We start from the raw sequence: 72089 nt of genomic DNA on the forward strand, positions 1-72089 counted from the left end.
ACATTTACTTTTAAACATGTTATTGGTGACTGTGCCCTTTCCCTGTTTCCCTGAAAGATTGTGGGATTCTTTCCAGGTTTTTCTCAGCTTCAAATGTAAATAGGAATTAATTATTGACATTTCTGTTTTGTCTCTCTATAGGTCTGTTATGCCATTCTACTGTGTAAACCCCAACGTAAACTGTAAAAAACCAAATTCTTGAATTATCCACTAGGTGGGGGCCTCGTTCTTCCATTAAATATAGATTTTTCTTTTTTTCTTTCTTTTTTTCTAAGTGAAATTTCTATTTTTCCCCTTGTGAAAAGTTGAATGCATCAGTCCTGGTATTACGAACTCTGCTTAAGAAGTCATGGTTATATCTCAGCTCCTTTGAGGGTGACAATGGAGAATTCACTTAAGGAGGGGAGGTGTGTTGGTCTGTGAACAGTGTTTAGTTTCCTTTTTTCCCTTTATCCTTCATGGGCTACTTAAATAACAACCTCGCACGAAACATTGTTTTCCACAGAAATGTCACACTCCTCTAAAGACTCAATCTGAGGACTCCCTTTTGTCTCTTGACATAGGTGATTTACCGAAGGATCTCCCCAATGCCCATTCTCCTCATTAGTCTTCATTGCGTTACCATTTTGATGTAACTCACAGCAAACCTAATAGTGATATGAATGTTTCTGACATTTTTCAAGCAGATTTATGAAAAAAGGATGGTAGCTTTTAATGGTCCATTTGTATTTGAATTTTCTAGTGGCTCCGAGGAACCAGAATTTAATTTTATCAAATCCTCATTGTGGCAATACATAGGGTCATTGAAAATTATGGAATGATGGAGGTGCGGTAATTAGTAAGCACTGGCAGAAGTTTAGAGTCCACTCGGGTTGGGAACTCTGGACTTGTTCAAAGCACAGTGGCATTTATCTGGTACTCAGGAAACTTCAAGTTAGGTGGCATGATGGTGCAGCCACTTTGTAAGAACAGTTTGACACTTTCTTGAAATAAGAAACATAAATATACCATCCGACCCAGCAATATCACTCCTACTTACCTAGCCAAAGAAATGACGTTATATATCTACCCAAAGACTTGTACGTAAATGTTCATTAGCGGCATTATTTATATTAGCCAGAGAAAGGAAAACAGTGCAAAAGTCCATCAACTAGTGAATAGACAAAAAATGGTGCATCCCTGTAATGCTGTGGTACAGAACAATCAAAGGGCGTGAAGCAGTGATGTGAACTATAGCATGGATGAACTTCAAATACACGTTAAGTGGAAGAAGCCAGACACAGAAGATTACCCGTTGTATAACTTCATTTCAAAGAAAAGGTAAATTTATGGTGACAGAAAGTAAATTACTGGTTGCCTGGGAGTTGCAGTGGGAATAAGAAATACCCGCACACAGGCACGAAGTTCCTTTCTGTGGTGATGGAAGTGTTTTATAATTGGATTGTGGTGATGGTTGCAGTACTCTGTACATTGACTAGAAATTATTGAATCTGTACGCTTAAATCTTATCATATGTGGAAATCTTGTAAAAATTAGTAGAATAAATCTGAAGGTGAAAGGTTCTTATAAAATCCAGAGAGAGAAACTCAAACTCATTAGATATTCCAGCCTCTAGGTCATGCCAGCCTCTTGTCTCAAAGTTTCAGAAAAGATTAAGAATGTGTGACTTTGATTTCTAGTACCCTGAAAAAAAAAAAAAACAAAAAACAGTCAAATGCTCCTGAATCAAAGCATCAGAATTCAAGTTATGGGGCTTGTGTTTGCCAGTGGCCTATGATACTTTCCTCTCTAGCACACACAATCTATCACACACCGAATGCAACCAGACTCCATCAGGTCTGGTCCTTTTCTCTCGAGGACACTATGTTCTTTGCATATCTTGTACAATTTAATGTTATTATTTGGAAGTGACGTGGATACTAAGAAAAAAAATTTTTCCTGGCTTTTTAAAAAGATTATTGAAATTTTAGTTAGTTAATATACGGTGCCATATTAATTTCACAAGTAGAATTCAGTGATTCACCACTTTTGTACAATACCCAGTGCTCATCACAAGTGCCCTCCTTAGTACCCATCACCCATCCAGTCCGTATCCCACCGATGTCCCTCCATCAATCCTCAGTTTGTGTCTATGGTTTGTTTCCCTTTCTTCTTTTCTCCCCTCCTCCTATATGTTCATCTGTTTTGTTTCTTAAATTCCACCTTTGAGTGAAATCATATGTTTTTCCTTCACTGATTGACTTATTTTGCTTAGCATAGTACATTCTAGCTCTATCCATGTTGTCGCAAATGGCAAGATTTCATTCTTTTTTTATGGCTAAGTAATATTCCACCATAGTTAGATGATATAGATAGATATAGATATAGATTAGATATAGATATAGATATAGATATAGATATAGATATAGATATAGATATATCACATCTTCTTTATCCTGGCTAATTTTGGGCAGACTATAAACCTTGTTTATCTTTCTCAGTATGCCTTTGAGACCTTCCTTTCCCATTGTCTGACCTGAACAAAGGTGTTTTTTTTTTTCTGACATCAGTGATGATGAATTAATGGCATGAAATGCCTTCAAAAACTCACTCACTTAAGACATAAATCTTAAGGAAAATATATAAAATGGAAGATTATTCACAAATATATTGGTTAATCTCACTTATAGAAATGAATTTCTTCTTACTGTCCCTCCCAATAGCATTAATAATTGTGACTATTTGGGAATTAGATATCATCCTATAGTAAACTCAATTTCCTGGTCCAAACTTTCTTTCTTTCACTCAATAACTGAGGACTTATAATGTGCCAGGCTCTGTACTAGGCCTGGCTCTGGTGTTACAGCAACTAACTCATTACAGTTTGTCTTCAAAAGCCATCCTTGAAAGTGATCTTTGGGGCGCCTGGGTGGCTCAGTCAGCTGAGCGTCTGACTTCGGCTCAGGTCATGATCTCATGGTCTGTGAGTTCGAGCCCCGCATGGGGCTCTGTGCTGATAGCTCGGAGCCTGGACCTGATTCAGAATCTGTGTCTCCCTCTCTCTCTGCCCCTCCCCCACTCATGCTCTGTCTCTCTCTGTCTCAGAAAAAAATATTAAAAAAATAAAACAAAAAAGAAAATATTCTTCAAAACAGAATAAACAGATAATGATCAACTGAGGTACAGAAAAGCTTAGAACCTCTATTTACCTTTTCAGAAAAAAATTCTTTATTTCTGTTTCTTAGAACATACATCATACGTTAGCACAATAGAACATATGTATAGTTTATAAATCATAAAATCCACCAATATGAAAAGTGCATGAGGTTTCAATCAAAAATATTTTCAGACCTCTGGTTTAGCACAATAGTGGTACTAACCTCTGGCTTATGAGAAATCTTAGACCCTCTGTCTCCTTGTAGTATTTATTAATCCCCCCACATGCAGTAAACAGTAAATGGTAAATGTAAGTGAAAATGGTACCCTTATTATTTAAATTCAGCTTCAAGAGAAGTCGCCCTCCCTCTACCCCCTCAATTACTTTTTTTTGCTCGTAAGTGCCTTATAGATAGGAAACTTATGGCACTAACATGGTCTCGTGGTCAATAAAACAAGAAACTAAGCAATTACAGCACCACGTGGGTAGGGATAAGAATTAGGTGTGTTGGCAGCCCCCTGGGGGCATGTGAGCCAGTTCTCAGGGTTAGGAGACATGTACATAGAAACATGGTAGCAGAGAGTAGGCAAAGCTTCTGGGAAGACTCATGAGCACCCAAGCATCCCAGGACCAAGAGAGAGTAGGTGAATTGGGGGGAATTAAACCTGTGGTAGAAGTGTGGTGCATACAGGTAATAAGGGTAAGATACAAAGCATGAGAGGCAAGCAGGACTAGACCATGAAGAGCCTTGTTAAGAAGTTTGGCTTCCTTCCTGACGGCCCTGGGGAGCCAATCGCACCTTGTAGGCAGAGACATGACATGGTGAAGGATGTGTTTTACAAAGACATCTCTCTAACTGCAGTCTGATAGTATGACCACATGTGCTAGCTTTCCAGGATGGATCTAATTTCTGTTTATTGTTCTGTAAATATCCTTAGTGCCTGTTTTCAAGCATAAAATTTTGTTTTGATGATGTATGGTTTTCCCATACATTTAATAATTTAATTCCCATACAATTAATAACTGAATTTTGGGAACTGTGGAATAAAATGTCCGATGAATATCTAAGAGATCTGGTAGACATTTTGCTGTATGGATCTGAACTTCTGAATAGAATTCTGAGCTTAAGATAGAGATTTCAGGGTTGTCTGCATAAATATGGAAGCCAAAACAACAGGAATGGATGAGATGGCCCAGACTGGGTCCACAGAGAAGACAAGAGGCCTGAGGAAATCCAACATTTGGTGGATGAGCCAAAGAGCAGTAGCCCCCGGGAGAAATGGTGTGAACGAGGCAGAGAAATAGGAAACAAGGAGCTGTGATGTCCTGGTACCAAAGAAAGGGGCTATTCCAAATGGAGGAAGATGTCGACAGTGTTGAAGGCTGTAGAGAGTGAGGACTGAAAATACCCAGTGGATCTGACAATAGGGTGACCTTGCAAGAGAGTCTCAGTAAAAATATGGGACACATATAGGACTTGAAAAAGTCGAGTGGGAAAACACCTCTTTCTAGAAATCTTAATACTTAAGATTAAATTGTAAGTATCTCTGTTAATCAAAAAGAGAGAGTAGTGGATGAATTAATTCCTTCATTCTATTAGCTAACGCGTTCCATTTCCTACAAAACAGAACAATCGACCCAGTTAAGATAAGTGTGTCCTTATAAAAAAGCCCACAAGGATGTTTAGAATGTTTGGCTCTAAAGAAAACTAGCAAGAAAGATCTTTACTATCTGTGTGAAAGAAGTTTTAAGGTCTCTGTAAATGTCATTACATAGTCTTTTACAAGGCCTGCTTTTCCTATAGACAAGGCTGGAACTTGCTGTAATTTTCCTTTTTCTTAGAGCCTAAATGCAATCAATTACCTGCTGGCATTTGCCCTGCACTATTTTTAGAACTGCTTTTTAGAATTATCAGTAATTGTCAAATGCCTGGACAGTTAAATGCTGACGGAAGAAACGCATACTATGGGGGTGCAAACTCAGACAGGCATGGGAGTTCAGGCCCCGGTAGCAGATAGACCTGATTCTGCACCAAACCTCAGTTTCCCCATCTGTATGTGGAAGTTAATAGTTGTTCTCATCATAGTGTTCTAAGGATTAAGCACTTATTTGCCTGGTCCACAGTGGCCACCCGAATAGAAGTTCATCACTGGATCAATTATTGTTTCTTTTTCTCTTTTTTCTTTTTCCGTAAAATGCCATTTCCAAAAGGCTTTGTGTGCATAGGAGAAGCCATTTCAAGGTCAGGATTAAAGTCACTGTCAGAGCTGTAAGAAGAAGGTTGATAGTGCATTTATCAGCAATATTCATTTGCCTGCTGTATTGAAACTCAGGGATAATCTTCTTAGTGTCAGTCAACCCTCTTCTGCTTCTACTGTGCATGAGCAAAAGCTCGACTGTCCTTTCCTGCCATATGTTGCTAATTGATGATTGTTGGCATCCCCATTTCCTGTAGAGGAATTTTGGCTTTTTGGGGTATCATTGAAATGCTATAAAGTTTACCTGAATCTGCCAAAAAAAAAAAAAATCCCAAGTCACTGGGCACAGGATTTCTTTCTTTCTTTCTTTTAAGTTTATTTTATTTATTTTGAGAGAGAGAGGGAGCGAGCATGGGTGGGGCAGAGAGAGAGGGGGAGAGAATCCCAAGCAGGCTCTGCACTGCCCGCATTGAGCCCGACGTGGGGCTCAAACCCACAAACCATGAGGTCATGACCTGAGCTGAAATCAAGAGTCAGATGCTTAACTAATGGAGCCACCCAGGCGCCCCAAGGGCACAGGATTTCTTAATTGTGTGATGATGTTTGCAGCATCTTCAGCCAGAGCTGTCGGAGGCTGGGCATATATCCCCTATATTGAACCATGTTGGAAGGTCAGCTCGTGGCGTCTTAAGGATTCTTAGATGTATTTGTTTTAAGATTATTAGCATTATGAATTCATTAGCCACCAATATCAAATGAACAAGGTCATCAGGGCTCAGGAAGTGAAGAAAATATCCTTTTCTCAGCAGCCAACCAGAGATAACAGTGATAAAAGGTAAAAATGCATGTAGTATAGCCTCACTGTGCAGAAAAATTGCACATTCTGGGATTGGCTAAAATGTACTCTACACAGGGACTATGGAAGGATTTGATACAAATGGAACTTTCACGTGTTAAGCAGCTACTAGCCTGATTTGAGCATCTCTCATTAATTTATAATGACTACAACTTGGGTAAGGAAGAACAATGACACAAGGGATTTGGGACTTTTGACAACGTGCGAAAAATGTGACAGATGGCAGGATATATACAATTAGTATAGAAGGTGAAGACAGGGTGGGTTTGAAAAGATTCCAAGAAAGGGGAAGGGGCACTGGATCTCGGAAGTAGAAGATGCGGTGGGTGGGAATTCAATGCATCTAAGTCAGACCAGTTCTAGATATCACCTGACAAGTTACGAGCCCCTGGTCTTGTCCAACTGTTCCGTTCTGCTCATCCGCAGCAGCTACCATGACTGCAGCTTTTGGAGACACTGGGGACTGGAAGTAAGTTAACTTTATAGCATTTGAAAAATGTAGCAGGATGCTAGCTTACCCTGGGGGGAAATGAGTCACTTTCCCTTTTATAGTGAGGAGATACCAATCTGTCTTCCTACATAAATTTCCACACTCATTTAACTGTTTTATGATGTGCTTTGGGATCATTTGAATTCAGAGAATACTGTACGTGAGTCAGTATTTTGTGATCACATTTCCTAATTTAGATTTTTTTTTTTACCTTTTTTAAGTGTGGTTTCCAGAATTACCTTAAGAAGAGTGGCTCAGGACCATGCTCTAAAAAACCATGTATTAAAAAAGTTCATTGCACAGTCAGCTGCATAGTAATTCTTAGAATTTTTCATGACAGGAGTTTGTGAGCTACAGCCCAAAAAATCATCAAAGAACTATTAGAGCTAACGTCACCTATATTAATAGTGATCATAATGGCCCCCAGCCCCAGTGGTTCCTCTTGTTCAACTTCAGTCATCCTGAACCCATCACCGAGCTTTCAACGGATGGGCTTAGTCTCTTACTTAAAGTTTCACTGATGAATGTTTTTCCCTATTTGGTACCTGCCTTTGGAAAGATAGCTGCAAGCAAAGAACACTCATTAACTCAGTTATCTGTGGGGGAAGCGTTGAAGAAAGGCAAACTTTTCTTACTGCTGTAAAGCCATTTTTGGAACTATTAAACCTCTAGAGGAGAAAATGATTTTTCAGTGCATAGTCCATGCCTTGGAGAGTCTGCCCCAAACAGAGCCACTGATTTGTAACGATACGGTTAAAAAAAAAAAAAAAAAAAAAACAACAACAAACCCCACAGCTGTAGGCATAATATTTAAATATCGCCCCAACATGATGCCCAGCAGCTGTTGCTGAATAGCATGTGAGCACATAGTGGAGTGAACACAGTCTTGGGGGGAAGAGGGGCTGTTCGGAGAGCATGAACTGAGACTTGTTCACTGGTCTTTTTCTCCCTGATGGGAGGCAATGGCGGCAGGAAGGAGAGGGCAGGACAGAAGAGACGAGAGAAAAGGTAGGTGCTTCTGTGTAGGTGAGTGGATGAGATAATGAAGTAAGTTAATTGGGGCTCCACTGACTAATCTATCTGTTCCTGGCACTTTTGTCTGTACAAACACAGGAAGCCGCCTTCTTTGTGAGGTTCCTAATGAAACAATTTACTTGAAATGATAAAAAAAAGAAAAGAAAAGAAAAGAAAAGAAAAAGAGCTTCACATGCTGTTTGCATTTAAATGAGAGTCCCTTGGGTCTCTGTTATTGATTGGTAACAGTGGGATGAGAATATCCTGACTGTCTCTGGGAAAACTGGATTAATTCACTTGTGGTCCGCCAAATGATGTGGATTGTTTTACTCCTTCACTTAAAATGTGACCATGACAGTCCTTCAGAAGGTTAATATACGTATTGTACTTACAAAAGAGAAAAGCAATTAAAAAAAAAAAAAAGACCAAACAGAAAAATGCTTTTAGTCTTATAAAGCTGTGATCAGTGTTCCTTTCAAAAGTTTTATAATTCTAATTTTAAAAGTGATTTATAGGGGCACTGGGATGGCTCAGTCAGTTGAGCATCTGACTCTTGGTTTTGGCTAAGGTCATGATCTCACGGTTCGTGAGTGTGAGTCCAGTGTTGGGCTCTGGGATGACAGTGTGGAGCCTGCTTGGGATTCTCTCTCTCTCCCTCTCTCTCTGGTCCTCCTCTGCTCTCTCACTCTCTCTCTCTTTCTCTCAAAATAAATAGGTAAACTTTAAAAAATAAAAGTGATTTATAACTCAAACTTTAAAACGAATATAGATCGACCTTGTGAAATATTTGGATTGTGCCGTTCTGTACAGAATGTGGACCCAGAAAGGGCAAGCGCTTCATTTTGGCAACGTTTGCTTAGTGTCAGGTATTTTGTGAGTACAGAGTGTTGATTGTTGACTCCAGAGGGACTCGGGCCGGGTTGTATTTTGGAAAACTGAGTGTGTTTTAAAACCATTTTGGATTGAAGCATACATCTATTTTTGTGTTTAAACCTCCAGGAGGATATTCTTCATTTGTCCCATGACTGGTGCCACAGCCTAAAAATCTCGTGTTAGGAAACTAGTATATTTAAGTATGATTAGAGAATTCCAGAACTCCTCTTTAGGAGGTTCTTTGTGTCTGGGTAGCCCCTAGAGAGCCCACTTCAACATTTAAAAACCTAAAATCCTATGGATTCAACATTGCCCTTTTCCTTTAGCTTATAATCCAATCAAGTGATGTCTACAGTTGAGAACTTTTTCACACCCAAACTAAATTCCTCCCTTTCACTTTTAAGTCTGTATATCAGCACCCAGAACTAGGCACTGTCTACCCACTTTGTACAAAGCTATCATTCTCCTTTTCTCCCAGAATGCTGGGATTGAAGAAAAAGCTGTTTGGGTTTGTGTCAGGAGCCAATCTTTCCCTTGACCAACTCATGAGTTTACTGTATTTACTGCATTAATTCCACGACCGATCTTTGAGTCTTCTGTTTGGAGATTTTACCACTTTTGACTGTAAGGGGAAGAGAAAGTTATGTGGATCTACTGCTCCAAGAGCATTGAGTACTTGCAGAATAAAAACTGTGGGATAATAATTTCACCCAGCAGGCTCTAGGATACTAGCAGCAGCTTTGTAGGTGATTAAAATTTCAAAGAACCCAGATAGCCATTTAAATGTAATGGGATTGATGATGAAAGTGCTCAGGGTGTTTGGTTATTTCCTTAAGATCGAGCCTAGACTTGTTACAACTAATGTCCAATAATGGGACAATGTCCACTATTAGTCTAAGGCTTTTTCTCAATTTCCATTTTCAATGCAAATCTAATTATCACATTATCACAAGCATATTAAACTATTGGGGATGACTAGAACAAACAGGAAGACATAATTGAAGTATATTAACCCATGCTTTCATTTATATAGTCCGTGCCCTGTTGGAGATGAAAAGCTATGTAATAGAGTGTTCTTGCTTTTAAAGAACTAAGGCTCTAGAGGGGACAAGAGGTAAGTACAAAACATGTTTTTCACAATATGAGAAGAGAAGAAACACACAGATGGAAGAAAAGTCATAATTATTGGGGGTGAGACCAGTAAATCCCATCATGAGTATTGACCACAGTGCTGACTGGGATGGGGAAAAATGTGTAGAATTGAAGAAGGAAAGATATTACCTCTACTAGAGATCCAGCCATTTCAAAAAGCAGCAGGAGTTATTCACAAATAACTCTTTAAGTGACATGAATGAGAAGACATAGCCAGATTTTTATAAAAAATATTCCAAGTCTTTACTTAAATTTATAATGACTATTTTTATTGCTTCGAGATTTAAGACTACTGCCATATTGAAAAAAAAATGAGAACAAAAACGTTTCAGTATTTCCAGAAAATCGCCTGGAAGGAGAAAAGGAAGCAATAAATGAAGATGACAAAAGAGTCAAGGTGATGATAGGATTTTCCCATTATTTTAAAGCTTTACATCTTTTGTATTGCCTGGTTGTCTTAAGAACAAATCATGTAATTTACTTCTCGACTAAAGAAGAAATGATCGTAAGAAATGTATATTTTCAGGGCACCTTGGTGGCTTAGTCAGTTAAACATCTGACTCTTGGTTTCGGCTCAGGTCATGATATCACAATTTGGGGGTTTGAGCCCCACGTTGGGCTCTGTGCTGGAAGTGCAGAACTTACTTGGATTCTCTCTCTTCCTCTCTCTCTCTCTCTCTCTGCCCCTCGCCTGCTTGCTCTCTCTCTCTCTCTCTCAAAATAAATAAACTAAAAATAAAAAAAAATAAAAAAGTGTATATTTTCATAGTAAGCTTCCTTAAAACTTTTCTTTTATTTTTTATATTCTCGATGAGACAAGTGATTAAAGCATGGCATAGGAGGGAAGACAATGCCTTCTAGTTGGGAGACCTGTTCGACGTTCGGTCTCATTACCACTCTGAGCCTCAGGATCTCATCTATAGCATTTCAAGCTATTAGAGAAGAGCTAGCTTGAGCCATCCAAATCATGGTTCTTTTTCTTGGATTCTACCATAATCTTGCTAGGTTTTCTGAGGGCTTCTCAACTCCTCATGAAGGACATAGTTCAAATTACAGTGGAAGAAAGAGAAGGAAAGCAAAGCAGCACACATAGAACACATACAAACTAAAACAGACAAAACAGTTGCCCTACCCAAGTAATGCAGAGAGAGAGAGAGCAATTGAAAAAAGAGTAATCTAGTCAGTCATTTCAGGTAGATGATTGACTGGTTGATTCATTTGTTCATCCAACTCTTATAGAGTACCTACTATGGGCCAGACACTTCTTGAGGGACTAAGGCAGACAAGCAGCCTTCGTTCATGGAATTTACATTTTAGAGGGATGAGAGAAACAATAAACAAGTAAATGCATAGCTGAGTGATTTAATTATTATACAAAGAAGTATGAAGAAAGCAAAATCGGACACTCTGATAGTAAATGGAAGGGGGCTAAGTTAAGTCAGCCTGTGTCTTTACGGAGAGCTTCACCATTCAGTCAACATTGATTTGGTATCTGTGAAGCACTGGTATTGACACCCATTGATGACTGTGTCTTTTACCAAAAGTTCTTCCCCTGGTTTCCCGGTGGAGTTCCATTTCTATGATAACACCTGAGGGGCTGTCCTTCATTAGTCTCCATCTACAGGCTAAGGCATGTGACTGGTATCTACTCCTCAAGACTGCTGGGTCAGGTGAGATCACATGAGATCATATACAGGAAATTGTTTTATAAACTGTATTGGGCAAATATTTATTATACACCTTCTATATGTCAGCCATGTATCAGTGAATCACACACACACATGCAAACACACACACACACACACACACACACACACACACACAGCCCTTATAGGGTTTACATTCTGTTCAAAGATATATTATGATTCTTCAGTTTCTTTTTTTAACAAGAGGCAAATTTAACGCCAGATTTTCTATAATGAAACCTTTTTTGGGGGCTCTATTAATTTGAGATTTCAAAAATTTCCAAAGAAAATACTCATTGTATTTATTCAGAGGTATTTCTACTCAACATTCTGGCACCTTTCATGTTTGCTTTATTCTTAATCAGGTTCGGTCACCAAGGGAAGCAAGGTATCTCTATTTCAACTTGATCAGTTAGCTTTTCATATTCCTTGCCTTCTGGCTTATTTCAAGATTTTATTTACCCAGAATCTGTCTATTTCTGAAGTTATTTATTAGACTATAAGCGGGCATGAAGCTATCTCTTCCACATGCCTTATAGTTCAATCCACTACCTCAAACAGCTAGGTGGGTCTATTTATCTTTCCTATCTTTAATGCATTTCAGCAGACTAAGGCATATTGGTTGAAGATGTAGAAACATACATCTTATGAGAAAATGGGTCGGCTTAACATCTTCCACTTTGAGATGGGCATTCTGCCCAAAACATTCACAGCAATAAAATTATTCCTTAGCTTACAATGATTAATGAGAAAAAAGTGCCTCTTTACCTCAGCTAAATCCCACAGATGACAGAGCAAATAGAAGAGAAGAAATAAAAGTTGTTCATGGATTTTTCATGACTCAGTAGAGGTTAGAAAAACCAGAAACCAATGGGACGTAGAATTTCCTCTTTCTAGTAGGTGAAAGAACTTCATGCCACTACTGACATGGAAACTTCCCGTAAGTAAATGAACAACACTCACGTTTTCCTAGGTACATGATATTCAGGGAGGAAATGGAATCCAGTTTTTAAACACTTACTCCGCGATCTGTGCTCATGATTTTCTGCAGTGGAAATGACTTAAGGGAAATAAAATTAACACTATATTGTAGGATTCCCTTGAAAAGTGTTTTTGCTCACTTAATCATAAGAGGACACATAGTTTCAAATTAGAAAAGGGAAACAGATAAGAGCTAAAAAAATATCAGATGCAATAGTTAAAAAAATTTTTTTTAAATGACAAGACAATTAGTTTATCTTCCATTGGTTCAAATCCCCTATATTTTTTTCTCCAATTGTAATGAAGGAAGCTATGAAAAATGGTGAAATTCTCCCTAATTTATATATTTTTAATGGGTGATACATTCATAGTAATTTGTTACTGGTAAGCGATCCCTTTTGGAGATTACAGTGTGATCAGTCACTTTCAGATTCTGGCTGGGAGGTTGTATAGCCTCTAGGAAAGGCCAAACAGGTGCCTGACAAGAAGAAACAGTGGATAAGGACTGGGGTGGTAGGCACATAGGAAAAGGGTGAAGTGAAAAAAATAATTCAGACAAGGATCTTTTATTTCAGACAATGGTACGTTTATGTAGTGTATTTTTTTTTTTGAAATGTCACTTTCTAATTTTATGTGTCAAGCTAGGCTGCTCTGAGCTTATCTAGAGCTTATCTAGGTGCACACAAGAAGGTTTTCCCTTTATTTATTTATTTATTTAGCCATCTCATCTATTTTCTATCCAAAGATTGTTTGACTAGACAATGAACCCATGAACGGCAGATACACGATTACAAAACATTACCTTTTAGCTATCATAGGGCTGGTTTTGCTGTTATTTTTACTTCTGTGATAACCACTGTATTGAAAGGCTACAGATTATGCCCAAGGACAGAGTTGTTGCTGAACGAGTTAGAGATTAATCCATCTGAGGCTCTGTAAAATTCAGTTCAGAAACTTCTGGCTTTAAGTTAGAATATTTTTTCTCTTTCAGAGGGCTTTGAGCAAATTTTTCATACTCAAGTACAAGAATTAGACCTTGCCTGTCAAAGACAGAAAATTCTGCTTCATTTAGTAGGCTCAAGAGAGGAGGCTCTCTGAACTTGCTTTAGCATCGAGCTGGAGAGAGTCAGGATTCAGTAGAGCAGCATCTGGACTACTAAGGGGGTTGGGGAGCATTTTGGGGCGGTTCCTCCTAAGGACTAAAATACTGCTTGCTCAAAGAGTTCTATGATAGCAGGATCAGGGGGAAAGCAAACTGAGAGTAAGGAATCAATTCTCTGCAGCCAGAAACTTCTTTCTCCTGCTGACAAATGCCAGGCTTGGGAATTACTGTTAAGCATGGCTCAATCAATGTTTTCTCCATTTCCTCCCATTATAATTAAATATGAAAGGAGTTGTAATACCTGCTTAAGGATATTGGGTTCCAGATTAAGATGCTTATGACATCTGACTATTCAAAAGATGCTTCTGGGCCAAAATGATTTCTGTGAGAATGTAGTAAGAGGTTAAAGCAAAGGGCGATTTCCAATTTTTTCTCTTTGCTTCATTTTCTGGTGTGCTGGTGTAATGAGGCCAGAATATCTTCGTCACGTCAATGCCATTAAATGGAACTTTCTGTGGTAATGGCAGTGTTCTATATCTGCACCGTACGATATGGTAGCCAGTAACCATATGCGTCTATTAAGCCCTTCAAGGTGGATAATGTGATTGGGAAATCAATTTTATATATATTTTTTAATTTTAGCTAATTTAAATTTAAATAGCTACATGTTGCTAGTGGCTACCCCCTTGACAGGGAGATCTGAGAGACGGAACAAAGCCACGGGTGCCGCATTTATCTTCATTGACTAGAATTCTTAGATGCCACAATTAGAATTAAAATGTCACATGGTGTTGCCACTGCCCAAAAATGACTCTACTCTGCCTTTTACTTTTAAACCAAGGGAGGAGTGTACATTTTCAGATAGGGTAGGCAATTTAGGGACTATGCTTTCACGGATGATTTTCCTTCTCCTATTCTCTGTAGGCAGTGGATCTCTGAATCGTGTGAAGGGAAGCCCTTGCCCTGCAGAAGGCATATCGTGACACTCAGTAGTGATTGAACGCAAATTGTCAGAAAATTGCAATGTCTCAGCCTTGTTCTGGATTCAAGTTGCTTTCTCCAACAGGCCAGGAGGACTGTCTAGGTGTTAGATGAGAAGAATTCAGGGAAGGCCTCAGGTGTGCCGGGTTCCTTGCGTTGCAGTTGTATTTGTAATTGAATGCCAAATAGCAGATCTTTTCATGTCTTTTCCCCCCGATCATTTTATTATTCCAGTGGGTTCTGTTACATGACTTTTTGTGTTCATGTTTTAACTATATTATGGCAAACCAAAGTGTCACTTCAGATCAAGAGCCGACAATGTCACTCTTTCAGGATGAAAGGGAGAACACAGCTTCTCTTACTCTCATGAAGATACCAACGCTTTTTCATAGCACATCATTTATACCACGGCAAGAAAAAAGTGCAAAAACGTGCAAATATAAATAGGAGCTATTGAAATGAGTTTCTATTTCTATGAACATTTTTAGTTATGTACTTTCATAGCTATTCACAGCATTCTGGCATTATCCAGTGATTGAGGCATGCGTTCCATAAGAGATAAAGGTGGCTTTTACAGAAGAATTATGGCGATTTAGAATGGCAAGCACCAGGGTAGCTGACAATTTGGCTCTTTCACCCTTGTCCTTGCTGCCATCCTCATTGTCCCTGTTGCCATGCAGAGACGATCCTGTTATGTTGTATCGAAGCGCTCGCGGTAGTTCCCCAGGGCAGACTGTGCATCATTTCCCGACTCCGTGTTCAATGTCATCACGTTGGGAGGTTGAAATTGGCCACATGGCAGGTATTTGTACCAAACAATTGTAAAGCTCTACAAATCAAGGTTGTTTTATTTTGAGAGAGCGGATTGTTAGACACTGACGAGCATACCCCTAGACATGGAGGTGACCGGCTTGATTTTTCCACCATTAATTATAATGGGGGAAAGAGAAGTCATGGAAGAAGAGATAACAGAACTGTGTCCCCTTTCCAATCCTGTCTCCTCATTTCCACTGACAATTTTCTATATGGCAATGAGGGGGAAATAATGTGCCGGTCAAAATGTGCCACATTCTGTACAGCCTTTATGGTAAGCGTTGGATAATTATTTCAGAGGCTCTTACGTAAGTAGAGCCCCCCCAGTGTGAGGTGTTGAAAGAAATTCATAGCTGAAATGAAAGCATCACAAAGCTGCAGATAAGCCTTGTCACTGACCCATCTCATTTAGGATCCTCCAATCATTACTGAAGTGGCAAATCCTACCACATTCCTGAAGAACATTGAGATGACTAACACAAATGGCTTTGTACCAGAGCCATACAAATTAAACCCTGCGGGACTTTATGGTGGAGTTCAACAACACCGAGAAGCAAATATACCCCCTTCCCAGTAATAAAGTTAGGGTGAAGTTCATTGTATTGTACGCAAGGCTAAACGTTCCTTCCTGACTGTTACGTACGGCTCACGACTGCCTATGATTTTTGTCTCAAATCTAGTTGAATTTTTTTCTGCCGTTGGATTTTTCTGTGTTGACACAAACTACAATCTCCTCTGGACTCAGGAAATAAAGCAAAGAGGAAAGTGGGAAAATAAGAGACTTTAGCAAAATTAATAGAATCACAGACCTGTGAAATGTTCACCCCTTCTGTTCCGTGTCCTTCTTGTTGCCTTCCTTCTACAAATGTTTTCCTAAGTAGAAAGGCCGGTCAGTTTAGGTATACAACATATGTAAAATATTGTCAGCCTAAAAAATTGCCCTCTGATACCCTTCCTTTTTAGACAGATGATAGCTACCTGTGAGCTACCACATGTAGTATAGTGCATAGAGCTGTTGAATTACTATGTCGTACACCGGAAACTAATGTAACCTTGGGTGTCGACTATACTTTGAGAAAAACAACAGCATTACTCTGGAGATGTTTTTTTTACAAGAAGGAGGTGAAATTACACTCAAGATGTCTGAGTGAGTTATTGCCACACTTCTTACTAAGGAGGACTTGATCATTTCCCCCTCTCCTGTCTTCATTTTGAGCTTTACGTAATTCAGCACACGCTCCCATCTTGTGTACCCTAGTTCTCCTTCCAATTAACCAGATCCTAAAACTCATGTTTTCCAGAAAATTTAGAGAGAAAGCATCAGGCCAAGTTACCTACCTTTCCTAAATATATTTCAGAAAAACACCTTTCTCCCGCTACTGACCACAGAGAATCTTTCTAATGTTCCTCAGTACTTCCCAGTATGAACTTCTACAACAGAGGACAATCATATTGGTCAAAAGATTTTTGGGATGAGAGTGTGTTCAGGAAGATGCAGTGCCAAATTGTGAAAGCTGTCTGGGTGGATAGATTAGGAATGCAGGCAGCCCTGAAAGAAATTCTCTTCGGAAGATTTTTTTTCTCTGCAACAAGAATTCTGCTGCAGGTGAACATCAGCATACGGCAAAATGATAATCCTGTAATGCTGGTTCTCCCATGTGGGTAAGCAGGGTTAGAGATAAATACGATTCCAAGTTCCCCTTCTCACGCAGACGTTCACACGTTTCAGAAAGCAATCTACTTTCTGGAGAGCCTGGCAATGAAAACAGTCTCACTTCAAGTCAAATCCAAATGGTAATGAGTTATCCTTCAGTGCTTTGTTTCAGAGCACATCTTAAGAGACTAAAGGAAAGGCAGAAGGAAAGAAAAGAACACACAACCTCCCTCCAACTCTGACAACTTACAGAACTTAAAACAAAACTGGAGTTCTCCATCTAGCAAACACACAGCAGATGCATCCTTACCAAATATTGTCAAGTGTTCAGTTGGATTCTGAACAGGCTGGCTTAGGAAGTGTTAAAGTGAATGCTATTTTTTTTCCCCGCAAACGACACATCTTCATCTAACATCTAAACTGGCAGAGTCAGAAATTCCTGTGCTTGAACCCCAGCCTCTCTTTGGCTATGTTTTAAATTCTACACGCCTTAGTTTCTTTATCTACCAAATTAGGATAACTGTCAGACCCATTCCACAGGTTTATTATTGCTATTTATTTTTCTTTTTACCCCCAGTCATCTTGTGATTGGACATGTCTGCACATCTGTCGTCACTGTCCTGACCTAATTGCCTGGCATCTCTCTCTTGGACACTGCTTTGAGTCCCTCTTGGTGCTTCTTATTCCTGTCTTGATTTTCTCTGTTTCCCATCCTATCACACAGCAGCCAAAGTGATTGAGAAAACTAAAACAACCGGATCAGATTGTGTTACCCTCTCACCTAAAAATCATTCTACGTTTTTCTTGTGCTCGTAGAATAAAACCTAAACGCCTTTCCATGACCAGCAGGGACTTCAGAGATTTGTTTCCTCATCTACTTCATCTGCTTTGGGCTGTTGCACTCATTGCCTCTTCTGCCTGGAAGGTTTTTTTCACCCCCCCCCCCCCCCCACCGGTTCCGGGTACAGGAGGCTCAGTGTCATTTCTCAGGTCCACCTTAAATGATCCCTCTACCTACAGCCCTCCCGTACTCCTTTATCTCAGTTGATCTCCCCTAGCTCTTGCCAATTCAATCACCACGTTCACTTTCTTTATCACAATACAAAGTTATCTTTTGCAAAATTACTCTTTTCTAGTTTGTGTGTTTTCTCCCCCATCGGAATGTAAGTTTCTTGAGGTAAAAAACCTTGGGTATCTTGTTCATCATGCTATCTCCAGGGCCAGTAATCATGTGGAGTAGAGTTGTCATGCACAGTAACAGCTACATTTATTGCGAGCTGGGGTAGGCAGGCCCCCTGCAAGTCCTTTACATGCACATGTTCTTTGTGTGTGTATGCATTCTAAAACGATGTTTATTTATTTTTTGAGAGAGAGCCTGAGCGGGTGAAAAGCAGAGAGAGAGAGGCACAGAGGATCTGAAGTGGGCTCTGAGCTGACAGCGGAAAGCTTGATGTGGGGCTGGAACTCACGAACCGTGAGATCATGACCCAAGCTGAAGTCCGACCCTCAACCGACTGAGCCACCCGGGCACCCTCATTTTTTAAAACTGAAATATAATTGATGCCCGATATCTTATTTCAGGTGTACGTAATAGTGACTTGATATTTCTATACATTATGAAATGATCTCCACAGTAACTCTAAGTTACCATCTGTCAACATACAGTTACAATATTATTGACTGTTACTCCTATGCTGTATATTACATCCCCATGACGTATTTATTTTATAGCTGCAAGTTTGTACCTCTTAATCCCACTTCATCTATTTTGCCCTTTCTCCTCATCTTGTCCCCCTCTGGTAGCCTACAGTGTTTTTGTATCTAGGAGTGGGTTTCTTTTTTGTTTTGTTGGTTCATTTGTTTTATTTTTCAGATTCCACATGTAAGTGAAACCACACAGTATTTGTCTTTCTTTGTCTGACTTATTTCACTTAGTGCAATACCCTCTATCCATGTCGTCACAATTGGCAAGATTTCATTTTTTAATGACTGGATAATATTCTATTATTATTGCTGATAATATTCTATTATATGTTATATACATTCTATTATACATTACATATAATTCTATATAATATATATTATATCCTATGATATTCTATTATACTATATATATATATATAGTATGTATACTATATATATATATATATATATATATATATATATATAGTATACATAAAGAAGATGTGGGATATATACCTATGTGTGCATATACACATTTTTATGTGTATCATTCATCTATCACTTGATATGGAGGTTGCTTCCATACCTTAGCTAATATAAATAATGCTGCAATGAGTAGAGGGTGCATATATTTCTTCGAATTGGTGTTTCCATTTTCTTCAGATAAATATTCACTAGTAAACTTGCTGAATCATATGTTCATATGTAGTTCTATTTTTAATTTTTTTGAGGAACCTCTATATAGTTTTCCATAGTGGCTGCACCAATTTGCATTCCCATCAACAGTGTATGAAGGTTTTCTTTTCTCCAATCCTTGCCAGGATGTTATTTTTGTCTTTTTGGTAATAGCCATATATACACTGTGGTGGTGTGAGGTGATACTCCATTGCAGTTTTGATAATCATTTCCCTGATTAGTGATGTTTAACACACTTTCATGTACCTTTTGGCCATCTGTATGTCTTCTTTGGAAAAACGTTTGTAAGTTTTCAGCCCATTTTTAAAATCAGGTCGGTTTTTTGAAATTAAATTATGTAAGTTCTTTATATATTTTGGGTGTTAACCAAAATTGAATGTTTGATTTGCAGTGAACTTTTCCCATTCAGTGGGTTGCATTTTCATTTTGGTTATGGCTTACTTCACTTTACAAAAGCTTTTTAGTTTCATGTAATCTCATTTGTTTATTTTAATTTTTTGGTGTCTTTGCCTGAAAATAGTTGGTCCAAAAAATATTTTACAAACAGATCGATGTCAAAAAGATTACTGCTTATATTTTCTTCCATGATTTTTATGGTTTTAGGTCTTACGTAAAGTCAAGTCTTTAATACATTTTGAATTTGCTTTTTGTATGTGGTGTAAGTAAATGGCCCAGTTTGATGTTTTGCATGTAGCTGTCCAGTTTCCTCAACATCATTCATTGAAGAGGCTGTTTTTCCCCATTTTATATTCTTGCCTTGTTTGTCATAGACTAGTTGACCATGCATGTGTTGGTTAATTTCTGAGCTCTCTCTTGTGTTCCATTGATCAATATGTTTGTTTTTATGCCAGTACTATAGTTTTGATTACTATAGCTTTGTAATATGGTTTGATATCATGGAGTGTGATACTTCTAGCTTTGTTCTTTCTCAAGATTTCTTTGGCTGTTTGGGGTCTTTTGTGGTCTGTACGAATTTTAGAAATATTTACTCTAGTTTTGTGAAAAATGCCATGGATATTTTGATGGGTATTGAATTGAATCCATAGATTGTTTTGGGGAGTATGAACATTTTAACAATATTAAGTCTTAATAGGGTACCTGGGTGGCTCAGTCAGTTGAGCGTCCACCTTTGGCTCAGGTCATGATCTTACAGTTCATGAGTTTGGGCCCCACATCTGGCTTGCTGTTGTCAGTGCCAAAGCTGTCCTCGCAGAGAGCCTGCTTTGGATCTTCTGTCCCCTTCCGTCTTTGTCCCTCCCTTGCTTGTGCTCACACTTGCTCTCTCTCTCAAAAATAAATAAACATAAAAAAACCCCAATATTAACTCTTCCAACCTATGAACATACTATGTTTGTTCATTTATTTGTGTCGTCTTTAATTTCTTTCATAATATATTATAATTTTCAGAGTACTTATATCTCCTTTCCTTGGTAAAATTTATTCCTAGATACTCCATTTTTTTGATGCAATTATAAGTAGGATTATTTTTTAAATTTCTATTTCTGATAGTTCTTTATTAGTATATGGAAATGTCACAAATGTTAATTCTGTATCCTGCAACTTTACTAAATTCCCCTATTAGTTCTAATAGTTTTTGGTGGTGTTTTTAGGGTTTTCTATATGTAGCATCATGTTGTCTGCAAATGGCAATAGTTTTACTTCTTTCTTTCCAATCTGGATGCTTTCATTTCTTTTTCTTGCCCAAATACCAAATACCATTTTGAAAGAAGTGATGAGAGTGGGCTTCCTTGTCTTGTTCCTGATCTCAGAGGAAAAGCTTTCTCAAAAGTTTTTCACCATTGAGTTTGATGTTAGCTGTGGGCCTGTCCTATATGGCCTTTATTATTTTGCAGTATATTCTCTCTGAACCCATTGTGTTGACTTTTTATCACAAACGGTTGTTAAATTTTGTCAATGCTTTTTCTGCATCTATTGAAATATGATTTTTATTCTTCATTTTGTTAATGTAATGTATCATATTGATTGATTTATGAATATTGAACCAGCCTTGCATCCCTGGAATAAATCCCACTTGATCATTGGTGTATATCCTTCCATCACATTACTGGATTTGGTTTGGTAATGTTTTGTTGAGGGTTTTACATTTATGTTATGTTTAGGGATACTGGCCTGTAATTTTGTTTTTCTCTGGTATCTTTGTGGTTTTGATATCAGGGTAATGCTGGCTTTGTAAAATGAACTTGGAAGCATTTCTTCCTCTTTAATTTCTTGAAATAATTTGTGAAAGATAATTACTATCTTCTTTAAGTTCAGTAGAATTCACCTGTGAAGCCATCTGGTCCTACACTCTGGTTTTTGAAAGTTTTAAAATTACGAATTCAATTTCATCACTTGTAATCAGCTTATTCAGATTTTCTATTTCTTTATGATTCAGCCCTGGGAGGTTATGCTTCACTTTTGGAAGGTTGTGTCTTTCCAGGGATTTATTCGTTATGATCCTTTGTATTTCTGTGGTGTCAGTTGTAACTTCTACTCTTTCATTTCTGATTTTACTTATTTGAGTCCTCTCTCACTTTTTCCTGTTAAGTCAGGCTAGAGGTTTAGCCATTTTGTTTAGCTATTCAGAGAACCAATTTTTAGTTTCATTGATCTTTTCTGTTGTTAAGTCTCTGTTTCATTTATTTCCACACTGATATTTATTATTTCCGTCCTTCTGCTAACTTTGGGTTTTGTTTGATCTTCTTTTTCTAGTTCCTTTAGGTGTAAATTCAGATTGTTTATTTGTGATTTTTCTTGTTTCTTGAGGTAGGCCTGTATGGCTATGAGCTTCCCTCTTAGAACTGGTTTGACATTCTGTGTTTGTTCCTGTGAATTAGGTGGAAAAACTACTTCTGTTCTGGAAAGACTGGCCTTGTGTAGGAGCATCCCCTGTGTAGACTGCATGTACCTGGCAGTTTGGGCGGTTGAGGCAGGGGTTCCAGGGTGTGCCCAGTCAGGGCACTTTGGTTGGATAGCTAGTGCTGGAGCAAGTGTGTGTGGGGGGCATGTTCGTGTGGGATCATGGTCTGCCTTGGTGGGATGGCTAAGACTGGGGCAAAAGTGGTCTGGGACTGTCCTGGGGTGTGCTGTACCAGGGCTTCCCTGGTGGGACAGCCAGAGATGGAGTGGGCATGGGTGGCGGGTCTGTCCCAGGATGTGCTGCACCAAGGCTGCCTTGGGGGTACAGCTGCATCGGGTACAGGCAAGTTGGTCTCAGAGTGTGCCATGCTGGGGCTACCTTGGCAGGATGGCTGGAGCTGGGGTGGGCACAGGTGGGGAGGCCTGGGGCTCATGGAGCTGGAGCCACCCTGTGGAGATGGCTGGAGCTGGTGTAGGCTAGGCCTGGCGTGCACTGAGGCAGCCCTAGCGGGCTGGAAAAGGCATTTGGGCCCTGCTCCCACTTGCACCCAAGATAGAGGGGAATGTAAAAAAATGGCACTCACCAGTGTCTTGGACTCTAGAAAGAATTCCAACAGTTTCCTCCCAGTTTGGTAGATGCCCTAGGGTTAGGAAATGGTTCTCCTTACTTAGAAGTCTAGTTTCCCTTTAAACAGGTGTCTTTTTTTCCCACTGTGCCCCAGTGTGGGTGAGTCGGCCCATTGATATCACTGCTCAGTGATATTCCTCTCTACTGCATTCCCCGCTGTGGGGGTAGGGGAATTCCCATCATTACTTGTCCCCAACTCTTCTACCCTGTCTGTGTGGTCCCTCTACCATTTGCTCTGCAAATGCTGCTCATTCAGCCCTCAGTTCCTCTTCAGAACGACTTGGTCTACATAGGTATAGATTCAGTGTGTCAGTGGGAGGAGGTAAGTTCATTGTCTTTCTACATTGCCGTCTGGGGCCTCCCTCTTGCACACACTCTTGTATTTCTCACAATCTGTGAGGTAGACACTATCTTTTTTAGCCTGTTTTACACACGAGAATTTAAATGTTGTGGCCAAGATTATTTAGTTAAAAGTGGTAGACCTGAGACCATAGCGAGGGAGATTAGTTGAAGACTCTAACTCTATAATCATTTTTCAATTTCCTGATTAATATTTGTTGAATGTTTAGTGCATAGTAAATACCTAGTGTCTAATAAGTGTTAAAAATAAAAGCTGTTATTAATATTGTTATTATTCAAAGTGAAACAGTTTTATTCTCCAATTGGCTTGGTTCCTTGGAGTATAGTGGCCAGGGTCTGAGGGAAAGCTGTTAGAAAGTTGAAGGGACAAGTCTGTGAAACTTCTCCGAAAAAGTCTGTCTACAGTAATTCTGGGGCAGATATGCCTTGAGTCAAATCAGCTGATTTGGCCTAAAGGCTATCTCAAACAGCCTTGTAGAATACGAATCCTCATTTTAAATTTGAGGATCTAATGCTGCCGGATGTTTCACAAATCTTACTTACAATCAATGTTACACTTCCATGGAAGCTATAAAATATATTTCAGTGACTGGAAGCCATTCAAAAGATTATCTAGAGATTTACTACTTTTAAATTGGAAGCAGAATAAATGCAGTGGCTGAGCAACAGAGGAGAAACGTCAGGGCTGAATCTTCCCCTAATCCTTACCACCATTTTCTGTTGGTCTTTCCTCATTTCCATCAAATTTGACCTTTAATAAAAGATTTATGGTAATAAAAGGGGAATACTCATTTAAATTTAAAATGGTTGTACTGATTTAGAGTAACAGCGTGTCCAAAAAGATTAGGTAATATGCCAGGATATATAGAGCATGTTGGACAGAATTCTGTTCACAGAGGAGTGGGTTCCCCATGTTAACTCTAATGGTTAGATAGGGGGTTCTCATGATCTTATCTCACAGGTTAGGCAGATTTGAAAATAATTATACACGTAAAACACTTGTGCAGTGCTGAACACATAGTAGATTGTATTATTTTTCCTACCCCAATTATTAATATAAAAATACCTCGAGGGATTTTTTTTCTTATTGGAGACTTCTAGATACCTAAAGGAGGTGTTGGGGATGACTGAATGAACCCCCTTTTAAAAATGAAAATACTGCATAAATTACTGAATTTGTATGTGTTTATAGCACTATATGAAGTTAGGGGGAAAGGGAAGGCATTATTTTCTTGTTAAAAATCTCTGAGGAACTGGGAACGTCCATTAACCTCTCTGGCTAAGGTAAGAGCCTAAGAAAAACAAAACAGAGTGGTTTGGACTGTCTTTTGTTACCATGTAGTCTGGCCTTGACCAAAGAACTGCTTATTACATTAGGTCCTTTATTATTGAAGACACTTGTTCTAATTCTTAGTTTTCAACCTGTCAGTGATATCTGGCTAACTTGATTCCTGCAAATGTGCTCGTTTGTTTTGTTTTTCATTTTATGGACATTGCAAGATGGAAGCGGGTCTTTTCTTGAGACAAAGCTTTTCTCTCTCTTCTTGGAGTTTTTACCCTGCTCTTCTCAGTGCTCTGACACTTCCTTCTTAAGAATATTAGATGCAGTATTGGGACTAGCAATAAATAGAGAGAAGTTTCTGGGGGAAATATTTAAAAAATTTCTTTTCCTTCAGTGTCTTTCCACCCCCGTTGAAGTAGTCTACTTGTTATTCATTGACTCACGGTAGAGATGCAGTAGGGAGGGAAACCAGGTAAATAGTCTTTCTGGAATTGGTTTCTGAAGACTGAATTTATTAAGGAGTTTAGACTTGGGTCCATCTGCGGGGAACATCAAAAGCAAGGGTAAGTAAATTCTGAAGACCTAATGTGCAACATGCTGAGTATAGTTAATAATAATATATTGTAGACTTGTAATTTGGTTCCAGGCATCGTTCTCAGCTCTTAAAGGTCACCTACTTTCCTTGGCTAATGGGTCCCTGTGTCTTCAAAGCCAGCAACTATGGCTTGGGTTCTTTTCATGCCTCATTACTCTGCCTTCTCTTTTGTATTCTCTCTCTCTCTCTTTCTCTGCAGACAGATAAGGTCCTCATCTTTTAAGACTATGTGATTAGCTTGAGTTCACCAGCATAATCTAGGATAATCTCCCTATTTCACTTTAATCACACCTGTCAAGTCCTTTTTGGCCTGTAATGTCATATGCATGTTCTGATGATTAGGATATAATCACTACTCATGGTGGTTTGGGGAAATCATTCTTCTGCCCACAGAGCTTCTTTTTTTTTTTTTTTTTAATTTTTTTTTTCAACGTTTTATTATTTATTTTTGGGACAGAGAGACAGAGCATGAACGGGGGAGGGACAGAGAGAGAGGGAGACACAGAATCGGAAACAGGCTCCAGGCTCTGAGCCATCAGCCCAGAGCCTGACGCGGGGCTCGAACTCACGGACCGTGAGATCGTGACCTGGCTGAAGTCGGACGCTTAACCGACTGCGCCACCCAGGCGCCCCGCCCACAGAGCTTCTTTATTTTCACACTTGGTTAGTCATTTGGGAATAAGAGATTACAGGGCTCACTTCCATTCTATACTCAACTGCAATGGACAAATTCTTAAATTCCATCTTTATTTACAGTAATCTATCTAGACCAGGGTTTCTTAACTTCCGCATTATTGACATTTTGGACTGGATAGTCTTTGTTGTGTAGATCTGACCTGTGCATGGGAGGATGTTGAACAGCATTCCTGGATTTTACCACTAGATGTCAGTAGTTCCTCTTCCAGTGTGACAACCAAGAAAACCCAGCTCCAGACACTGCTAAATGTCCTTTTGAGGGGACAGTATCACTCCTCCTTGGGAACTACTCATCTAGACTGACCAGGTATATTTGACTAAAAAACTGCTTTTGTTTTTTGTTTTAATAAGGGCTCCCCACTTTTCTTCATGTCTGTAAAATTCCACTGGCACATTTACAACAAGATCTGATCAAAATCAACTTTTCCTCTTGTGCGACGCCCCTCCTCCAGGAGGAGCAAGTTACTTTCTTTCTCTTTCTTTCTTTTTAAGTAGGCTTCATGTCCAGAGTGTGGAGCCCAATGTAGGGCTTGAATTCACAACCCTGAGATCAAGACCTGAGAGGGGACTAAGAGTTGGATGCTTAACCAACTGATCCACCCAGGAGCTCCATGTAGTTACTTTCTATGAAGCCATTAACTTCTTCCTTCCTAATTTGTTAGTTAACCCCTATACATTATTTCCTTTTTTGAATTTCCTTGTTAGTAACTTAATTAGTATTTTTGCAAGGCAACCATAATTCTTTCAATGTATTACCTATTGATATCTTTTACACATTTTTCTATTCCAATGATTATTTTTTTCTTATTAATTCAATAGTTCTTGCTGTATTTAATATATTAACTTACTCTGCAATATATACTGTGAATGATTTTTTTTCCAGTTTTAGGCATTATAATGTATTACGATGTCCAAGATATCAGAACAGAAAATGAAGATCCAGTCTATAAAGATATTCTGAAAGAAGATACCAAAATAAAAGAATGTAAGGAACAATATAAGATAAAAGGAAACAATTCTAAAATCCCGTTAAAGTATTGAGAATTCATTCATTTGGCAGTTACTAATTACAGAGTGCCTTTTCTGTCCCAGGCACTGTTTTAGGCACTTTGGATACACTTTGGATATTTGGAACATGGTAGAGAATGCTTTCTGCCTTTTTGGAGTTTATTACTAGTGGGTGGGGACAGATAAAAGTAAAAATACTGACTAAATTAAACGGCATGGAGGAAGATGAAAAGTACTATGGAAAAATAAGACAGAATAGAGCAAGGTAGGCAATCAGAAATTCTGAGGGCAGAATGGGGAGTTTCAGTTTATAATACCAAATAGCGTCGTCAGGTATCACTGTGAAGGTAAGATCAGACACAAGATTTGAGGGCTGCCTGGCTTGCTCAGTTGGTAGAGCATGGGACTCTTGATCTTTGGGTTGTGAGTTCAAGCCCCATATTGGGTGTAGAGATTACTTAAAAATAAAACCTTAAGACAAATAAACAACAACAACAAAAAAGAAACAAGACTTGGAAGAGGTGAAGGAATTAGCCATGAGGGTGTCTTGGGGAAACACATTCCGGGCAGAGGAAACACCAGTGAAAGCCTCTAAGGTGGAAACTTGCCTGGCTTGTTTAAGGGACAGCAGGAGAGAGCAGTGTGGAGCAGAGAGGATAATGAGTGATGAGCTCAGCTAGTTATTATGTCCGAGGAAAACTGGAAGCCATTACAGGGTTTTGGGCAGAGAAGCAGCATGATGTAATTTACATTTTTGTCTAACGTTTTATTCTGAATGAACTTCACTCTTACAAAAGTTACAAAAAGTAGTACAGAGAGTCCCTGTATACCCTTTACCCAACTTCCTTCAATGTTAATACATTATGTAGCCACAGTGTAATTACTGAAACAAGGAAATTGATATTGATGCAATACTTACTCTACAGACATTATTTAAATTTTCCCAATATTAGAACTAATGCCCCCTTTCTAGATCCTTTTCTACACTCTCATACTACTGCATTTATTTGTTACCAGTTTTGAAGACTACTAGCTATTTATTTTATAGGATGGGTCTCAAATTTCGTCTGATGTTTTGCCATGATCAAATTGACGTGTAATTTTTGCAAGACTAATGCAGAAGTGATGTACCCTTCTGGGTGGATCATGCCAGGGTGTACATGATGTTGATAGGCTTCATTACAGTGATGATCACTTGATTAAGGTGGTACCTGCCAGATTTCTGTGATATGAAGTTACAATTGTCAATTTTTAAACCGCCAGTATATCGTGGGGAGATCCTTTGAGAATATGTTTCTTGTAATATTTTCACCAACTGGATTATATATATATATATATATATATATATATATAAAACACCCAGTGCTCATCCCAACAAGTGCCCTCCTCAATGCCCATTACTGATTTTCCCCTCTCCCCTGCCCCCCACCCCCATTAACCTTCAGTTTGTTCTCTGTATTTAGGAGTCTCTTATGGGTTTGCCTCCCTCTCTGTTTGAAACTATTTTTTACCTTTCCCTTCCCCCATGGTCTTCTGTTAAGTTTCTCAAGTTCCTCATATGAGTGAAAACATGATTATCTTTCTCTGACTGACTTATTTCACTCAGCATGATACCCTCCAGTTCCATCTATGTCGTTGCAAATGGTAGGATTTCATTCTTTCTCATTGCCAAGTAGTATTCCATTGTATGTATAAACCACTTCTTTATCCATTCATCAGTTGTTGGACATTTGGACTCTTTCTATGATTTGGCTACTGTTGAAAGCACTGCTATAAACATTGGGGCACATGTGCCCCTATGAATCAGCACTCCTGTATCCTTTGGATAAATTCCTAGTAGTCACTAGGAATTTAGACCCACTACTATGACCTAGTAGTGGGTCATAGGGTAGCTCTATTTTTAATTTTTTGAGGAACCTCCACACTGTTTGCCAGAGTGGCTGCACCAGTATTTCTCATTTGTCCCAGATTTGTCCCAGCTACAAGTTAGTTTTGGTGTCCTTTGACATGCCCCATTATTTTCCAACCATTTTCTTAATGTACTGGCCCTGTAAGATAGAATATAAGGATATAGGGATATCGGGTATGAAGATATTTCAGTAACTTGAGTGAGATGAGGTGGCTTGGTCCATGGAAGTAACAAAAAAAGTAAAGACAAGGGGTTGGATTCTATATATTTTTGGGTGATGTAACCAGAAGATTCACTGCTGGAAAGGAGACGGGGTATGATCAAAAGAGAGGGATCGGAGATGGTTACAATTTGGCAATGACACAGGAAGGCGGTAGAGCAGGTTTTGGGGAAAGTGTTAGGAGTTTAGGTTTGAGTATGCTGTGTCTGAGATGTACTGAAAACATCCAGATGGGGATTGTATTGGTCTGTTCAGGTTGCTGGAACAAAGGGCCACAGACTAGCCTACTTAAGCGATAGAAATGTATTTCTCATAGTTCTAGAGGCTAAACAGCCACGATCGAGATGTGGGCAATTATGGTTTCTGCTGAGGAAAATGGCCCGCAGATGGTTGTCTTGAGCTGTATCCAACTGGCCTTTCCTTCTGTGATTTTGATGAAGAGAGAGCGATCTCTCTGGTGTCTCTTCTTATAAGGGCAGTAATCCTGTTGGATCAAGGCCCCACCCTTGTGACTTCATTTAACCTTAATTACTTCTTTAGTGGCCTCATCTCCAACTACAGTCAAGCTGAGGGTTAGGGCTTCAATGCATCAGCTCTGGGGTGGACACAGACATTCGGTCCATTACAGGAATTTTGAGTAGGCAGTGGAAAAATAAGTTTTGGATTGGGAAGAGATGCTTGAACTGAAGATCTAAATGATACTTTTGGGAGGTATCTGCATGTAGATGAGAGTTTTGACTATCAGACTGATGAGACCATCAAAGCAGGGAATGCAGATAGAGAAGATGGAGGACCAAAGACTGAGTCTTGAGTTTTTAGAATGAAATTGAGAGAGAAATCTGAGATCAAGTAAAAAGGCAGATCTTTTGAAGAACTTCGGTGTGGAAGAAAACAAAGATATGTGGCACTATCCAGAAGAAAGAATGGCATCAATTTTTTTACTTTAAAGATGGAGCATCAGTAGAATATAAGCTGATAGAAATAATCCAGTAGCAAGAGGAAATTGATAATATAGCAAAGGGAGGAAGGAATCACTGGAAAGATATCCTTGGATAGGTTAAGGGGAACGGGTTATAGTGTCTACAGGTCAAATAAGTACTGTTAGAAAAGAGAAAGAATCGTTTATCTCAGGGAAAAGTTGGGATGGAAGAGTGAACGAAAATGCTGGTTGGAGGGTCGATATGATTGTGAGAGTCTGAGAGGGTTTTTTTTTTCCAGATTATTTGAATAGTGTAGGAAACAAGATCATCTGCTGAGAATGAAGAAAGGGAGCAAGGGCTGGAGGTTTGAGGTGGAGCAGAGAAGATGGGAGATAGTCATCTAAGTAAGTGGAGTATAAATGGACTGAATAAAGTATAACATGATTCCCAGAAAGCATTATGAGATTGATTGTTTCATGCTCATGAATATAAAACAAGGAAGACGCGCCAATCTGATTGTGGGTTTTTCTTCATCTAAATTTACCCACCTAAGTTCAGGGGGGAGAGTAGGGAGAGAGTTGGATTTACCCTGTATGTGGTTTTGTCATAAGAAAACAAGAAGAAAGAGATCATTGAAGTCATATGCAGAGATGTGATTATAATCATTGATCATGGAATCTCAATGGGGTAAAGAAGGAAGTAGGATGCGGGGGGTGTTTGAAAGTAAAAGTTGGAGGTGATAATGGATTGTCATTTCTGTGAGGACAAAAGATTGTTTGAAATGGGTGCTACAGGAAGTGAGCAAACAAGATCAAAGGTGGTGGTCAAAGAATGGGAATCTTGAAATGGAGATTATGAAGAAAATGTTGTTATTACTAGTGACAAAGTCTAGTGATGACCATAAGCAGTGATTGCAAATTCATAAGTTTTGTGTCCATATGTGTGTTTTAATATACTCTGTGGAAAGAAAGGATAGTTCTGTATTACCATGTTAGGGAATATTTGAACTATGTAGAACTCCTAGAATTTTCAGAAGGTAAGAAAGAAAAAAAAATAGTACATGATTTTATCTCATCTCTATTAAAGCCCGGTTTTGATGACTAGTGATGATTTTTAAGAGTTTAATGTCGTAAAGAGATCCATGGCTGATGAAAGCAGTTCTAAATCTATAAAAAGGTAGAGTTTTGAAAATTGTCTTAATTTCAACAAACTTTGACACACACACACACACAATTTTTTTTTCTAAGTTCTGAAATGTGTGGTCACTGTGCAGATCACTGACCATCTGGAACCTACTCAATTCATAGACATTTTCAATCTGGTTTCTAGGCAGTTCTCCTAGAAATGAAGCAGTACCTCCATGAATACGAAATGTTTATGAATAAACTGGAACCGTGGCTTTCCTGCTATTCTTCTGACCTTTGCGAGTCAAATGCAAAATCCAATATCACAGACCACAGATTTTTATAGGATCAAGACATGACCTGGAATTATTTTCATTGCACTTAAGTAGCTGCACTCTGATCTAGAAAATCATTGTTTGTTCAGATCAATGGGTTTCCATTCTTTCTTGCTTGGTTTAACTGGTTGAAGTTCAAATTTAACTACAACTCATTCGTTAGAAAGATGTGGATTTTTAATGTACATTTTAATAATTTTTTGGTGTCCCTTAAATATGTTTATAGTGATCATATTCAGACCAGAGAACGAAGCCTAAGATAAAAGTTGATTGAATTACTTCCTATCTCGTGTTCATGGCATTTCATTTTTTAAAAACATTATCTACCTACTTACTTACCCACCTACCTACTTATTTATTTATATTCCTCTGAATCTATAATAATGCAGAACTTTGAAAACTGTCTTATCTCAACTAACCACACTCTAGAAAAGAATTAAGGCAGCCTATGGCAGTCTTTACTTGTTATACAAACTTATTTGGCCTTTTTTGGACGCAAAATTCACTAACAGTGGTTCTTTTCCACTTAGGTTCCGACAGCCTTCTCTGCGACATAACTGTACTTCTAGATATAATACCTTGCTTCCTGAGGCTTTCACGGGAGGTTCTGGGTCCATGGCTTCAACTCTCTTTCTGGTCCAGATTCAGTACCAGCCAGGTTAAGCTTGGCAACAATGCTCCTCAGGTAAAGGTGACATAGCATTTATATTCATTTACGCCTTCAGATGATCTGCGAGACTGAATATAATTATGTACTGGAGTGAGAAATCCAGATAAGTCAAAGTGATGCAGGAATTTAGTATAAAATTAAGATCGGGCTGGGATGTTTCTTTGCTTTTACTTATTTTGAGCAGGTATTTAATTTTCAGGGTCTTCTCCAATCCTAAGGACCAGAGGATAGAAAGTCTTTCATTATACTTGGAAACTTTGAATGCTTCTCCTTGATCATGGTTGTAATGCCTTTGCCACTTTTGACCAAATTTCTGGCTCTGGTCTCAAAAAGTAGATGGAAATGACAGGGCAGAATATTATATATAACATTCTATATATATTATATACATATAATTATTTATATATATTATACATATTTATAATATATAATATATATTATATATAACACATGTATATTATATATATATAATACATATTATATACATATGTATTATATACATATATATAGAACATGTATATGAAATAATATATATATATATTTTTAATTTAGTATTTTTTCTTTTGAGAAGGATTAGTGTTTGCTATCTACTTGGTGTGATTTCAGAATTCTCAGATCTCTGAAATACTTTCTCCACTAACTCCTTGTTGTCTGATACGTTTCCATTAACTTTCTTCTTCATTGATTTAAAGCTTTATTCACGGTTAAAAATACAAATGTCTGTATTTCATGTAGGTAATCATCTCAAGCAAGTGTGACAAGCTCTGCGGGTCACTGCCCTCCGCCTGGGTTTTGAAGGAGAGCTAACAGAAAAGCTAACAAAATTTATTTTGAGAGAGACTGAGAGAATATGAGTGGGGGAGGGGCAGAGAAAGAGAGGGAGAGAGAGAATCCCAGCAGGTTCTACACTGTCAGCGCAGAGCCCTATGCGGTGCTCGATCTCACAACCGTGAGACCACGACCCGAGCCAAAATCAAGAGTCAGATGCTTAACTGATCAAGCCCCCCAGGCGCCCCTCATGTTCTTCTTAGCAAACTTCCTCCTCAACTTACTGGTCATATTCAAGCCTGGTTTCTCCTTCCTTCCTTGTTTCCTCCTGCCTTCCCTCTCTTCTTCCTCCCTTTTCACTTTTGCTTTTCCTGGCTCTTTTCCTGTTGATCTGTTTTTTCATTTATAAATTTCAGAAAAATCTCCAGTATATATCTCAGTTTTGATGATTCTGTTTAATATTTATTTATTTATTTTATTTCTAGACATGGTAGTCTCCTTTAATTAGTAGATCCACTTTTTTCCCCCTCTTACGTCTCATGAAAAATTTCTTTAATATAGAAATGTACTGTTTTCCCCTCTTCCATTTATAGGACAGAATACAAGGTTTCCCCAGAATGAAGACCAATTGATTTTCTTTTGCTAGATCGTCATTATCTGCCTGAGGTATCTATTAACTCTCTCCTCAGGGATTCACCATCTATGTGTTTATTCTCTGTGTTCTTTTGGCCTCTGAGTGGGTATTTGGCCTCACGTGTTCTGTTTTGTGCGATTTCAAATTTATTTATTATTTCTGTAATAGTATTGCTTTGATCCCCAGTTTATCTTTTTAGCTTTGTAATCTCATTTTTCACTTTATTCTGTTGTCTTATCCTTTCATCTTGAATGTCTTGTTTCATTGATTTCATGTTGTTTGTGAGTTCTCCTAAAGTACAAATGACTTATTGTGGAGATTTTTTTCCTCTTGTTCTTTGGGTAGAGTTTAACTCAGTAACTGATTCTTTTTGCTGTTCCTCCTCTGTCTCTCTCTCTCTCTCTCTCTCTCTCTCTCTCTCTCTCTCTCTCTCCTTCATTTCACTGAACTTTTCCTCCTTATTTGGTTTGGAATTTTAAATAAGAATTACATGTTTCTTATCATAAGAAAACATTCTGGAAAGGTATAAAGAAGAATTTTTTCTTTGCTCTGCACTCCCACACCATGATCTCCTGAGGTTACTGTTGCTAATAGTTATATGTATATATCCATAGTTTTCTTTCTGCTATTAATATAAACATATGAATATGCTTTTTTATTTGTTTCAAAAATCGCATCCTACTCCATACGCTCTTTGAGATTTGCTTTTTAAAAATTTGCTTTTGTTTTAAAGATTTTATTTTTAATAATCTCGACACCCAAGGTAGGGTTTGAACTCAAAACCTTGAGATCAAGAGTCACATGCTCCACCGACTGAGCCAGCCAGTCACTCCAAAAATTTGCTTTTTTTAAGCTTAATAATCCCCAGTAAATCTCTTCCCCAAGCACTGATCTAACTCATTTTTAAACAGAGCTGCCTGAGAGTCTGTTATATGGATGTGCTAAATCTTATTCAATTATACCACTATCAGGAGCGTTTTCTTTTTTGTTACTGTAAACAATACTTCAGAAGATACTAAAGTGCTACATTTGCGTATACTAATGCTTTTATATTTGTTGAATTGATTCCAAAAGGGGAATTACTGGGGCAGAAGGTATGTGCATTCACTTATTGGTAGACACCGTTGGATTACTTTCCAGAATGCTCCTCAAAGTTCATACTTGCTTTAGCATTGCATGTGAGTGGCTATTTTAGATATCAAAAAAAACAAAAATCGTTCTCATGTGTATGAAGTCTTATTTTCAAATTGCTACATTTATTCTCAAATTACCCTGAGTTAATACTTAAATTACTTTAGTTATTATTTTGCTACTACATAAGTTCTGTGTTTTTTTCTTTTTTTTTTCTTTTCTGGAATTGATTTTATTTGGGTGATATTGGGCTTTTTTTTCCTTTCATTTTCAGACATTTTTGAGCAATTATTCAAAAAAGTCTTTTGAGCACTTTTTGTGCCCCAGGCACTGTTCTAGGCACTGTGGATACTGTCAGAAACAAAGCTGACAACCGTGCCCCACGGAGCTTTCATCCTGGAGTGTGAAAAATATATGAGTAGACAAAAAATAAATATAATAAGTTGACATACCACTCAGCTGTGGGATATTCATATGGTAGAGAGTGACTAGGTGGTCAGGGAAAACCCGTCTAAGGAACCTGGGGCTTTAAAGAAAAAAACAGTAACTATCCATGCGAAGGTCTGGGAGAAGAGTATTTCAGGGAGAGGGAGAGCAATTATCAGGGTTTTGAGGTTGGGGCAGTCTTTAGTAATCTCTAATGAGCCCAGACTGGAGTGTTTACAGCAGAGTGAGAGAAAAGGAGGCATACATGAGATGAAGTAAGGAAAACCGGCAGGGGCAATGGCACCTGTGATCTCCTCGCCGTGGTAAAGGGTTTGAATTTCATTGTGAGTGACGAAGGAGTCCTTTGGGTGGATTCTGGGAGGGATCTAACTTTTGATTTACGTTCTGAAAAGGTCACTCTGGGTTCTCAGTGGAGAATGCATTGTAGGAAATCGCAATACATCTGAATGCTTTGTAGGAAACCCAGGGCAGGGGTGGAGGTAGGATAGCTAAAAGGCTTTTGTGGACATTCCCAGTTAAAAGATGGTATTGGCTAGGACTTCACGGTGTCAGTGAAGCAAGGAAAAGTGGACTAGTTCGAGGTAGGTTTAGGAGTAGAAATTGACAGAACTTGCGTATGGACTGAGGGGGAAAAGAAGCATCAACCATGACTCCTAGGTTTTGGCCTGAGGAATTCAGTGGCCTGGTGTGCCATCTACCAAGATAAGGAGAGAGCAGCAAAGGAGCTCCTGGGTGGGTCGGTCGGTTAAGCACCCGACTCTTGATTTTGGCTCGGGTCACATTCTCAAGGTTGGTGAGATTGAGCCCACTCTTGGGCTCTATGCTGACAGTGTGGGGCCTGCTTGGGATTCTCTCTCTCCCCTCCCTCCCACATCCTTCCCCCACTCATGCATGTGCATGTGTGTTCTCTCTCTCTCTCTCTCTGTCAAAAATAAATAACTAATACACTTTAAAATTGTCAAGAATTGTCATTTAAAAAAATAATAGAGCAGAAAAGAGATTTGAGGGATGGTAGATGAAGAGTTCTTTGCTTTTTGAGATTTAAAAACAGTAAGAAATTGGTATTGTGGTATAGATTTCAGAGGTACCAGCAAATACCAGAGGTACTTGAAATGATGGAATTAATTTTCATACATATCAAAGAATAACTTAATAGAAAACTTGACAAGTGAGATCTGGGTACGTGAATGGGGCTAGTCGGATCTAAGGCTTTTTGTAAGGACAGTAGAATGGGAGCTGGTTTTAATTATGGAGCCCAAAAGCCCAAACGCCGAGGACCTCACTCTTGAGTATCAGCACTTACATTAGCTGTCCTAGTTCTCTGTGGGTAATTCACTCGAGTATTGTATTGTTACTACCAAAGACCTTTTATTTTTCTCTAGAGTCTGCATGTGCAACAGATCTAAGTCGAAGTGGGTTAAAAATCCCATATAGAGGGACACCTGGGTGGCTCAGTTAATTAAGTTTTGACTCTTGATATTGGCACATATCATGATCTCACAGTTTGTGAAATCAAGACCCATGGTAGGCTTTGTGCTGACAGCATGAAGCCTGCTTGGGATTCTCTCTCTCCCTCTTTCTCTTCCCCTCTCTGCTCTCTTTCTCTCTCTCTCAAAATAAACTGTAAAAAAAAATTTAAAACTACAATATAGAGACTTTAAAAAAAATTTTTTAATGTTCGTTTATTATTGAGAGACAGAGAGCCACAAAGTGTGAGTACGGGAGGGGTAGAGAGAGGGGGGAGACACAGAAGCAGGCTCCAGGCTCTGAGCTGTCAGCACAGAGCCTGATGCAGGGTTTGAACTCACAAACTGCGAGATCATGACCTGAGCCAAAGTTGGAAGCCCAACCAACTGAGCCACCCAGGTGCCCCACCCAATATAAGGACTTTTAACCCATCTCCTCATGCTCAGTTTCTTACTGCCATGCTCTTTCAGACCATACAGATTTCCAGATCGTTCTGAGATTCTTGATGAGCAGGCTGATGCTTTCCATTGTAGGACCCTTTGCTTCCTTCTCTCTCACACTGTATGCTTTCATTCTCATAGACCAACTTACCCCATTCATGACTGCCTCCCACCTTTTCTCTTTATTGTTGATGGATTACAGCTTTGTGATGCTCTTATTGTTATTTTCTTTTTTTAAAAACTTATTTCTTTGAGAGAGAAAGAAAGACTGGGGGAGTGGGAGAGACAGACAGACAGAGAATCCTAAGCAGGCTCTGCACCATCAGCACAGAGCTTGATGTGGGGCCTGAACCCCCAGAGTGTGAGATCATGACCTGAGCTGAAACTAAGAGCTGGATGCTCAACTGACTGAGACACCCAGGCACCCCATGTATTATTATTTTCTATTTTTTTTAAATTTTCTGTCTTAATTTTTTTTTAACATTTATTTATTTATTGACAGAGACAGAGCATGAGCAGGGGAAGGGCAGAGAGAGAGGGGATCATAGAATCTGAAGCAGAGTCAAGGCTCTGAGCTGAGCAGAGTCCGATGTGGGACTCGAACTCACAGGTGGTGAGATCATGACCTGAGCTGAAGTCAGATGCTTAACTGACTGAGCCACCCAGGCACGCTCTTGTTGCTAGCTATTTTCAAGATCACAAAAGGAAGAGAGAAACACAGGTATGTAGTCTGCCATCTTGAAATGGGAAACTTTACTTATTTTAAAACATTCATTCATTCATTTTTGAGAAATAGAGATTGAGAGAGAAAGAGAATCCCAAGCAGGCTCCGTACTGTCAGTGTGGAGCCCGACACAGGGCTTGAACTCATGAACTGTTAGATCAAGAGTCAGACATTTAAGTGACTGAACCACCCAAGTGCCCCAAACTTCAATTTTTATGTAGACAGAAATGTTTCTCCTTTACAAAGTTGTTTCTTCATCTTTCTAAAACACATTATATTCATCTTTATTTTTTGTCGTATTTTTTTATAGTTGTCATCACATTTTGGGCTCCATCGCCCAACATGGGGCTTGAACTCATGACCCTGAGATCAAGACCTGAGATGAGATCAGGAGTTGCATACTTAACCAACTGACCCAGCCAGTTGCCCTAGTTGTCATCCTATTTTATTCAATTGTATTGGCATTTATTGTGGGCAGTATAGACCTTCCATGTAATATTTATCAATGCTGTCAAACTCTTTCCCCATCTTACCTGAGACATGTTAGTCTTATTCTCTTGAATGATGTACTTGATTTTTGTTCTCCTTTCTGTGTAAAGTAAATATTCTTTGATCCTGCAAATTTTCACTTCATTTAGAGACTATGATCACCAAATATAAAGTTCTGAAGGCAGCGTTCCTTTTTTATCCATCTTTGCATGCCCAAAGGATCTATTCCAAGACTGAAGCATAGGAATTCAAGAAAGACTTGATGAAACGAAAGCCGAAAGGGGACATTTCTGTTACTCACTTCTATTAACTATACTTGTTTATTCATTCATTCAGCAAACATTTATGACAAATCCCTGTGTTTCAAGCTTTGAGCATTGCTATACACTGGGAATCCAGAGCTGAACAAGGCTGCCATGCCTTCTAGAAATTCATGAATGTTAACACTCATCATCTCTTTTGTTTAGCTACCTTGTTTAGTGAATGTTTTTTTTCTCCCCAGTAGATGATTGATGGTGAAAGCTATTTTATATATTTCTTTGGAACTCATTCCCTTCCCACAGCAAAAACTACATGAGTACTTCATTAAAGGTCCATGGTTCCTCTTGGTCTGTGTTTTGCTGACATCAGACACCTTAATCTGCTTACCCTGAGACAGAATGTTCTTTCCATGGCTCTTTCTTAAAACCACATTTATGGCATGGTACCTGGGTGGCTCAGTCGGTTAAGTGTCCAACTCTTGGTTTCAGCTCAGGTCATGATCTCGTGTGGTTCATGGGATTGAGTCCTGTGTTTGGCCCTGTGCTAACAGTATGGAGCCTGCTTGGAATTCTCTCTCTCTCTCTCTCTCTCTCTCTCTCTCTCAAAATAAATAAATAAACTTAAAAAATCACATTTATGGCCCTCTTTATTTATATGCTTCCTCAACATTTTTAAAATAGTGTTCAAAAACATTATCCAATTAAATATCATAGTAGGGTTGGTGCAGGCTGTATTCGGTAGTGTCTAGAATAGGACTGTTCACTTGGACAGTGTTGAGGTGGAACAAGACAAGTTCAAGGTTTAAGGAAGTGGTAGTCAGAGATGGCAGAAATGAAGGTTTGGGTTTGGGAGTAATCTTTCAGCATTTTTGAGAAGCTCTTTCCATTTCCTTGAGCACAGAAGACCGAGACAAGAAAACATAGGGTGAGTGACAGAAAGTAGGTAGGTCGTCTTCTCTTTGTTGGCACTTGGCTGTGCGCTAGATTTTTGTCTTTCTTCTCCAGTGAGATTCATAGAAGATCTATTTGTTATCTCATTGTTTTTGGTCTTTTTCTTCCTGCTGAGAATTTGGGTGTGTCATGTCTTAAGTTTTCATGTGTGTATTTTTAATTTTAAAAGTAGGTAGTGGTAAGGTTGGCTACAGGTCTTGGGGTAGTTATATAGATTATTTCACTATGGTGTATATTTCTGATATATATGTATCTATATAAATATATATAATATATGTAAACACACACATATAAAATATATGTAAATACACATATAAAATATATGTAAAACACAGTATAGCACACAACAATGAACAGAATCCTTCCTATCTATTAATTTAGATAGAGCTCAATTTTAAGCCTGCCACAAATTTTTCTTTATCTAGAAGTTGTCTCGTTTATCTATAACTTAGCTGGCAATCCAAGGCAGTTTACAATATAATCTGTTTAAATATTAGCAGTGATATATATATATATATATATATATATATATATATACACATATGTATGTATACATACATATACACGTATATATATGTATGTATACATACATATATATAAATTTTTAATGTTTATTTTTTGAGAGAAATAGAGACAGAGTGTGAGTGGGAGAGGGGCAGAGATAGAGGGAGACAGAGAATCTGAAGCAGGCTCCAGGCTCCGAGGTGTCAGCACAGAGCCTGACATGGGGCTCAAACTCAGAACTGTGAGATCATGACCCGAGCTGAATTTGGACGCTTAACCAACTGAGCCACCCAGTCTCACCTAAAAGTAATATGAATAATAATAGGCCTCACGTATTGAGTATTCATATATGCCAGGCACAGTGGCAGGCAAACCCAGATATAAAATCCCAGTAGAGGGGTACCTGGGTGATTTATTTGGTTGAGTGTCCAACTCTCGATTTCGACTTAGGTCATGATCTCTCGGTTCATGGGCTCAAGCCCCACATTGGGCTCTGCACAGACAGCATGGACCCTGATTGGGATTCTTTCTCCCTCTCTCTCTGCCCCTGCCCAACTTGCGCTCTCTGTCTCTCTCTCAAAATAAATATATAAACATTTAAAATCCTAGTAGACAAGAACAATGTATTTGAGGTCACTGTATCCCCATTATATAATGGTGTCTGCATAATAAGAACATAGAACAAAATGATCAGATTATTGGTTGAATTTGTAGATACTTTCAAGTTTCCCATCTTTAACTTAGATCAAGAATTTTAGAAATATTATATGATTAGCTACCTAAAGTGTTTGAAGATACATATAATATTTGATTTTACTTATTAGATACACAGAACTTTAGTATGATTAAGATGAAGTGTATTCTTGTCATAGAATATTAGTAATTGATAAGATTTATTGATTACTTATTATATGCCAGATGCTGTTGTAATAATTTTAAAGGAATAATTTTTTTAATCTTCAAGATAAGTGTCCTTATTACCATAGTTACAGAGGAAGAATCCCCCCAGTGCTATGCAGCCTGTCAACAAAAATAACAACATTTTGATTTTGTGCTTGTATAATTCATTTATTTTTTTCCAATGTATAGTATTTGCTGTTTTGTTTTGATAATGTAATGTATGTCAGACTGTACTTTTACAAAAAACGAAAGGGAACTATGTGGGAAAAAATATATTCTCGATAGTGTATGATACCTTTGTGAGGACAGCCGTTGATTGAAAAGCTGTATCCATTTAACTACTGATAGGTGGCTAGTCTGGAATAAAAGGATACTCAAGTTCTACAGATACCTGCAATTGATTGTGGCCTCATTCACATTCAGATAAGTAGCACGAAAACACAGTTCCCAGAAAAATCACGAAATAATCCAAATGCCAGTATGGTAAATTTTATGAAAATGAAATAATTATTACATCCGATCCAAGAATGAAAGAAAGCTTACTCATGGATGAGATTTTATGTTAAGCTCCAGTACAAATCTGTTGATCCAGAATATTAACACCTGCTTCTGCTTATTGAAAAACCTTCTTCCTCTTCTAATCATTTCCTCATTTGTATAGTGGTTAATCAGATATGAGAAAGTCAAGATACCTAGGATTTTGGAGTTTATTCAAATATACTGATAACTCCAGGCATATCTATGTCTCTTAGCTTCAAAATAAATTATTAGTTACTGATCACCATATCTTGGAGTTGGGATCAAAATATTATTCTCACTTTGTAGGTTGCTATAGGCACAGACCAGATAAGTGCCTTATCAAAGATTGTTGGCAAGCCAAGGGGCAGATAGGGAATTAGATTGTCAAACTCTGGATGCTTCATCTTGGGTTCAGTGCAGACCCTGTGGGCAACTGAGGAAGCAAAGTTGTAGCTGAGAATCAGTGCTACCTGGGTCTGCTTGTGGCTCTCACTGCGAATTTCCATGTGTTTGGGCGGAGTTAAGAACCCAGGAGCCCATAAAGTAACCTTCAGATAATAACACAACAATCCATGTTTTTCAAGTTCATATATTACTTTGAGTTGGCAGCCTGAACTCCCAAGTTCACTGCCGAGGGCCAGTACTGTGCTGAGAATTACCATGAAAATATTCATCATACCAGAAAATGGATAAAGAAAATAAAATGACCGTTTTCTTTCCCATTAAACTTGTAACTCTGTTTACTATAGAAAAGTGCAATGCTTAGTAAAAAAAAGTCTATGATTCTGCTGTATATTCTTGCAAAACGAAACTGTATTAGGTACACAAAAGGTATTAATCAGCTGAGTGAAATTCTACAAAACTGGCCAGACAGAGTGATATAAAATGAAAGATTAGAGGCTCAGTTACAGTTCCAACATGTTTATGGTTTTATACTGAAAACAAAAAGCACTACTGAGTAGGTCGGCTTATTGAAAACTCAGCTTCTGGAGTTTCACAGTTTTGGAAGAAAGTTATTAAAACATGGGGCGCCTGGGTGGCGCAGTCGGTTAAGTGTCCGACTTCAGCCAGGTCACGATCTCGCGGTCCGTGAGTTCGAGCCCCGCATCAGGCTCTGGGCCGATGGCTCGGAGCCTGGAGCCTGTTTCCGATTCTGTGTCTCCCTCTCTCTCTGCCCCTCCCCCGTTCATGCTCTGTCTCTCTCTGTCCCAAAAATAAATAAAAAAACGTTGGAAAAAAAAAAAAAAAACATAAATTGCCTGGTATTTTCTTGACATAGACAAAATGGAAAATTTGATTTATGAAGATTGTCAGTTGCAATAAAGCAGATCAGAACATAGTCATTTTACCTAATAAGTGATGTGATGTTATAATTCTTATCACAATTTCAAACACTACCAAAACATACAGAAAGAAGCTTCAAAACCAGAAAGAAGACACTAGAGCTAACCTAAATAAACTCACCCAAAAGGAAGAAAGTGAGAGGTTATTAAAAACGCAGTTTGTTTTTCATTTATTAGAGAAAATTCAGAAAATTTTGAGGAAAATAAAAACTTACATATCTTAAACCAGAGTAAGCATTTGTTGTATTTTCTTCAATATTTTTCTATTTGCACACATTATTTATTAAAACAAAATCATTCAGCACACCTATTTTGTAGTTATTTCATATATTAATATATTATAATGATTTCCTAATTTTTCACTATTTTTTTAATGTATGGTCTAAAAACCTTAGATCTTAGTCCATCACTTATGCTACCATAATCCATTTAACTAGTTTTGTATTGCTGGTCATTTGGATGTTTTCATTTTTTACCTATTATAAATAGTGCCATGATAAACATGTGTATACTGATATTTTGTATATATATTTGATTATTTTCTTAGGAGGCATTTTTTAAAGTGACTTTGTTGTTGATTTCTGAACTTTTGAGTCATCCTTTAAACTTTTGATGAATACTTTGAGAATCTGATGTTTAAATTTTTCATATTCAAAAGTAAAATTGACATATATTTGAATTGTTGCATATCTGATAATAAGGTGTTTATTTAATCTTCAAAGAGAAGAAATATTTTATGTATTTATATATTGGTTTATAATTTTTACCACCTAAAACTCTATAGATGTTGTCCCATTATTTCCTGGTATTTGATATGGAGAAGTCTGAGGTTAGTCTGAATTTTTTCTTTTGGAGGCAAACTTTTCTGTCTAGTCAAGAACTAAGTTTATGTTATTTTCTTCACCCTTGAAATTATAAATTTCAACAGAATCACTTCAAGTTTTCATCCTTGTTAATGTTGTCTATAGTCACTGAGACTTTTCATCTGTAGACTCAAGACTTTCTTTTATTTGGGAATGCACAGTCCTATTATAACCCAGATTTATTGTTTTAGTTAAAAGGGTTCCTTTCTCATGGACACAAATTATGTTGCACACCATTTTTCCATCAACTACATTTACTTTTTCTTCTCTCGTGATTTTAATCTCCCTTCATTTCTCATATTTTAGAGGCAGCTGTTCAAATTTGTTCTACACATTACTATTCACTTTTCAGCGGTGTTGGCTTTGTTCTTTAGTGAATATAATATTGAGTGATTCTAATCTCATGAAGATATTAATTTTGCCATTTTGCTTTTAATTTATTTCCTTTTCATTTCAACTTACCTCCTAGCCAGATTCTCTTTCACACCAGTATGTTGTCTTCTCCTCTCAAAGGTTTATCCTTTGAATTTCTTTGTGAACAGACAACACTGTTTCTAAAATTGTATGGCTTGTAGTGTCCTTCAAAAGAATCCATTCATGAAGCCATGTTCTTTCATGTTACAGAAAAATGTTCTAATCTCCACCCTTCCTCGGCATTTTAAATTCATTCCCTGAACAGGCAGTTAATCCAGCCTAGTTGTGCCTGGGAAGCAGGGATGTTATGTCAGTTAGAATTGCTTTAGTCTGAAGTAGGAGAAAGAGCCATAGTGGCTTAATCAGATGGAATCTTTTACTGTCACGTGACCAGAAGTCTAGAGCTAGGAAGTCCAGAGCCAACCCAGTGGGTCAAGGAAGTGTCTGAGAGCCAAGGCCTCTCCTGAACAATGTCATTTATTCTTATGGTTGCAAAGTGGCTGTACCAAATCTAGGCATGTATGTATGTATATATATCATATACACCCATTACCAATATATTAAAATACATAATGGGTATATAATATATATTTCATGGTTTTATATATGCATATACACATACAATATGTATATGTATATGTATTTATAATGTGTATCTCAAAGAGGAAAAGGACAAAGAGAAAAAGGTGGGTGTCCAATTTTTTTATTGTTGTTGTTAGAAAAATAGCATATTTGTGAAAGCTCCACTCAGGACACTTCTGTTTCTGTTTCATTGCTAAGAACTGTGTCTCTGGTCACATGGTCACCAGTAGTTGCAATGGAGTTTGAGGACAGAAGTATGTTTAGCTGGTACAAACCATCACATTTTATTCTTAAAAAATTTTTTTTAGGGGCACCTGGGTGGCTCAGTCGGTTAAGCGTCCGACTTTGGCTCAGGTCATGATCTCGCGGTCCGTGAGTTCGAGCCCCGCGTCGGGCTCTGTACTGACAGCTCAGAGCCTGGAGCCTGCTTCAGATCCTGTGTCTCCCTCTCTCTCTCTCCGACTCTCCCCTGTTCATGCTCTGTCTCTCTCTGTCTCAAAAATAAATAAACATTAAAAAAATTAAAAATAAAAACATTTTTTTAATGTATATTTATTTTTGAGAGAGAAAGGAAAACAGAAAATCTTCAGTGGGTTCCATGCTGTTAGAGCAAACCCCAACATGGGGCTCCAACCCACAAGCTGTGAGATCATGACCTGAGCCAAAGTTGGATGCTCAACTGACTGGGCCACCCAGACACCCCAAAACCATCATTTAAAAAAAAACAGGGATAAAAACCAATATTCACAGGTGTAAAAGGTCTTTGCTGTTTTGTATTAGTGGTAATACATGTTAAAAGAGAGCTACAGGGGCACCTGGGTGGCTCGGTCGGTTAAGCCTCCGACTTCGGGTCAGGTCATGATCTCTTAGTTCTTGGGTTCAAGCACGGCATCGGGCTCTGTGCTGACAGCGCGGAGCCTGGAGCCCGTTTCAGATTCTGTGTCTCCCGCTCTCTCTGCCCCACCCTGCTTGTGCTGTGTCTCTTTCTCAAAAATAAACATTAAAAAAATTAAAGAGAGCTACAAATGAGGGACCGTCCCTGGCCACATGAGAAAACAAGTCCCAGTGAAGACGAGCAATCTTAGAACTTCTTCTCTAAAGCAAAGGACATGACCCTGGATGGTGATTCTTGTCGCAGCATCTTAAGACTTACTACTAGAAGAAATTATTTCCAGATTTTGCAAGTAGGATGTTAGTTTTTGGTTAGTGTGTTTTTTCTTCACAAATGTTTAGATTAGTGGTCTCTGAAGTTAAAAAAAAAAATCCCTGGGTAGATGTGAAAGTAATATTAGTTGATTAACTTCTGTGTGGGAAGTACTAAGATATATACAAAGGTGAAATCGATTGATAATGAATGCCTTTTTTTAAATTATCAAGTAGAACACGTGATTTAGGAACGTAAATAATTCTAGACTAAAACTCTCCGAGGGCATTGCATATGGCTTGGCCAAAGTTTTTCTGCTGAATTTGTTTATTGCCTCACTGATAGAAGTAAATAGTCGATAAGAGTTTGCTAAATTAGCAATATGGAATCACCTACTATAGATAAATTCAGTTATAAGATATGTATATTGTGCTCTGGATCACAGAATGGAAACAGATCTCAGACCAGGTGGATTTGGTGACCTTGAGCTGGGCCCTCCAAGACTAGTAGGACTTGTACAGAAGGGAAGATACTAAATGACAAGAAAACAGAGAGAACTGAGGACTAGCATGAACAGGCATGGTGATCAGTGAAGGAAGCAATGCGAACATACAGAAGGCAGATCCCATCCACATCCTAGGCGTTCTTGACCTGGTCTTTATTCTTTGGACAATATGCAGCTTTTGAAGTACTGAGAGAACGTAACAGGGATATGTAGGTCGAAGTGGAGAAGGAAACACTGGGGACAGGAAAATGAATCTGGATCTTCTACCTGGTCTCAATGACTCCAGGAATGAGGGTTCACATAGGGTGATAAGATTATATATTAAGAAAATTTAAATGAGGAAATTTAATTTAAAATAAATAAAATAAAATTTAGTTGGGAAAACTGTAATCCTTATGATATAACACTCTCTTCATTTTCTAGGCATAGTTTGCTTTCATTCAGCCATATATTTATTTGTATGTAAAACAATGGAATAAGCACTATGAACAGCCAACCATAGTGTTCTCCCCAACCACCTGGTACTTCTTCTTCCCAAATGGTTTCTGTGGCAACCATTTCCTAATTTTCTTTTTCCATGGTTCTCCTGCATTTATGTGCATGTCTCAAAAAGCCTGTTTTTTTCTGGTTTGTTTTTTAGTAGTTTTTAACTTTCTAGAAAGGTATTATGTATGTATTATTTTGGGACTGATGTCTCTCACTTAATTATTTTACTAAGACCCTTGAAATACATTAAAATGCAATTTCCTTTTGCATTTTTAATTATTTTTCTTTTAGTTGTGATGAACTTGATAATGACCCAGTGGTATTTTAATTCATTCATTCATTTGCCAAGTTTAGTTTGTTGCCACTAGGACAAATTCATGAGAAGGCTGAGTCCACACTTAGTTTCATCTGTCATAGCCATACAAGAGTTAAAACTGTTAAATTCAACCTTAACTTAATTGAAATGGCTTTGCTATCATCCAGTAAATATCAGTTATAAAATATAAACATAGGTTTTTTGGCTATGCACGGTAGGACATTGCTTCAGATGCACCATAGTGAGATAATTTTAGCAAAATATCATATATTTCATGAATTTGTAGTTATCATCCCCCTAATCCGAATATGCATTAAATATGTGCTAAAGTAGTGAATATTAGATGTGCCAGTTACAGATACATATAAAGGTGATAACTCTGGGTGATGCTTAATCTCTCAGATCAAGCAAAGCTGAGTAGAGAAATTTTGTCATATTTGACTATTCAAACATTTTTTTGATATTACCCTAGAAAAAAGTTCTGAACCAGATGGATTTTTTTTTTTTAGTTATTCACCATCTCTGGGAAAAATTTGGGACTTGATTAAACAGAAAAAATGTAATTGCCTAATTTCACAAGAATGTACACAATTTGACATGCATTTTTCTGAATCTAAGTCACATCAGAAGGATATTTTTCCAGATATGTGTGTCTTTTCTGGATTATGACTTTCCCTGCTACCTAATAATATTCCAGAATTAGGGGGACCAGCTTATCCCAGTTTGCCTGGGCTTTCCAGTTTTAACACTGAAAGTCCTGCCTCCCAGTAAGGGCCATGCCCATAAATGCTTTGTCAGGCACCTAGAATCATGAAGAGTTAGGTCATGTCATGTATCGCTAACACACACTCTTCCAGTGATGGATTTCAGATATATTAGATTCTCATTTACATTTTAATACAACATTTGTACTATTTCAAGTTAATATTTTGTAGTATGTATGAAAACCCTAAAATATAAATATTTAAAAGCTATCCTTTTAACTAATTTGAATTATAGAATATTTATAAATTCATTTTATTTCTTTTAAGTGTATATAGTCATTTGAACTAGAATTTCTCATTATACTTTAATGAAGAAATGAGAACGATCTATAACTAGTATTTCAGTTGTTTGTATGCATTGCATGAAAATAATTTGTTTTAGCAATACTTAGATTTAAAGAGCTTCCTGTTCTAATTTTCTTTCTCTAAAAGGGCTTAGGAAAACTTATTCTGAGAGGAAATAGAGTGTCGTACCTTCAAGCATGTCTTCTGAAATCAAAACCTGGGAGCAAAAAGCCTGACTCTTCCATATACTAAACTATGCAATTTGGGCAAGTTGCTTAAGCTTATGAAGACAGTGTCTCTATCTTCACATGGTCTAATAATTAGTGCCATTTAGGCTCTCCAGCCACTGTTCTTTGGCCACTGCCCTTTCCTTCTTCTCCCCTGGGTCCCTAGCCCTGCTGACTGCTCACAGCCCTCCTGTGGCTGCTGTGTGTTGTCAGCACCCCACACTGTGACACATGTCCCCGTTGCACTTGCCCTGGGCTTCTGGGTCCCTGGGTCTTCTAGGCGGGCCCTATTAGTTCCCAACATGATGTCAATTACATGGCTATGGGACTACCGGAAAAAAAAGAAAGTAGTGGCACACCTTGAGAAGTTAGATACAGGATGGGCTAATTTGGGCAATCCTTGCCATTTCACCATGATTTTCTTTTTTTTTTTTTTTTTTTTTTTTTTTAATTTTTTTTTTCAACGTTTATTCATTTTTGGGACAGAGAGAGACAGAGCATGAATGGGGGAGGGGCAGAGAGAGAGGGAGGCACAGAATCGGAAACAGGCTCCAGGCTCCGAGCCATCGGCCCAGAGCCTGACGCGGGGCTCGAACTCACGGACCGCGAGATCGTGACCTGGCTGAAGTCGGACGCCTAACCGACTGCGCCACCCAGGCACCCCTCACCATGATTTTCAATCAAGGCTTTGAGATTGTGTTGAATGACTACAAGTGGTTTGCCTTTTTTAAGTACGAAGAAGAGGGCAGCAAGGTAACCAGTAGCCATGGACTCTGGGTCTGGAGTTCTTTCTTGTCCAGCAAGATAGTGGATGCAGAATTGACATGTGAGAGAGAGTAATGTCTGGGAGGAGACAAAAGCCCCAAGAAAGGGTCCTTGCTCCATTTTTATTAGGATCAGAAGGTTTACAAGAGTGATGGACGTGCACAAAGAGACAGTGGAACTGTGAACATTAACTCATGGGTGTGAGGAAAAGGGGGTTTTGAAGATATGCAGCGTTAGGGGTTTAGGTCAATACCAAACAAAGTCCTGGTGCCTGGCAGATGGTTATTTAAGGCAGGCATGAGGCGCCAGGTCTGTTTACCTTATCTTGCCTAGGGGACAAGAAAGACAGAGCATGCTACCTCAGGGTCAACAAGGCACCTTTCTTTTGCTAATTAGCTCTGTTCTGGGCAACTTGGCCCTGCTGTGGTCTATAGCCCTGTTCACCTGTTTACCTATTTTGGTCCTTTCTTCCTTTGAAAGCAGCTTTCTGCTATCGTACTAAGTTGGGGGGCGTTTCCGCCCTGAATACTTAATCTTGTCTACCTAATTTTGGATGCTTTCATCCTGAGGCTTCCTGTTCCTATATGCCTTGTTAACCCATGGGTGCGAGCTCAGGGAATTCCTTAGCTTATCCTCCACAACGAGTTACCACCGCAGAGACCATGCCTGGATGGGTGCATGATGTGCCAAGCTGGAAGTAGGCTCATTTCCTTGGAACTAAAGTGGGAACTACCTCTGAGAAGGTGAACATGAACACAGCACACCCTGAGAGTCTCCAGGGAAACTCTTCTAATTCTAATACCCTCTACAAATATAACCATGGTTTTGTGAAAGTGATCCATGCCGTTCAGAAGTCTTAAAAAATTTTTTTTTAATGTTTATTTATTTTTTTGAGACAGAGAGAGACAGAGCCTGAGTGGGGAGGGGCAGAGAGAGAGGCAGACATAGGATCTGGGCTTCAGGCTCTTAGCTGTCAGCACAGCTGACTCATGGGCTTGAACCCACAAACCATGAGATCATGACCTGCGTCGAAGTTGGGCGCTTAACCGACTGAGCCACCCAGGTGCCCCCAGAAGTCTTGGACGGCAACCACATACATGGAACATGAGACGCTTACCCTAGGAGAGAGGATTAGGAGAGGCAGTAGCCACAGCTGGAGAATCCCACCACTGACTATTGAAATACACGAAATGGTTTTACATTTGTCAGCGTCTTGGGACTGGAGAAATGTTTGTGGTACCAATTTTGTTCCTCCTGTTCGAAGCCAAGCATCTTGTGGAAGCTGCTACTCATTTGCTTCTGTGGGTATGCTGGAAGCAAGGATCCATACACTAACCAACAATACTCAGACCCCAATCTTGAGTCCCCAGAGGTTGTCTCCTGCAGCCAGCACGCTCAAGGCTGTGAAGGTGGGCCGTACCTCATCACAGGAAAATATGCCCACGATTTTGGGCTGATAGAAGAGCCATGCTTCCCCTACACAGGCACTGATTCTCCATGCAAACCGAAGGATGACTTGCTTCCATTACTACTCCTCCGAGTACCACTATATGGCAGGCTTCTACGGGGGCTGCAATGAGCTGGCCTGTCGTGGCCCCATGGCAGTTGCTTTTGAAATCTATGATCTCTTCCTCCGCTGGCACAGGGGGATCTATCTACTACTACACTGGTCTGAGAGACCCTTTTTTTGTTTTGTTTTTTGACAGACCCTTTCAACCCCTTTGAGCCGACTAATCATGCTGTTTTGCCCGTGGGCCACGGCACCGACAGCCTCTGGGGTGGATTGCTGGATTGTTAAAAATAGCTGGGGCACTAGCGGGAGCGAAGATGGTTACTTCGGGATCCGCAGAGGAACCGATGAGGGTGCAATTGAAAGCACAGCGGTGGCAGCCACCCCGGTTCCCAAATTGGAGGGTGCACATCCCGGCATCTCATCCCGACCGCCATCAATCACGAAAGGGCAGACTGGAGACTCTCATAGCAGCAATTTCAGAACATTACAAATAGATTCCTATGAAGATTTCTGCCTTCAACGTTAAAACTGCCTTCGATTTGGGTACACCTCCCCCTTGACCACCGGCCTGCTTTCCAGCTATGCAGTACCAAAATGCGGGATTTTGTTAGTCATTTGTAATTCACACGTGCTATAGTTTTAAAAGCCTTTTTGAGAACACAGCCTTATTTTTACGTTGCGAAAAATCACAAGAAAATATGCAAGGTCTGTTAAATTTTTAAAAAGTTAAAAGATTTTTAAAACATTTTATTTCCTTGGAGACCGAGAGAGAGCATGAGTGGGGAAGGGACAGAGAGAGACGCAGAGAGAGAATCCCAAGCAGACCCTGCGCTGTCAGCACAGAGGCTGATGTGAAGCCCAACCTCATGAGCAGTGAGATCATGACCCGAGCTGAAATCAAGAGTCAGATGTTTAACGGACTGAGCCACCCAGTTCCAAAGGTTTTCTGTAAAAAAAAAAAAAATAATAATAATAATAATGAATACCATTTGGACACTTTTTTATAAAGACTAAATGAAATAATGTAGTCATGGATAGTGTCTCATACTTTGAAGTTTGAAGATTTTTGCTGAAGTAGCTACAAGGTAAGTTGAGCCCGGATTTGTGCTCTGGCAACATCTGTTCTATTTATTTATTTATTTTTTCTGTAATGGGAATCAAGATTTTAAAATTAATTTTTGGTGTGTGTGTCTGGGTACTTGATGGCCTCATCAATGGGGAACTCCAAAACATATTTGATGAAGGAATTCTAACATCTCTGGCCAATTGCCCTTTTAATTGAGTACCCAGGTAGCAAATGGGACAGCTAACCTGAGGTAGATTATTTCTCCTATAACTCATTGTCCTCAGTCAGATTTTTCTCAGGGGATGGGGCTAGAGTGAGTAAATTGACTATGTTTGCTCATGTTCATTCTCTTATTGTAGATATGTCTTCCTGAAGTAAATGTTGAGTTTTTAATTGGTTTCAGAATGATTTAATCAGTGTTTATGCTCTGGTCATAAAGAACATTCTGTGATAGGCTTGCCATCTGTTCAAGATAAAAATGAAATCCCCTCTGAAGAAGTGGGCAGTTGATAGAAAGATTTTAATGAATGTTTAATGTTATTGTATCTATGTGAGGGGCTTATGGTGACAGTAACATAAATGTGTAAGCCTAAGGGCTCAATCTTAGTGTTTCAGCTTCTATTAAGTCTCTGTTGGAGAATTGCATTTCGAATCTCTGAAGTTGTATACTGAAGTGATAGAGGGTAGATTTAATGCAGTAAAATGTTTGCTCCAGTCAAGTTCTGGTTTGCAGAACCAGAGTGAGTGAGTCTCAGAACCAGAGTGAGTGAGTGGTCTGCTCACTCCTGCCTGGTCACTGCCTTCCAGTAGAATGAGTCTGTTCATTCCGAAGTGGTTTTGTCCTTCAGGAACCAATCTTTCTTTCAAATGTATGGATTTTAGGAAATACTTTCATCTGCTTGGGATCTAAACCATGTTTAGATCTTACTACTCTAAAGTACAGTAGGTTTTTGTTGTTGTTGTTGCCGATATACATCCTAACAATATTTCTTTCATGTTTGAATGACCTTGCTTCTCCTTCCAGGTATTTTGTTTCTAAAACATGGACCCATTATAGCATCGTGCACATCTTCTCAGATCATTGGTGTCTCTTCAAATTGAAGCACACAGTCCTAGCAAACTCAGTAAGAGGTCTAGCCAGGGAACAATTTTCTCATTTAAGGTTGTCACTGCATATCGTTTAGTTTCCACTTGGATTTGTGATTGAAGTTGCTACGAGGGTATTATACAAGAAAAAGGAAGAGGAAAGCTTTTCCCAAAATGTGATATCATGAAGTATATAAACTTGACCTGCAATGTGAAAATTTAGTGTATTTTCTTCCATATAAAATGCTATTTGGCACAGTATATGTTTCCCAGTGTCATAATGCTATAGAATAGTTGCCTCTTTGCCAGAAGCTATCTGTCAGTGTTCTCAATATCTGCAGGTGGTAAGTATGCTTCAGAATTCAGAGAAGGAGAACGGTGTGCTCGCAGGGATTTGTGAAAGTGCTTGACAAAAAATATGACCTTATTTTGGACTACTTGTGCATAATCAAGACATTTGCTAGATTTCTTGCTGCCAGGGACAGTTTAATCCATCCTAATTAGTGATGGTGGTTATCATTACAATTTAGACAGCAAAAATTTTCTGGCATATATTTTATGTTGTAATTATTATATTTTCATTTAAGTCAATGTAATTTACGTACAAAAGAAAGTAAAGAATCTGGTACCTACCAGGAGAAATTGTGCTGGTGTAAATGTCAGGATACAGTAACATGTACATACTTATGACAATACCTTGAGAATTGAAGACAAGTCCACTAGGGTATACAAATTAGGGTACTTTTGGCTGTGGATGATAACATATCATACTACATGCGGTTTTTGGTAATAGAGACTTATATTTTCACATGAACAGAAGCTCAGACACAGATAGTTCCAGGGTTGATTTAATGCTCAGTAGCATCAGGGCTCTTCATATTCCTTTTTTCCAGGGAAGAAATTCTGTCCCAGATGGGCCTGGCAGGCTTTCCTTCATACCTCACTGCTGAAACCGGGATAAGGTGACTATAGCCAAGCCCTTCGCTGATGGGGGTCCAGGAGGGGCAGGGAAAACTGTGTGATAAGCTGGGACCAATCACGACTAGGTCCCTGGAGCTGTGCCCATTCCCCGAGCATGTTGCCATCTCCACAAAATTAGAGTTCCCTTATCAAGGAAGATCGGGATGGGGTAGACCTGGCTGCTGGGGACAACACATAGTTTTTGCTACACAAGCCACTCAAGAGCATGGGTAGAAACAGTAAATTGTAGGGGCGCCTGGGTCGCTCAGTCGGTTGAGCGTCCAACTTCAGCTCAGTTCATGAACTCGTGGGTTCATGGGTTTGAGCCCCACCCCAAGCTTTGTGCTGACAGCTCAGAGCCTGGAGCCTGCTTCGGAATCTGTGTCTTCCCCTCTCTCTGCCCCTCCCCCATTCACACTCTATCTCTCTCTCAAAAATAAATCAAACATTAAAAGAATTAAAAAAAAAAAAAAGTAAGTGGCCACCTCTGACTCTTTTACACATCTTCTTCAAATCCAAAGACATGTTAGGTTAACAAACAAGTTTGTCAGTTGGATGGAAGTGGCTTTAACTCATCATTTTCTGTTACATTTGTGATGAAAAGTGTTGCACTTCCCCTGATTCCCCTAAGGTTCTCTTTGGACATCCGTACTTGGTACCATCGGGAGAAATCTGTCGTCTTGGGTAAAATCGCATTGCAGATGCTCAGTATATATACCAGTGGTACGGTACAGATATAAACAGGGCTCAGGAATTTGGGGCAGCGTTTGCTTAACCATGCAGACTGAAATCAGTTCATCTTTGTTGCATTAATTGTCTCACGTGGAGGGAAATGAAGAGAATTTTTCAACTCTTTAAGAGGGGTCATGCTGCCCTCAAAATACTTTGCATTTGTAGAAAACCCAGTAACATTTTCTATTTGAGTCATAAAACTTTCAAAAACCCATTGCGTTGCTTGTCATAAACATGCATTTTGTACTGGTTTTGGAGAGACTGTATTAAGCGTTGGGTGACGTGACATATTTTATTTTCCAAATAAAATCTCATACAGGATGGCAACATTATGGTCACCAAGAGCACAGGCTTGGAAGCCAGAGTGTTTGGCCGTGAATTCTAACTCAGTAGATTTTGAGGAGGTTGTGCCTCACCGTTTGTATGCATGAAATAGGGACATTACCTACCTCAGGGTTATTATGGGGATTAAATTATTATTTTAGTATTCTTCAGACATGCCTTGCATTATAGGTGTAGGCTTTCTTTAATAAATACATTAGAAGAATTTAAAGACTTTAGGAAAATGTCATTCTCTAAATATAGCATTCCTGTGGCATGTGCCTTTTTTTCACTCCTGCATGCATTTATGTAAGCAATTACTCAATAAGACTTCAATGAGTCTCTGTATTATGTTAATTTTTCTCCATGTAAGCCTATTGTAGATAACAATAACTTTTTTTTAATTTTATTTTTTTAAATTTACATCCAAATTAGCATATAGTGCAACAATGATTTCAGGAGTAGATTCCTTAATGCCCCTTACCCACTTATCCCATCCCCCCTCCCACACCTCCTCCAGTAACCTTCTGTTTGTTCTCCATATTTAAGAGTCTCTTATGTTTTGTCCCCCTCCCTGTTTTTATATTATTTTTGTTTCCCTTCCCTTATGTTCATCTGTTCTGTATCTTAAAGTCCTCATATGAGTGAAGTCATATGATATTTATCTTTATCTGACTGACTCATTTTGCTTAGTATGATACCCTCCAGTTCCATCCATGCAGTTGCAAATGGTAAGATTTCATTCTTTTTGATTGCCGAGTAATACTCCATTCTGTATATGTGTATATATATACATGTATATATATATGTCCTTGTATATATATATATGTCCTATGTATATATATAATGTCCTTGTTGGACATTTGGGCTTTTTCCATACTTTGGCTATTGTTGATAGTGCTGCTATAAACATTGGGGTGCATGTCCCTTCAAAACAGCACACCTGTATCCCTTGGATAAATACCTAGTCGTGCAATTGCTGGGTCATAGCGTAGTTCTATTTTTAGTTTTTTGAGGAAGCTCTATACTGTTTTCCAGAGTGGCTGCACCAACTTGCATTCCACCAACAATGCAAAAGAAATCCTGTTTCTCCGCATCCTCGCCAACATCTATTGTTGCCTGAGTTGTTAACGTTAGCCATTCTGACAGGGGTGAGGTGGTGTCTTATTGTGTGGTTTTGATTTGTATTTCCCTGATGATGAGTGATGTTGAGCATTTTTTATGTGTCGGTTGGCCATCCAGATGTCTTCTTTGGAGAAGTGTCTATTCATGTCTTGCCCATTTCTTCACTGGATTATTTGTTTTTTGGGTGTTGAGTTTGATCAGTTCTTGATAGATTTTGGATACTAACCCTTTATCTGATATATTGTTTGCAAATATCTTCTCCCGTTCTGTGGGTTGCCTTTTAGTTCTGCTGATTGTTTCCTTTGCTGTGCAGAAGCTTTTTATTTCGATGAGGTCCTAGTAGTTCATTTTTGCTTTTGTTTCTCTTGCCTCTGAGATGTGTTGAGTAAGAAGCCGCTGCGGCCAAGATCAAAGAGGTTTTTGCCTGCTTTCTCCTCAAGGATTTTGATGGCTTCCTGTCTTACATTTAGGTCTTTCATCCATTTGGAGTTTATTTTTGTGTATGGTGTAGGAAAGTGGTCCGGGTTCATTCTTCTGCATGTCGCTGTTCAGTTTTCCCAGCACCACTTGCTGAAGAGACTGTCTTTATTCCATTGGATATTCTTTCCTGCTTTGTGAAAGATGAGTTGGCCATACACTTGTGGGTCCATTTCTGGGTTCTATATTCTCTTCCATTGATCTGAGTGTCTATTCTTGTGCCAGTACCATACTGTCTTGATGATTACAGCTTTGTAGTATAGCTTGAAGTCTGGGATTGCGATGCCTCCTGCTTTGGCTTTCTTTTTCAAGATTGCTTTGGCTATTTGGGGTCTTTTCTGGTTCCATACAATAATAACTTTTTAATAGCCGGGCAGATAATGCATTATATATATATATATATATATATATATACCACTCTATAATGCTGATGAGAGGGGATGATATCTAATAATGTGCATGTTGAAGTTCAAATTGGTGAATCCATTATCAACATCATGTGTAGACAAATGAAGTATATAACATATATATATTATATATGTATATATTATATATATTATATAACATATATATGTTATATATACATGTAATATATAATATATACATACATATTATACACCCCCACACACACACACACACATACCCTGTGTTGTGAGGAATAATTATGTTACTGAAAATGAAATGTTTTGAGGTCACCTGGGTGGCTCAATTGGCTAAACAGCCAACTCTTGGTTTTGACTCAGTTCATAATTTCATGGTTCGCCATTTCGAGCCCTGCGCCACACTCTGCACTAAAAGTGTGAAGTCTGCTTGGGATTCTCTCTCTCTTTTTATGCTCCTCCCCTGTTCATGCTCTCTCTCTCTCTCTGTCTCTCTCAAAATAAATTAAAAAAAAAACTGAAGTGTTTTGGGACACCTGGGTGGCTCAGTCGGTTAAAGGTTGGAGTCTTGATTTCAGCTCAGGTCGTGGTCTCACAGTTCATGAATTTGAGCCTCCATTCAGGCTCTGTGCTGACGGTGCGGAGCCTGCTTGGGATTCTCTCTCTCTGCCCCTCCTCACTTGCTCACACACCCTCTCTCAAAATAAATAAGTAAACTTATTTACTGTGATTAAGAGAATATATTCCTGTGGGAATTTAAGAAAACATACTTGTGGTGCTAGAAAATTCTGCTTCTTGTTGTTTATCATGTCTGTTGCCTATATATCACTAACAAAAATAGGAAACCTTCGTTCTACAGAACTTGTTTAATGAAAATAGAGTAAGCAAAAGTTTTCTGAGTTTACTTCTAAATCCCTGAGGCCGTACAATTTAAAATAGAAACACTGGCTGTTTTTCAATGATCTACCTGACATTTAAGTATAATTCCCAACTTATTCTATTATCTTCTAATGTTTTGATTTATACCTCCCTTGTTAGGGTGATTAATAGTGCAGTTCTGACCGGAATAACCTAATTGCTGTTGATGACTACCTTTTAAAACTGGCAAAAACTGTCAGATAAATTCCGTATCTAAATATTCTTCTCTTTACTTGTCAACATAAATCTATAGTTTAGTATTAAAAATGTCTTGCCTCATATTATATTCTCTCAAAGTTACTTCTGAGTCTTTACATCTGAATGTGTGTATCTACACGGACACCCGGGTGGCTCAGTCAGTTAAGTGTCCCATTTCAGCTCAGGTCATGATCTCATGGTTCGTGGGTTCAAGCCCTGAGTCAGACTTTGTGCTGACAGTTCAGAGCCTGGAGCCTGCTTCATATTCTCTGTCTCCCTCTCCCTCTGCCCCTCCCCGCCCTCTCTGAAATCTAAACATTTAAAAAATGTGAATATGGGTATGTGTGCTATACAAAATAGCAACTGTGATGTTCAAAGTTACATTATTGATGGCTAAGAATTGATATGAAAATTACAAGCCATAAATTAAGCAAAGCACCTTCTATTGCCAGAAATGTTCTGGAGAAGTACATATCGAACCAGATTTTACCTAAATTGGATCTATTATTGAATTCCGAGACAATCAAAAGAGAACATCAAGCGGTTTAAACAGAATCATTTTTATCTCAATTGTTTAAAGCTGGATTATTTTCTATTCAAGGCCCAATAAAAGGAATCCATTTTTTGCTCCGTGAATGCCAACTAAATGTTACACATGAGGCTAGTAAATATCAGAAGTGACTTTTTCTTGTTACATGAGGGCAGTAAGATGTATTTTAACTAGGAGCATAGCTGGTGAAAACACGGGATAGCAATGCTAAAGTGGATATTAGAAATTTTCAAAAAGAAATCAGAAGCGTAACGCTAAAATAACTTTGAAGAAACCTGTTAACTTAGTAATAAACATAATTCATTCTAAAAAGTGAGCGTGAACCTTTAATGTCTGGCAACATCCTTTGCCTTTTTCAGTTTGAAGTGATTGGAATCACTGAAGCAAACCAACATTGCAGTCAGCTATAGTGCTTCACGAGATGGAGAACAGCCAGATAAGAGTGTTGTTACAAGGGAATATTCTGCTGAGAGCCTTGAGCAAGGTTTCGAGGCAGGAAAACAGCCTCGGAAAAAAACCCAACCAACCAACCAAACAAAACAACAAAAAACCAAAAAACCAAAAACGGAGAAGGTGGGTCTTGTCCCAAGACTCTTTGCTTCAGAGAAATGGATGCTTCAGAGTCGTATTTTTTAAAGGTTTAAATTTGAAGGCAGAGGTGAACTTTGTTGCTGACGAAATATTAACGCAAAGGTTTACATAGAAATAAGCATATATAAACCATCTATGAATAGGCCAAAATCGTTGCCACGCAAATTTAAAAATAAGCACGCTCTGTGTACTCAAGCTTTGCTTCGTGGTGTATTTTGTCTACTTCTGTGTAGTTGGCCGAGAGGAGGGAGGCCAGGAGTGGGGGAGGGGAGAGGGTTCTGGAAAGCATTCTCTTCAGTTCACACAAAATACTGTCATCTGTGCTCTCATGTCTTGATTTACACGTTCCTCGTTCTCCATTCCTGCTTTTACCCCATCCCCACAGGCAACCATTTTCAAATATCTTAACTTTTTGTTGTGCTCTTGTAAAAATGTATATTGTTTGTTGGTTTACACATTTATCATCAACGGGGTTGCGTTATATGCTTCCATCAGATTCTTTTCTCACTTAGCACTTTATCTTCAAATATTCATGCATATTTCATGTCTCCACACCTGCTTGCTAACTGCTGTGTGATATTCCAAGCTGGGCACACATTTTCTTATCCATTCTTCCTGTAATGGACACTGAGCATACATCCAACAGTCTGTAGCCGAACAAGAAGCCATGAACATCCTAACTGTCCCCTTATGGAGTTATATGAGCAATTCTTAGGCCTATATATCTGGTTTAAAATTTTTATTTATCATTCATAAGTTGGATTTATCTGCTTCGACTTTTATTGTAATTTTTTCCCTCTCTGATGGAAATAAAAACGTGAAGGCATTTCCCTAAGGATTCTTACTGTGTCTCTTTAAGACACACATTTTTAGCATTACAACTCATCACAGCATACTAGCTTAGCCATTAATGTCACCTCACTGTGAATGGCAGCAAAGACAGGGGATCTCACCCCAAATACACTTTATTTGATGCTTTAGGACAAACTGGAATCCACAGCTTTGAGGAGAACTTCATGGCCACTCAAACCCAAGAAGATTTTTTACTTTATCTTTTTTCAATTTACTCCTCTAAGGGACACAAACAAAGCCATAAAGGTCAGTTTATGGAACTTTCTGAATATGCTTCTTGATCTTAGAGCGTGATTATATGTAATGAAAGAAAAAAACCACTGAAATATATGTTCAGTCTCTAAAATCAGTGAGGGGGAAATGTCTTGTTATCACTTGAATTCACAGGTAGTTCACTTTCTGCATGAAATAAAAGCCATAATTTTATTTTTGAGTTGCTACCTGTTTTAAAGCCATGAATAAATATAATTAAAAGAGTCAGACATCCTCAGATTGAAATATGAATCATGGACCCAAATGAAGAGGCTTTAATTTTCTGTGTTAATCAAGGGGAACAGTAGCATGTAAAACAGTCACTAATACACGCACATAGATCCATTCAGATGCATACTGATCAGTGTTAACACTTTCTCTTCAGTATCTTTCACATCTATTCCTTCCATTCTATTTTACTGCCACTATTCCCTGGTATTCAGGTCATTCATTCATTCAGGAAATATTTAACAAGCACCTACTATGTTCCTAGTTCTGTTGTAGATGCCTGGCACATGTCAGAGCCCCAAACAGATTTTTGTCCTTCTAAATATTCAATTCTAGTGAGGGGGGAGAGAGAAAAATAATAGAGATAATAATTGAGTGGATAGGGGCATCTGGGCGGCTCAGTTGGTCAAGTGTCTAACTTCAGCTCAGGTCACGATCTCATGGTTTGTGAGTTCCAGCCCCGCATCGGGCTCTGTGCTGACATTCCGATGCCTGGAGCCTGCTTCAGATTCTCTGTCTCCCTCTCTCTCCACCCCTCCCCCTCTCGCACTCTGCCTCTCTCTCTCTCAAAAATAAATAATAAACATTAAAAAATTAAAAAAATAATTGAGTGGATAATATAGTATGCTAGAATGTGATAAGTGCTATGAAAAAGAAAAGAGCAAAACAACAGAGATTAGGAGAGCTGAACGTTGTTGGGGTGGAGGTTTATTAAAGTATTAAATTGGTATTAAAAACCAATGGAAGGGGCACCTGGGTGGCTCAGCTGGTTAAGCATCTGACTTGGGCTCAGGTCATGATTTTGTGGTTTCTGAGTTTGAGCCCCACATGGGGCTCTATGCTGACAGCTCAGAGCCTGGAGCCTGCTTTGGAATCTGTGTCTCCCTCTGTCTCTGCCTCTCCCCTCCTTGTGCTCTGTCTCTGTCTCTCAAAAATGAATCAACATAAAAAAAAAAAAAAAAACAAGGAATACTGCATTTGCAATGCCTGTCACATATCCAAGTGGAGATTTTGAGCAGTCAGTTGGATACGTGAGTCTTGAATTTGGAACAGTGGTCTAGGCCAGAAAGGCAAATTGGGGACTTGCCAACATAACAATGGTAGTGATAGCCATAAGACTAGACGGGAGTCTACGGAAGTAAGCATAAATAGAGAAGAAAAGAGATCAAAGGCTGAGCACTCCAAAATTGTGGGCTCAGGAACAAGACAGGACCAGACATGCATAATTAGTATGGCCAAAGGAAATTCAAGCAAGCGTGGTATCCTAAATGCAAGGATGCATTCAATGGTTCATTGAAGATTGAGACAAGAACTTGTTACATGGAACTAGCTCACCACCGTCTATAAAATTGTCTTGGTAGATATTTTCCTTTGTATTGTTTAATGAACTTTGCTTGTAAAACCACCAGACATTCTACTGAGAGTAGGGCCAAGGAAAAACTTGCCTCTTTTGAAGGATTACAGTGGTTCCCTTTTAAAAATGACAAGACTCCCTTTAACTGTGTGTTTATTTATATTGTACTTTATTCCATAAATTTTTTTAAAAAGTGAAAATTTGAGTTCACTGTGGGGGGCCGGGCCCCGGTGCCAGGCTGAGACCGGGTCGAGCAATGTTCCCCGTTGACTCAAGCCAACCCGGTGGTTCCCCCTCCCATTCATGTGGGAGGCCGGGCCCCGGCACCAGGCTGAGACCGGGTCGAGCAACGTTCCCTGTTGACTCAAGCCAACCCAGTGGTTCCCCCTCACAGTCCCCCACTTTCAAGGGCATACGAAAGCCTTGTCAAGGCTGAGAAAGTTAATTCCTGAAGCCTGTGGTCTGCAGGTGCTGGCAGTAATGCTACCTCCCTTTTTCTACCCCGAGTCAGATAGACACAAACATGGGAACTGTGTTTTGCTAGCAATCTATCAACAAGGTCTTGTGACCTGTTCAGAAAGTTCACAAGGTACACAGAACTAAATGTTTTGGCTGGCAGTGATCATGGGAAACCTGTTTATTCTTAGAATGACCATGGGGCGCCTGGGTGGCGCAGTCGGTTAAGCGTCCGACTTCAGCCAGGTCACGATCTCGCGGTCCGTGAGTTCGAGCCCCGCGTCAGGCTCTGGGCTGATGGCTCGGAGCCTGGAGCCTGTTTCCGATTCTGTGTCTCTCTCTCTCTCTGCCCCTCCCCCGTTCATGCTCTGTCTCTCTCTGTCCCAAAAATAAATAAAAAACGTTGAAAAAAAAAATTAAAAAAAAAAAAAAAAAAAAGAATGACCTGATCCATAAGAGTCTTATATTATAAAAGATTGTGTACAGCAACAATAAAGCCGTCACTTGGGCCATCAGCCCAGGGGACCCTCCTGTTCCCAAACTTTCTTTTCTTTTTTTCTTGCATTCCCCTACCCTCAGGACCCTGACCTCAGTGTTTGTCGTGCCGGTCGCGACAGTTCACTTCCAAATGTACCTGAGCTAGGAGAGAAGAAGAAGGTGATAACATGAAGCCAAATAAAGACGAGGGGACGAAAGAATAGGAGTCACTTTCCTTTGTAAGAGGAGGTCAAAACTTTAGCTTGGACCTTCCCGTAGCTACAATAAACAGAGAAACATAAGCGGTTGAAAGAATGATTGTGTCTGTAAGATAAAAGTAAGAATGAATAAGTTCTGGTACTGAAATCGTAGAGAAGGTTTTCTCATGGGTACTCCTAAAGGGTTCTGTATGTCTTAATGGATGGTGCAATCAATAACACCCTAATGATACCCGGCATATTATATTCACTGCCCCTTTCTCATTATTCCATTTCTTTTGAGATCAATTATATCACGGAGAAATTTCTTCAAATCACTCTGTGAGGAACCAAATCAGTTTTATTATTGTCTGGATTGAGCCAAACATCGCATTTTGTGTCTAAATTACAGTTTCAATACCTCTTGTCTATTCCCTTTTGATTCAATTTGTATGTGGGTATAAAAATTGTATATGTCTAGCTGCGTGTTTATGGTAATGGAGATGATGTGAATGGTTAATAAGGACAGCTCTTTGGACTTTTATCTTTCCTTTGGGGGAAAGGAAAGATGGCAATGTTAAGACAAGAGACGTTTCTGGGAAGGAAAATGGCGGCTTCCTGTACATTTCATGTACATTCAAGTCACGTGCTCCCTTCCAGACTTGATGGCACCTGTTATACTTCTCAAGCTAGATTGTCCCACCATTGGTACTAGACCTTTACGCTGAGAGTAGCGGCAGTTATTGTGCCGTGTTGAAGGAAGGAGATTAAATTCTTCCAGCCACTCAGCCATTAAATGATATTCTGATGTTCAGTGGTGTTTTCAAAGTGAGCCTTACTCTAATATTAATGCAGTCGAATTTGATGTTGTACCACATCTCTGAACTGGTCCTGCTACTAGAGTAGAGGCAGCAGGAATCCTGAAAGGAATTTTCTTTAGCTCGCTTTTAAAAGGGAAACAGTGTCACTGAGGGTGAGAAAGCAGTTTGCCAAATTGCCCATTTTCTTCGTGTCTTCTTAATTAGAGAGGGGCTTGAGCGGAGATGACTTGAAGAAGTGGCAGGAATATAAGGAAGGGCATTATGTTTAATTGCCTCAGTGTCGTGTAGTTCATTACATTTAGAGAAAACATAAAATGCTAAATAGGTGATCACAGGAAACCCAGGATTCATTTGTTAGTTGTGTAGTTCTTAGTGTAGTCATGAAATAGTTATTGCAAATATACAGTTAAGTAATTTTAATAATAATAATAGTATTTCAAATCAGTACACAAACAGCTAAGATGTACAAATAATGTGTTTTTCTCTTATCTCTCAAATACACACCAAATACCGAATATACCTGATATATTCTGCAGAGGCAGAATATATAGAGTAGAGGCAGCAGGAATCCTGAAAGGGTGGGGGAGCGGGGAGGGAAATAGCATATGACTCTTGAAATGGAGACAGTATTATATAGAATTTTAAAAATGTCATTAATAGCACATTTACTGATACACCTAATTAAGTCAAACTTTCTGAAAAGAAATAATGGATTAGATACCATTTTTGCTAACAATCATGATATAATGTGGAAATATGTCATCAGGATCCACTAGGATGCTATCACTTATTTCCTGTAATGGAGGCAGTTATGCAAACAGTAATGATTTATCGTTACAGTTGGCCCTTGAACAACATGGGTTTGAACCGCAAGGATCCGTTTACAGGTGGATTCTTTTAGATAAATACGGCGCAATATTTCTCTTCCCTGTTTTCTCTTCCCTATGATTTTATTAATATTTATTTCCTCTATCTTATTTTACTGTAAGAATCCAGTATATGAATCATAGGACATATGAAATACATGTTAATTGACTTATCAGAAGGTGATAGTAGGCGAGAGTAGTTGAGTGTGGGGGAATCAAGAGTTATAGCCAGATTTTCGACTGTGCAGGGGGCTGGTCCCCAACCCCTGCATTGTTCATGGGTCAAATGTACTTGCAGTGATAAGTCTCATCCAGGCCGTGAGAGAGAAGATAAATGCAAATACCTATTTAGTTATTTGTGAATTAGGGATGCGTGCATTAGTTCATTGACTTGATATTGTTATTCAGGTTCTGCCATAGGATGTACCCCTGGATAACGGAGAACGTTTCATTAGTATTTGATGGAAAAGCATTTTACGACCTTTTGTTAAGGTCTTCTTTTCCACCTCATTGAATCCACATTTTTCACTTGCTCTCTCTGGAGCTCTTCAGTCAAGTTCACTCCACTCCAGTTCATCTCACTCCTAAGTAGCCCCAGTTGTCCCAGTACATAGTTCAGTGAATCAAGCTGATCAAGCATTAAGACTGTAAAACATTGTGGCTGATCAAAAAAAGTGGTATTTAGATGAGAAATATTCCTGAATGGACATTGAGAAACACCAGATTACACTGGACCCGTAGTTTGATGTGACTTCTACCAACACCGCAAAGACAGGATCCAGTATTTACGCTGCCCCATTTCGATATTGATCTGAGTTGGGAGTTAAGTCTCCTAGATATGTTTTTCAAGTAAATGTTGGCTGTGTTTCACATCTTTCCCTTCTGCACTTGTGCAATTACTTTTTTAACATAAATACGGAGGATTTTTTTTAAATGTGTTATTTATTTTTGAGAGAGAGAGAGAGAGAGAGTTGGGGAATGGCAGAGAGTGAGGGAGACACAGAATCCTAAGCAGGCTCCAAGCTCTGAGCTGACAGCACAGAGCCCGACACGGGGCCGGAACTCACGAATCGTGAGGCCATGACCTGAGCCGAAGTTGATGCTTAACCGACTGAGCCACCCAGGCACCCCAATACAGAGTTTTTAATTTATCTTTTGAATTTGAGATCCAACCTCATAGTGATATGTGATCTTAGTTTTATTATATTACTCTGCTTCCCAGTTCTGTGAAATCTGCAGGTGTGGTGAGAAAAAATTTTACATTTTAATTACAGCTAAAATAATTATGCTAACTGTTAAGCCTAAGTGTGCTATGTATTTGTAAAGTACTTCACTTAATTTTCATAGTGTGGGTAATGGGCAAAGTCAAAACAGCTACTGCAAGAAAAAAGACGCTTTTGAAACTTAAATGTTGGCTCATGTAAAGGCTATTGAAATATCTCCAAAGTATGAAAGGTCAGAGTAAAACAAGTTGGACTGAAGGAGAATTTGAGCAATACGTTGCAAAGTGTTCAAACGCAAACTGTAGGAGACCCTTAACTAGTCAAGAAAGGAAGCTAGCTAGAGAATCAATAGGACTACTTGTTGAGAGTCAATTTTGGGTTCAGCAATTAAAAGTAGGGGCACCTGGGTGGTTCAGTCAGTTAAACGTCCGACTTTGGCTCAGGTCATGATCTCACGGTTCATGGGTTCGAGCGCATATGGGGCTGGGCTCTCTGATGTCAGTGTGGAGCCTGCTTGGGATTCTCTGCCCCACCCCCCACTCTCTGTCCCTTCCCTGTGCATGTTCTCTGTCTCTCAAAAATAAAAATAAACATTAAAAAAAGAAAAATAGACTAATATGCTTTTTATCTAGGCCTGTAATGAAGATGTGAGGAACAGAATATTATTATTAAGATGCTATTTGTACAGCTACAGTGAACATGACCTATGAATCTGGAAAAATCACTCAATCATGAATGTGCATCGTAAAAACAGAAAATAATTTTTAAAATGCCTCTGGTTTAAAGTCATTTTCTTTATCATTGGGAAAATTATGGTCTAAGATTACATAAAATATTTCCTCAGAGCCAGGGGGGAGGAATAAGGAGCATAAAATGCTGCCTTTCACTATTTGGGTCTATATATTTATTTACTCTTTCATTCCAGAAACAGCTATGTAGTATCTTCTATGCTGGGAATGCCTTCCTCAAGCATTTCACCATCTGGTCATGTTCACAATCTCTTCTGGGGCTAACTAAGGCTGCATGTGCCTCCTTGTTGTCACCTGGCCGTCATCCCCCCTGTGAGGGTGTCCACTCCTTGGATGGTCTGACTGGAGACACAGTCTTAGCATATATTGTGAAAAAAGGCCGTGCTGATGCCACAATGTTGACAAGGCACTATCACTCTGCAGATAATTGTGCAATGCAATTACTGTGTAAACCCAACATCTACTTAGAAAGAAAAGTTCCTTCAACCAACCACTATTGAGGAATTATATCTTAGCAATTACAACATTTCGGTTGATCTCTATTTTATTAAAATATTTCAATGACTACCAAGTTCCCTGGCCTAGAAACTAAGGTGGAGAGAGGGAATAATAGTGTGTTTAACATGTTATCTTATAGTTGAGAGGCAAAGTTGAATATGTTATTTTTGGAAATTGCTCCTTTACTAGAACGTATAATTTGTATTTATTTTCTGTTTCTCATCTTTGGTGTTCCAGAATTAGAATGTAAGGATCATAAAAATAAGGATTTTGTGTGTTCTGTTTATTGCTCTATCCTCAGGGCCTGGTGCATAGCAGGTGCTCTAAAAATTTCTTTTCCCAGTGATTGAAATGGAAAATAAAATTCTCTTTAGCAGGAATTAAAGCAAATCAAAACAACTTCTCCCACATATGCTAAATGATTTAGGAGTCACAGAAAGGTGAGGAAGGGCAAGGTACCACAGCTTACACTTGGGCATCGAAAGGCATTCTGCATTTTTATTTTGTGCAGGAGAGCGTTACGTGAAGGGCAGAGAGGCTCTCCTTTTTCCCCCCACTACTAATTTCAGAGTTGTTGGGTGCAAAAATGAGGTGCAAGTATGTAAGCTGAATCTTGCTGTCGTTACATTATCCCCAATCTTAAGGTCATGCTTCTCAATACACAAGCATTGCCACATAGACCCGAGAAGTCAACATCCATTTATTGAACTGATACTGTCTCTTTAAAGTTTATTTTTTTAGAGTGAGAGAGAGAGAGAGGGAGGGAGGAAAGGCGAACAAATGCATGCAGGGGGAGGGGCGGGGGGGGGGGAGGAGAGAGAAAATCCCAAGCAGTGTCAGCTCTATCATTGCAGAGCCAGACGTGGGGCTCAAACCCAAGAACCATGAGATCGTGGCTTGAGCCGAAATCAGGACTCAGACGCTCAACCGACTGGGCCCCCCAGGTGTCCCGATACTGTCTCTTAAATGCAAGCGGAGCCTGAAACAGGAATTTGGGTGCCTGTGATTTGTTGAGGAAATAAACACTCTTCAGGGAAAATCCTTAAGAAAGAATGGGACACAGGGAAAGGGAAAGAAGGAGAAAGGAGGAAGGAGCCCAGCTCCTGTTAGATGAAGTCTGACCTTGATCTGATGCATGGAGGCTGGCTATATATGTGTGGGGGCGTGGGCACTGGGAACTCTGGAGGATTAACTTCACAAAAGGTAAGGTGGTTGACCTTTTGAACCCCTGACTGACTCTGTCATTAACTGGGGGCTGTAGTTGGGATGGAGGTAGGGAGGATAAGACAGCGTCTACCAGCTGAGAGCAATTTCTGGAAAAGCAGCTGTGAGCTTTTAACAGCCCGTGGAATTCTACCCTCGGGCCGGGTAGGATTAAGGTGAAGTACTTGAATCAGTAATGGTCTTTACAAATATCTGGAACAAAAGCCTTAGCTGCAGGATTGTTTAAAAAAAAAAAAGGGAAAAGAAAAATTATAGGAATTACAGCAGCAGATCCTGACTTTGCTTTTCTTTTGACACAGGTTGTATTTCCTAGAAGACAATAAAGTTATAAATGATTTAACTGGATAGAGATAGAATTTCTCTGTTGATTTATAGAAATACTCATGGCATCTCATACTTTATCACTAGTTGCTTTACCTCGGATTACAGCTTCTGTCAGGCCACAGCTCATCGTGTGCCTGAGGTTGGAATGCCTGAAAGTGACAGTTCTGTGATAAGAACTTACTCTAAATCAAAGGCAGGATCGAGTTCAATTTCTCTGACAGTGGGTTCTTGAAAGGCTCTGAAGAACTGTAGTTAGTTGTAGGAGTTAAGGTGCTCTGGCCCTTGTGGATTTCCTCCTCACAAGGAACTGAATTTTCATAGAAGTCTTTATGAGTTTTACCAGGTCCAAAATAACCTGTATTTGCTTGGTTGCCTTAGTTGCAATACAACCGGTTTCTAAGCGACTGTCACCCATGATTAGCTGTGAAATTTGCTTCATTTGAATTAATCTTTATTACAGGTAAAATTCTGATGATGCCAATAGTCCATCAGTGATTACTACTACCCTCTGTAAAAAGGACGGGTCCAGAAAAAAATGTTCATTTAGAAATTACCTCCATTTAAAGTCCCCAAGTTTATTTCATTACTATTTCAATGCAATATTCTTTTAAATACACTTATAATATGCATTATAGGATATAGGATAATAGGATAAGTCATCCTAGACTCAAAAGTGTATTACCGCTATGACACGTAAATCACAAATGTCACTAGTTTATATTGCACAACACTTGGACGCATCTTATGTTTAAAATATTTTTAAATGATTTAAAATATAACCATATTATGGAATGTTTAGACACTAGGAAAAACAATCATTTGTCATTTTACTGTCCATATCATTTTGGGTTTTTTTCCCCCTCTGCAAACGCTTTTGTTCCTCAGAGTTGTAAATAGAACTCATTCAGTTTTATAACCTCCTTTAGCACATACATCATGAACATGGCCCATGTTATTGATTACCTACACCCACAATTTTTAAAAAATTAAACTTTTTCTTCTTCCTGAATGAAAACATCACATGAGGTCATTGGAGAAAATGAGAAAGAATAAAAAGTTAATCCAAATCCCACTGATAACCCATTCCGCCCCCCATCCCGCTCCTGAGCCCCCGTTTGACAGATGGCTGGCAGAGGAAATTGTCCTTTTGACCTCTCTTGGGCCCTGGTGAAGCTGGGGTCAGGTCTCAGGTATTTACGGGGAAATCATCAGGTTGATTTTCCTAACAGTTTCCCAGGCTTTATACTTAAGCGGCTGTACCTCCGGCCTCCTTAGGTTGTTGACTTTGCCTTAGCCCCTGTCAGAAAAGGCTGATTCTTTTTTGACTGGTCTGTTTCTACCGTATGTGTTACATCTGACATTGGAACTCCTCATCGGTTCATTTCCCTAGAATTTCCAGGTGGTTACGTAAATATTCTCTGGCCAAGTCTTTCTGATAAGTGCACAATGGTAATTAATTCATTATGTATTTTAAAATAAAGTATATTCAATACAGAACCTAACTGTGCCCATTTTGACTACCTCTCTTTCTCTAAGAGGAGAAAAAATTATAAGTCATCTGTTGGAAATTCCTGACATGCAGATAGATAGTTGGTTCTCCTTTTCTTATACTCCAGGCTGAGATGATGAAATTAGAATTTTAAAAATCTCTTAAAAAATGGTCATGCGGCTTTTTGTTAGGGAGATTTGCCTGTTTGTTTATTTTTGTTTTTAACTGCAGTGTTCATTATGGAGATATAATAGACATATAATATTGTGTATGTTTATGGTACACAACTTGATGCTTTGATACATAGATATATTGTGAAATGGTTACCATAAGGTTAGTTCATACCTGCCTTACCTTACACAATTACCGTTTGTGTGTGTGTGTGTGTGTGTGTGTGTGTGTGTGTGTATGTATGTGTGGTAAGAATATTTAAGGTCTACTCTTTTAATAACTTTCAAGTATATAATATGGTATTGTTGGTCACCATAGTCACCATTACATTGATCTGCTGTGCATTAATTAGATTGCCAGAATTTGTACCCTTTGACAAACCTCATTACCCTCAACTCCAAGCTCCTGTCAGCTGCTGTTCTAATCTGTTTCTGTGAGTTTGGCTTTTTTAGCCTCTGACTTCTTTCGCTTAGCACGATGCCTCCCAAGTTCACCCGTGTTGTCACAAATGGCAGGATCTCCTATTCATGGCTGAATCATATTCCATCGTGTGTGTGTGTATATACACATACATATATATCTTTGAGACAGTGGTTTCATTTCCTTTGATAATAGAGCCCGAAGTGGATTGCTGGATTATAAGGATAGTTCTATTTTTAATTGTTTGAGGAACTTCCGCACTGTTTTCTATAGCAGCTGCACCAATTTACATTCTCACCACGAGTACGTGACGTTCCTTATCCGTCACATCCTCACTAACACTTGTTGTGGTAAGAGCCATTCAACAGGTCTGAGGTGCTCATTGTGGTTTTGATTTGCGTTGCCCTGATGATGAGCGATGTTGAGCATCTTTCATGTATCCGTGGACCTTAATTGTGGTGTTTATACTTAACAATTTATTAGAGGAATTTACTCATAAAGTATCTTCACCCTGCACACTGCAAATATTTGCAGCTTATTAAATGTTATTTTTACGGTTCCATTTTACTTCTCCATAATTATTTATAAAATTTCCATTCTTTGTTTATTTGTTTTTGTAATGACTTGTACAACAACAAGTTGTTGTTAATTGTATACAAGTTAATGGTGTGATTTCACTACCAGGCAACTTTGCTTCGCCTCAGTTTCTCTATTCTGCGTTCTTCATTTAAGTCCTTCTAATGGTTACTCAGAGTATGTCTGTAAGTAGATCTTTTTTAAATATATGCTTACTTTAAGGGAATATCTGAGAATGTTCTGTTGCCTTCCTATGTGGAACATTCACTTTTGTTTTGTTAAAGAATGTCTACTTTATAACATTCTCACGCCTCACAAATGTATGTACTTAGTTCATAACGTTTTTTTCAAATAATTAGGCAGAATATATTTTTCTTTTGTTCTACCTTGATGTTTGTATGATTCTTTTTTCAGGTTTGATGCTCAAATTTTTTTCACAAGAGTACATTAGGTATTTAACTATATTCATTAATTTTGTTTCTGGAAAGTTTAAGTCCCTTTAGATATGCAGATTGTAGCCTTCAAATAAGAGATAATGTATGTATATATATGCATATATATATATATATATATATATAATATATTTGGTTATTGCTTCCATTCCATTTTATATAGTCTCTCCTTCTGTGATGTGATATAACCATTTTGTCCTCTATATTGTATTTTCTCCTCTATATTGTATTTTCTCTGGTAGTTTTCTTCTTTGTCCTATTTCAGTGGATTCTGATTGTTCTGGTAAATTGATTAATTTGATATATTGGATTAAACAGATCTAGGAAATTAATTTTTTATCTTGGATTAAATCTGATCTATTTTTACGTTTAAATCCTGCTTTTATCTATGGAATTTCCAATTTTTTACTTCTTTGCCTTATTCAACTCCATTTTACTTACCTACTTGTCAACTAATGTTTTTTTTCTCTTATTTTAAATACTTTATGTTTGATAAAGTTATATTGAGAACTTCATAACAGTCCATCATTTACTTCTGTTTTCTCAGTAAATATCATTAACGGCCTATATTTTACTTCTTTAACTTTGCACGATAAATATCCAGGCCCAATGTTAATATATCCAGGATTTCGTTAACATATAATCAATCCAGCCCGATATTTATCACAAGCACAGTCAGACGCAGTTCATTTGCA

The 72089-nt window shown here is 38.7% G+C and overlaps 1 pseudogene; it reads left to right on the plus strand.

Moving 5' to 3' along the window:
- The first annotated feature begins 16704 nt into the window (after positions 1-16704).
- Positions 16705-51367, plus strand: LOC131507953 (dipeptidyl peptidase 1-like; annotated as a pseudogene).
- The last annotated feature ends 20722 nt before the right edge of the window (positions 51368-72089 follow it).

Source organism: Neofelis nebulosa, chromosome 3 (genome assembly GCF_028018385.1).
Source record: "Neofelis nebulosa isolate mNeoNeb1 chromosome 3, mNeoNeb1.pri, whole genome shotgun sequence".
Lineage (NCBI taxonomy): Eukaryota > Metazoa > Chordata > Mammalia > Carnivora > Felidae > Neofelis > Neofelis nebulosa.